We start from the raw sequence: 72,089 nt of genomic DNA on the forward strand, positions 1-72,089 counted from the left end.
ACAAGTCAAGGACACTGGCCTGTAGTTCAGTGCCTCTTGCTTATCGCCCTTTTTGTATATTCGCCGTCTTCCATATTTCTGGTAGGTCTCCCGTCTCCAGTGACTTGCTATACACTATGGAGAGTGGCAAGCAAAGTGCCTCTGCACACTCTTTCAGTACCCATGGTGAGATCCCGTCTGGACCAACAGCCTTTCTAACATCCAGATCCAGCAGGTGTCTCTTGACTTCCTCTCTCGTAATTTCGAACTCTTCCAAGGCCGCCTGGTTTACCTCCCTTTCTCCTAGCACAGTGACCTCACCTTGTTCTATTGTGAAGACCTCCTGGAACGCACCAACGCACGCACGTGCGTGCGTGCGTGTGTGTGTACTCACCTAGTTGTTCTCACCTAGTTGTGTTTGCGGGGGTTGAGCTCTGGCTCTTTGGTCCCGCCTCTCAACCGTCAATCAACAGGTGTACAGATTCCTGAGCCTATTGGGCTCTATCATATCTACATTTGAAACTGTGTATAGAGTCAGCCTCCACCACATCACCCCCTAATGCATTCCATTTGTCAACCACTCTGACACTAAAAACGTTCTTTCTAATATCTCTGTGGCTCATTTGGGCACTTAGTTTCCACCTGTGTCCCCTTGTACGTGTTCCCCTTGCGTTAAATAGACTGTCTTTATCTACCCTATCAATTCCCTTCAGAATCTTGAATGTGGTGATCATGTCCCCCCTAACTCTTCTGTCTTCCAGCGAAGTGAGGTTTAATTCCCGTAGTCTCTCCTCGTAGCTCATTCCTCTCAGCTCGGGTGTGGCAAACCTTTGAACCTTTTCCAGTTTAGTCTTATCCTTGACTAGATATGGACTCCATGCTGGGGCTGCATACTCCAGGATTGGCCTGACATATGTGGTATACAAAGTTCTGAATGATTCTTTACACAAGTTTCTGAATGCCGTTCGTATGTTGACCAGCCTGGCATATGCCGCTGATGTTATCCGCTTGATATGTGCTGCAGGAGACAGGTCTGGCGTGATATCAACCCCCAAGTCTTTTTCCTTCTCTGACTCCTGAAGAATTTCCTCTCCCAGATGATACCTTGTATCTGGCCTCCTGCTCCCTACACCTATCTTCATTACAATTACATTTGGTTGGGTTAAACTCTAACAATCATTTCTTCGACCATTGCTTCAGCTTTTCTAGGTCTTCTTGAAGCCTCAAACAGTCCTCTTCTGTTTTAATCCTACTCATAATTTTAGCATCGTCCGCAAACATTGAGAGAAATGAATCGATACCCTCCGGGAGATCATTTACATATATCAGAAACAAGATAGGACCGAGTACAGAGCCCTATGGGACTCCACTGGTGACTTCACGCTAATCGGAGGTCTCACCCCTCACCGTAACTCTCTGCTTCCTTTTGCTTAGATACTCCCTTATCCACTGGAGCACCTTACCAGCTACACCTGCCTGTCTCTCCAGCTTATGTACCAGCCTCTTATGCGGTACTGTGTCAAAGGCTTTCCGACAATCCAAGAAAATACAGTCCGCCCAGCCCTCTCTTTCTTGCTTAATCTTTGTCACCTGATCATAGAATTCTATCAAGCCTGTAAGGCAAGATTAACCCTCCCTGAACCCATGTTGGCGATTTGTCATGAAGTCCCTTCTCTCTAGATGTGTTACCAGGTTTTTTCTCACGATCTTCTCCATCACCTTGCATGGTATACAAGTCAAGGACACTGGCCTGTAGTTCAGTGCCTCTTGCCTGTCGCCCTTTTTGTATATTGGGACCACATTCGCCGTCTTCTATATTTCTGGTAGGTCTCCCGTCACCAGTGACTTACTATACACTATGGAGAGTGGCAAGCAAAGTGCCTCTGCACACTCTTTCAGTACCCATGGTGAGATCCCATCTGGACCAACAGCCTTTCTAACATCCAGATCCAGCAGGTGTCTCTTGACCTCCTCTCTCGTAATTTCGAACTCTTCCAAGGCCGCCTGGTTTACCTCCCTTTCTCCTAGCACAGTGACCTCACCTTGTTCTATTGTGAAGACTTCCTGGAACCTCTTGTTGAGTTCTTCACACACTTCTCTGTCATTCTCTGTATACCTGTCCTCGCCTGTTCGAAGTTTCAATACCTGTTCTTTCACTGTTGTTTTCCTTCTGATGTGACTGTGGAGTAGCTTTGGTTCGGTCTTGGCTTTGTTTGCTATATCATTTTCAAAACTTTTCTCTGCTTCTCTTCTCACCCTGACGTACTCATTCCTGATTCTCTGGTATCTCTCTCTGCTTTCTGGTGTTCTGTTATTCCGGAAGTTCCTCCACGCCCTTTTGTTCAGTTTCTTCACTTCCATACATGCCCTATTATACCATTGATTCTTCTGCTGCTTCTCTGATTTTTCCCTTTGGGCCGGAATGAACCTGTTTACTGCCTCCTGACACTTTTGGGTAACATAGTCCATCATACCCTGTACAGACTTATCTCTGAGGTCTGTGTCCCAAGGTATTTCACTTAGGAAACTTCTCATTTGTTATAATTCCCCTTTCGGTATGCCAGCCTTTTGATTCCTAGTTCTTTTTTGGGAGAGATAAGTCCTAGCTTTACCAGGTACTCAAAATTCAATACACTGTGGTCACTCATTCCCAAGGGCGCTTCCATCTTAACTTCCCTTATATCCCACTCATTTAGGGTAAATATCAAATCAAACATTGCTAGTTCATCTTCTTCTCTCATTCTTGTTGGTTCTTTGATGTGCTGGCTTAGAAAGTTTCTTGTTGCCACGTCAAGCAGCTTAGCTCTCCATGTTTCTGGTCCTCCATGCGGGTCTCTGTTCTTCCAATCTATCTTCCCATGGTTGAAGTCTCCCATAATTAGTAGTCCAGATCCATTCCTGCTAGCAACAGAAACTGCTCTTTCTATTATATTAATGGTGGCCATGTTGTTTCTATCATATTCCTGTCTAGGTCTTCTGTCATTTGTGTGTGTGTGTACTCACCTAGTTGTACTCACCTAGTTATGCTTGCGGGGGTTGAGCTCTGGCTCTTTGGTCCCGCCTCTCAACTGTCAATCAACAGGTGTACAGGTTCCTGAGCCTATTGGGCTCTATCATATCTACACTTGAAACTGTGTATGGAGTCAGCCTCCACCACATCACTTCCTAATGCATTCCATTTGTCAACCACTCTGACACTAAAAAAGTTCTTTCTAATATCTCTGTGGCTCATTTGGGCACTCAGTTTCCACCTGTGTCCCCTAGTGCGTGTGCCCCTTGTGTTAAACAGCCTGTCTTTATCAACCCTGTCAATTCCCTTGAGGATCTTGAATGTGGTGATCATGTCCCCCCTAACTCTTCTGTCTTCCAACGAAGTGAGGTTTAATTCCCGTAGTCTCTCCTCGTAGCTCATACCTCTCAGCTCGGGTACTAGTCTGGTGGCAAACCTTTGAACCTTTTCCATTTTAGTCTTATGCTTGACTAGATATGGACTCCATGCTGGTGCCGCATACTCCAGGATTGGTCTGACATATGTGGTATATAATGTTCTGAAAGATTCCTTACACAAGTTTCTAAAGGCCGTTCTTATGTTAGCCAACGTGGCATATGCTGATGCTGTTATCCTCTTGATATGAGCATCAGGGGACAGGTCTGGCATGATATCAACCCCCAGGTCTTTCTCTCTCTCGGACTCTTGAAGTATTTCATCTCCCAAGTGATACCTTGTATCTGGTCTCCTGCTTCCTACCCCTATCTTCATTACATTACATTTGCTTGGATTAAACTCTAACAGCCATTTGTTCGACCATTCCTGCAGCTTGTCCAGGTCTTCTTGAAGCCTCAAGCTGTCCTCCTTTGTCTTAATCCTTCTCTTAATTTTGGCGTCGTCAGCAAACATTGAGAGGAATGAGTCTATACCCTCTGGGAGATCATTTACGTATATCAGAAACAGGATAGGTCCAAGTACAGAGCCCTGTGGGACTCCACTGGTGACTTCACGCCAGTCTGAGGTCTCACCCCTCACTGTAACTCTCTGCTTCCTATTGTTTAGGTACTCCCTTATCCACTGGAGCGCCCTACTAGTTACTCCTGCCTGTTTCTCTAGCTTATGCATCAACCTTTTATGGGGTACTGTGTCAAAGGCTTTCCGACAGTCCAAAAAAATGCAGTCCGCCCACCCTTCTCTTTCTTGTTTAATCTTTGTCACCTGATCGTAGAATTCTATCAATCCTGTAAGGCAAGATTTACCCTCCCTGAACCCATGTTGATGGGTTGTCACGAAGTCTCTTCTCTCCAGATGTGTTAATAGGTTTTTTCTCACAATCTTCTGTGTGTGTGTGTGTGTGTGTGTGTGTAGCCAGTAATCAAACAGAGACACGTCACATCTCATAGTGTGTTTCTGCAATAAACACCACGTGGCTGGCCTTGGAGTCTCCAGTCCTAAGCAGCTCCAAGTCATCCCAACAAGCGAAGACATAAGTGACAAGAGTGTCAATACTGGCGGACAAAACTACAGCTAAGACGAGGATCAAAGTGTGATACTGTTACCCAAGGAGACTTCTAGCATTAATAAACTTTTATGTGCAGCTCTGGTAGGCTGCAGGCGTCACGTGACCATCTCGTACGCTGCAGGCGTCACGTGCAGCTGTGGTAGCCAACAGGCGTTACGTGCAGCTGTGGTAGGCTGCAGGCGTCACGTGCAGCTGTGGTAGGCTGCAGGCGTCATGTGCACTTCTGGTAAGCTGCAGGTGTCACGTGCAGCTCTGGTAAGCTGCAGGTGTCACGTTCAGCTCTGGTAGGCTGCAGGCGTCACGTGCAACTCTATTAGGCTGCAGGCGTCACGTGCAACTCTATTAGGCTGCAGGCGTCACGTGCAGCTCTGGTAAGCTGCAGGCGTCACGTGCAGCTGTGGTAGGCTGCAGGCGTCACGTGCAGCTGTGGTAGGCTGCAGGCGTCACGTGCAGCTCTGGTAAGCTGCAGGTGTCACGTGCAGCTCTGGTAAGCTGCAGGCGTCACGTGCAACTCTATTAGGCTGCAGGCGTCACGTGCAACTCTATTAGGCTGCAGGCGTCACGTGCAGCTCTGGTAAGCTGCAGGCGTCACGTGCAGCTGTGGTAGGCTGCAGGCGTCATGTGCAACTCTGGTAGGCTGCAGGCGTCACGTGCAACTGTGGTTGGCTGGGGGCGTCACGTGCAGCTCTGGTAGGCTGCAGGCGTCACGTGCAGCTGGGGTAGGCTGCAGGCGTCACGTGCAGCTGGGGTAGGCTGCAGGCGTCACGTGCAGCTGGGGTAGGCTGCAGGCGTCACGTGCAGCTCTGGTTACCTAATATATAAGCCAAGCATATGTCCCTTGCGGTCCGAAACCTGATTCGCGTGTTGGCGCCATATTACTTGACGAATGTAACAATTGGTACTAGGACAACAAACCCTCAACTTATAACTTCAACGTTTACGCATGTAACTTCCTCAATTGCATATTTTTATCCAAAACATGAGAGCGCGTGACAAATATTCTCCTAACCCTTCATTTGTAACAGTTGATTCTGTCGGAAAAAACTGACACCATTTACTAATATTCAATACAATATGCATATAATGTTGCTGCTGTTTTGTAATTACAAATAAACCCTAAAAATAGTGCTTTAATCACTCATAGAAGGCGTGGCACAATGGAATTTTTCTCATTAGAAAACGGGGGAATATCGTTGCCACATGTCGTCATTAAATTCACCACCTAATAATGGGAAACATCCTTAATACCGCAGTCTCTGGACTATAAGCATCATAAAAACATTTCCCTTGAACCAATTTAATTATCAGCACTAAAAATAGAGTAAATGTAGGCCCTCTTTTCACTTCTTGACATTTGGATAAGACGCTGGATGAGTCAAGTGGGAGGGAGGCCACAGTCAATTGCCATTTTAATTTAATAACAGTCGCTTGGGCAAATCTTGCTCCTCTAATTTTCCATTAGACAATAGTGTTCCCGTTATCAACACCAACTACATATACTATAAGGGAAGTGTTCTAGCCAATACCCATTATAATTCCTCCACATTCCTGGCCAGTTGGGTAGGTAGATTAGGGTGACCTGGTAAGAATGTAAGACAGCGATCAAAACAGAGTAAATATTAGGTAAATCCTATCTTATATATTACTCAATGAACAGCCAATATTTCTCCTACTTTAACTGTCATATTGGTTATTACTATTATTGTCTGCCCTTTGACAGGTGTAATTGAAGGGGAAGAAGAAGAAGAAACAGAATTAACACTAGTTACCTAGTATACCAGTACATGACTCGTGTAGTGGGCAGTACCATGAGCAAGGTGTGAGTTGCTCCTGAGCTACCGTGCAGTGAGGACGTGTCGCCTGCTCGCTCCGGTAGTTTGAGGTGGTTGCCGTTTTCGCCGGCAGGGGGTGTGGGTGTCTCTACCCTCCCTGCTGTTCCTGGTGGTGTGGACGTGGCGCTTCTACGATGGGCGGCCATCTTCCCCCTGTCGTGAGGGTAAACTCCATCGGTTTGGAAATTTACTGGCCGTGCTGGATACCCGCTGGTGGACGTGGTATTGAGTGCCATGCTTCGTGTCCCGGTTGGGGACGTATATGGCATTGAGCTGGTAACTGCTCACCGTGTTGTTGTCAAGTTTGTGGGTGAGGCGGTGTACCGTGCTTTCTTACGGAGGTACGAGGGACGTACTTTGCAGCTACAGGACGGCACCGGGTCTGTGACCATTTCAGACCGTAGTGGTGCTGTGATGTATGTCAGTGTTCATGGCGCCCCCATGGAGTTTCCTGAGACTCTCCTCCGGCGATTCTTCCAGAGGTACGGCTCCGTCGTCAGTGTGCGGATGAACTCAGTCGTCTGGCACGTATTCGGGTGTGAAGACCAACATTCGGACCCTCGGGATGCGACTGAGGTCGGACATACCGTGCTCTGTCCGGCTGTTGGGGTACTACGTGCGTGTGTTTTATGCCCGGCAACCCCGTACTTGCTTCCGGTGTGGCTTGTTGGGGCATCAGGCTGCCGGGTGTACTGCTGATCCCGTCGCTCCTGTGAACTTGTTCCGTGAGGAGGATTTCCCGCCGTTCCCTCTGGAGGAGGACTCCGGGGGTGAGGAGGTGAGCGTCCCGTTCGCTGCTGCGGCTCCCCCAGTGTCACCCGACGTTCCCCCGGTTGTTGCAGACCCTCCTCCGGGTGTTGCGGTGCCGTCGGATGTTCCTCCTGACCATGTCTCTGGCCCTACCGTTCCCATGGCCCTTCCTGGTGATCCCTGTGGAGCGTCGCCGTCGGCTTCCTCGTCTTCGACTGTGGACCCTGGCCCTGCGTTTTCCCCTCGGGTTCCTCCTGTGCTGGGTGCTGGGGTGGCTGCGGTGCCTCCTGCTGTGTGTGGTCCGGTTCCCCCTGTGGTAGAGGCTGCTGCCGTTCTGTGACGGGCGTCGGTTCGCCCGGTTCGTGAGGCCCGTGGTTCTGGGTACCGCCTCTGGCTGTGAGGATGTGCGGCCAGTGCCCAAGCGGTCCAGGCGTTCTTCTACTGCTTAGGCTGATGCGAAAGACTACGACGCAGGTGGAGCTTCGGGAGATGATGTGGCGCCTCCGGGTGCTTCGCGCTCTACGACGCTGGTGGTGGCTGACGTCCATGTGTCTGCTGTTGACGATGGTTGTACCTATGATTTACCTCCTGTTCTTTCTCCTGCAGAAGGTTCTCCGCAGTGGGGGGTGGTCGCTCCTACTGACGTGGATGATGAGAGTTCTGGTGCGTGCCGCGGCATCAAGCTGGTACTGAAGGATGCCAAGCGTGGGGGGTCCCGGCAGGAACAACGTCCGGTGGTTGACGCGGAGCGCTGTGAGGCGGCCGAGGAGGCTCCCAGTGCGCTGCCCATTGCCCGGCCTCGTGGGAAGGAGCCCCTCCCTCTCATCTTGGCCTCCGGAGTGGCGCATGATGCGCAGCATCCTCTGCAGTTTGACATTATTGACCGCGTGCATCCTGTTCCGTGGTGCCCTTCTTCCATCTGGGTACAGCGGGCTCGGTGTTTTGTTGTGGGTGTGCCCGAGTTGATGCCTGATCCTCGTACTGTTAATACTGTGCCTGTTCCGAATGACGTAATGTTACTGTGGGAGGCATATTGTGTTCGGTTCCCGGCGGCGGAATGGCCGGATAAGTATGAGCAATTTGAGTAGTCTGTGTGCTTGCTGTGACCTGTGGTTTGTTTGCAATGTATTGTACCTATTGTGCGCCCTTCAGGCTGGTGTTGTGTTTTTCATGACTGTTGTTTTGTTGTATTTATTGTATTTCCGTTACCCTTCTGTCCAGTATTGTTGTTTCCTTTTCCTGTGTTTCATTGTGTTTATGTTCATTGTTGTGATTTTGTTGTTGGTCCTTCAGGCCGGTATTTAGTGTATTTGTGTTACTTTGTGTTTATTTGCTTTGTGCTTTTGTATTTTTGTTGTTGTCTGATTGTTTGTTATTGGTTTCTTATTTTATTATATTGTATTGTATTTATTCGCATGTTCGCATGTAAAAAAAAAAAAAAAAAAAAAAAAAAAAAAAAAAAAAAAAAGTACATGGGTTGATGCCAGCCTACTCCACGAGGAGTGTTCATACTGGTTGTCTAGGCCAAAATCAGCCATACAAGATAAAGCCTCTCCATTTAATTACTAATTTATACAGTCTAAAACTGTAGTTAATGTCTACTAATCAATTACTATATATATAAACAATAAACTCCTCAGAATGTGTAAGGAAGCGATTTGTGGGAATTTTTAAATCATACTGTCCACTTTAAACATTATAACCCCCTCCCGCTCAGCTCGTTGTCGCCGTGTGGGGGCTTAGTGGGCGGCTGCCAGAGTGTGATGCTCCTTGGGACAGTCCTCTGTCCTTTTCTAGCCTTGTGCTCCTGCTGCCGTCCTCTCCAATTCTGCTGGGCATCTTTTCCTTTTCCATCTGTTTCGTTTTTCTCCCCCCTCTTCTCCTATCTGCTTGCCGTTTCCTGCTGACCTTTTGCTCGTTCTGGTTCTTCCCTTGGACTTCTTCTATTTTGATGCCCGGGTGCTTGAGGAGGCATACTCTTGCACCCGTAGAACTGCAGTACCCGACGTCGAGAGCGAGGGGACCCTTTTATTGTCAATCCCCACTTCGTCACTGAACCCGATCTCGACGGACTGTCGGTTTTTTAAGGTGGCGTTTGTGGGGCGTATACTCACGACGCACCCCTAGGAGGCCCCGACAAGATCGGCGATAGCTTCTTGTTGGGTGTCCTGCCTCTAATTGTGGCTCCATGGTGGGTGTGGGGGCACATTCGTGAATGAATTCTTCTTTTCAGTCAAGATGATAACCCCTGTTTCGGCTTCTTCTGGTTTACCTTCTCAGGCTCGTGGGGTGGGCGACCAAGCCCCCGAGTCGGTCCGTATTGGAAGACCGGGCTCTGTAGCCTCCGCTGTATTGGGCCCCGACCTTGCTCCTCCTTTGGCCTCTCTGACTCCTTCCCCTGGCTCCCCTCCCTTCTCTGTGGTTGGGTCGAGCCCCAAGCCCCCAGTGGTGACTACCTCGTCCCCTGGCGCGGCTCCTTCTCTAGTTGTAACTACTGCGCCTTTTAACCCCTCTCTCTCTGGGGGTTCTCACCGCCGTCCTCGTCACGGCCGCCCTCGCTCGATTCCTTCCAGTTCTGCTACCTATCAAGCCTTGTTTGGTCCCGCTTCGTGGGCCAAATATTTTGATCTCCTCCCTCTTGATTCTGCGCCTCCTGACGATTTCTCCCTCCATCGACATCTCATTGATTCCGTGGATTCCTCCATTACTTTCAACCCCACTCGTCTCGGTACACGTGTCCTTGCTGCTCCTTCTCAGGATGCTGCTTCCCGCCTGGCGGCCTTATCCTGCCTTGGCGAGACCCCCGTTCGGGTCTCGAAGAATGCTCAGTTGAATGCCAGTGTTGGCACTATTTTGCTCCCGCCTCATGTTGCGACCGGTGTTCGGGACCTGCGCGACTGCCACGACGATATTCGAAATATCCTCGCTGCCCAGGGCCATTCTATTCTCTAGGTGGACACGTTTACTCGTCCCCCTCGTGGTAGTCGCCGTCAGCCCCTCCGGGTTGTGAAGATTACCTTTGATGGTAGGACCCTTCCACCCTCTGTCATTCTTGCTGGTGCCAGGTGCTCTGTCCAGGAGTACATTCCTTCTCCTCGGCTTTGCAACAAGTGCTGGAGGTTTGGGCATGGTGCCCTCCGCTGCTCCGGGACTGTCTCTCTCTGTCCTTTGTGTGGTGGCGAAGGTCACTCTAAGTCGGAGTGCGCTTCTCCCCAGGCTCGTTGCCTCAACTGCGGTGAGGCCCATCCTACCTTCTCCCGTGCGTGTGTCCAATACAATCTTGAGGCAGCCGTCCTCAACTTGAAGCACCGGGAGCGTTTATCTTTTCCTGAGGCGAGGCGCCAGGTTCGCCGGCTCCCGCCTTATGCTAATATCTCTTATGCTCGCGTGTTGCGCTCTTCCTCTCCTCGTCCTTCCCGCCTTCCTCAGACTCACAACCGTTTCCGGGCCTTGGACCCTGATGCGCCCACTGCCCCCTCCTCTGTCCCTTTGGGTTCTCTCCCGAAGGATCCTCCTCCTGGTCCTCTGTCTGGGGTTCCCCTTCCTTCTACCCGGTCTGTCGTGTCTTCTTCCTCGTCCCCCTCCGATCCTCCTTCCCATCCTCTTCCTCCATCTATCGGCTCTCCCCACCGCCTGTCGGTGCGGGCGGATGTCCATCGCTCTCCTAACGGCCGTCGTGTATGCTCTCGTTCGGCTTCTCCTGTTGAGACACTGGAATCCATTGCCCGGTACGTAGTTGCTGGGACACCGGTCTCTTTAAGTCAGAAGCGTACGCCTGGCTCCTCTCCTTCCTCTTCCCCAGCGGGTAAGAAGGCTTCGCTTTCTTCCTCAGCTCCTCCTTCTGGCTCTGTTGCTCCTTCCCCTCCCGTTTCAGTGCTTGCGCCCCCTGTTCCTGCTATGGAGGTTTCTTTGGCCCCTGCTTCCCTTTCGGTTGCTGCTCTTGCTGGGGTGCGCTCCCCTCTTTCTACTCCCCCTCTTCCTGCTGCTGTCCTTGACTGCTCCTCTCCGTTGTCTCCTCCTCTTCCTCCTCCTCCTCCTCCTCCTCCTCCTCCTCCTCCGGACCCTGCCCGCCCACCTCTGATCTGTTCTCCCGTTTCCTTCCCTCCGTCTTTGCTCAGTTTACCCATGCCCCCTAACCCTGACTTTGCTGACCCTGATCCCGACCCTGATATTCTTTAACGTGCTCTGTTGCTCTTTCGCCTTTGTTTCTTTCTTGTTCTCTGTTTTTGTCCTTTCTCTTCTCGTCGTTGTCCATTCTTCAATGGAACGTTCGAGGTTATTACGCCAATTTCCTCGAACTCCAACTTCTGATTTCGCGGTTTTCACCCCTTTGTGTCTGTCTCCAGGAGCCAATGCTTGGTGCTCGTCCTGGTCGTTTTCGTGGCTATTCCTTTCTCTCCCCCCCCCCCAGCCATTGCTGGGGCTTCTAATTCTTCTGCTCTCTTGATTCGGGCTGATGTTCCCTTTGTTCCTTTACTTTTTCCTTCGCCTCTCCATTGTTCTGCTGCTCGTATCTTTGTGGGGAAATGGTACACAGTTTGTTCCATTTATCTCCCCCCGAGTGTCCCGCTCTCTCTTCCTGATTTGAAACACCTCCTAGACTCCTTGCCGGAGCCTGTGCTCCTGCTGGGTGACTTCAATTGTCGTCATTCTCTTTGGGGTGACGTTCTGACGAATACCCGGGGTCGCCTCCTTGAGCCGTTTCTCCTCTCTTCTTCCCTGTCTCTTCTGAATTCTGGTGAGCCCACTCATTTGGACTCTCGGACTCGCACCCTTTCTTGTCTTGATCTTTCTCTCTATCTTCTTCTCTTTACTTAGATTTCACGTGGCAGGTTCTTGATGACCTCCATGGAAGTGATCATTTCCCCATCCTTGTTTCCTTTTTCTCTTTTCGCCCTTCCCTCTCTTTCCCTAGGTGGCAGTTTGCTAAGGCAGACTGGACCCTATTTACCCTCAGTGCTGCTCTCTCTGACCTCTCCCTTCTGCCTCTCTCTCGCGCTCTCCTCCTTTTTCATGACACTGTCTTCAACGCTGCCCTCCTGCTCTATTCCTCGCTCTTACTCTCAGGGGTCCACGGAAGTGCGTTCCCTGGTGGAATGCGGACTGTGCTCGGGCTGTCCGCTGTAAGCGTGCAGCCTGGAAGAGGCACCGCCGTAGGCAGACGACCGATTCTTTTCTTTTCTTTCGGAAAGCGAGTGCGGTGGCCCGTAGGGCCATCCGTACGGCTAAACGTGAATGTTGGGTATCTTATGTCTCAACAATTACGTCCGAAACCCCTCTGGCCCAGATCTGGAAGCGTATCCGCAAGATAGCGGGTAAGTTCGTTCCCGATGTTTCACCGGTCCTTCACCTCCATGATACTCTTGTGGCGGACCCGTTGCAGGTCGCTTCCGAACTGGGTTCCCACTTTTCTTCTGTTAGCTCTGGTCTTCATCTTCCCCAATCTTTCCTTCTTCGTAAACCTGTCCTTGAGTCTCGTCCTTTAGATTTCTGCACTCATCTTCAGCTTCCCTATAATGATCCCTTCACTCTCTCTGAACTTCGTTCTGCCCTGGCCCTCTGCACTTCTACGGCGGCGGGCTCAAATGGTATTCATTATGAGATGCTTCGCCATCTCCCTCCGAGCACGTCTCAGTATTTACTGAGTCTGTATAATCGGATCTGGGTATAGTCGTCGTCAGTCCCTGAGGACTGGCTCGATGCCGTTGTTCGCAAACCGGGGTCTCTGGGTACTTCCCCTAAGGACTTTCGCCCTATTGCTCTCACATGTTGTGTCTGCAAACTCTTTGAACGTATGGTTAACGTTCGTCTGATGTGGTTCTTGGAACACCATCACCTCCTCTCCCCTTCTCAATTTGGTTTCCGCAAGTGCCGCAGCACGACAGATGTCCTGGTGAACTTGGAGGTCTATATTCGTACTGCTTTTGCTGCGAAGACCTCCGTTGTTGCCGTCCTTTTTGACCTAGAAAAGGCTTACGACACCACTTGGCGTTATCATATCCTATCTCAACTTCATTCTTTTGGCCTTCGTGGTCATTTCCCTCTTTTTCTCCGCAGCTTCCTCTCTCGTCGTTCCTTTCGGGTGCGCCTTGGTACCGCTCTCTCTCCGTCTTTTCAGCAATACGAAGGTGTGCCCCAGGGTAGTGTTCTGAGCACTACTCTTTTTCTGGTTGCCCTCAATGGTCTTCTTTCCTCTCTTCCTTCTGGTGTCTTCTCCGCTCTCTATGTCGATGATCTTACCCTTTGTTGTCAGGGTGATGATTCGCCTCTCCTTCAACGCCGGCTTCAACTTGCAATTGATGCCGTGTCGTCTTGGGCCACAGGTCATGGCTTCAAGTTCTCTACTTCTAAGACTTGTGCCATGACTTTTACGCGGAAATGGGTTGTTCTTCGTCCCTCTTTGTCACTTTATGGTCATCCCCTTGAATACAAAGATTCCGCGAAGCTTTTGGGGTTATTCCTTGACACTCGTTTGTCTTGGTCTCCCCATATCTCTTATCTCCGTGTTGAGTGCTCTAAGGCCCTTACCCTCCTTCGGGTCTTATCCCATACTTCTTGGGGGGCAGATAGGCGCACTCTCCTTGCTTTACATTCCTCTCTCGTCCTGTCTAAGCTCGATTATGGTTGCCCTGCTTACTCGTCTGCTTATCCTTCTACTCTTCGCTGTCTTGATGCTTTGGACCATACTGGGTTGCGCCTCAGTTCTGGTGCCTTTCGTTCGACTCCCATCCTTAGCTTGTATGTTGACACTGGCTTCCTGTCTCTCCAGGACCGCCGTGATCGCTACTGTCTTCGCTATCTTGCGCGGTCCTTGCAACATCCTTCCTCTCGCCTCTGTCGTGCTTTAACTTTTACCCCTCCTGCGGTTCCTGTTCCTCTTCACCACCTCCCTCTTTCTGTCCGGTTATCTCGCCTACAGGATTCTCTTTCCGGTCGTATTTCTGATGTTTCTCCTCGTGTTGTTCCTTCTTTGCCCCGTGGAGGGTCCCTCTTCCGCGGTTTTGTACCTCCTTGACCCGTATCACTAAAGCTTTTACCCCTCCTACGGTTCTAAAACGCCTTTTCCTCGAGCACTTTTCTTCTCACTCCCGCTCCGTTTCTGTCTTCACCGATGGGTCTAAGTCAGCGGACGGTGTTGGCTACTCTGTTGTTTTTCCTGATCGCACTTATATGTGTCGCTTGCCTCCGGAGACTAGCATCTTTACAGCGGAACTTTATGCTATTCTCTATGCTCTTCGTCTCCTGCTTTCTCGTTGTCAGTCTTCCTTTGTGGTTGTTGTTGACTCTCGTAGTGCCCTCATGGCTCTCGGGTCCTTTAATCCGGTTCATCCAGTAGTTGTCGAGATCCAGCATTGGCTGTTTCTCGTTTACAGTAAATTTAAGTCAGTTGAGTTTTGTTGGGTTCCCAGCCATATTGGTGTGTCTTTAAATGAGCGTGCGGATGCTGCCGCCAAGGAAGCTGTCCACTCTTGTCCCATCTCTCGTAAAGGCATTCCGTATTCCGACTTTTACCCGGTTATCCATTCCTCAGTCCTTACCCGTTGGCAGGCTTCTTGGTTGTCTGTTACTGGTAACAAGCTACGTACTCTTAAATGTTGTGTTTCCTCGTGGCCGTCCTCCTTCCACCGTAACCGGCGGTGGGAAACAGCTCTGTCGAGGTTGCGTATTGGCCATACTCGCTTAACCCATGGTCACTTGATGGAGCGCCGCCCTGGTCCTTATTGTCCTAGTTGCATTGTCCCTCTTACGGTCGTGCATGTCCTTCTTGAATGTCCTGACTTCCAGGACGAGCGTGTGTCTTGCTTTCCGCCCGCCCCTCGCGGTCACCTGTCCCTCGATAGAATTCTTGGTGACTCGGATACTTTTGATATCGTTCGCCTTATGCGTTTTTGTTCTCGTATTGGCATCCTTGGTGATATTTAGCGCCCTCTGATTATTTTGCGTCTTTGATGGTGCTACATAGCCTTCCCGGTTTGGTGCCTTCTTTTGATAATTACTTACTTACTTAAACATTATAATTTGCTATTGAAAAATATAAATTAATGTAAAATATAAATTACTTTTTAAATTTATATAAACTAAATGAATATAAATCCCACGAGTCATTTTCCCCACAGATACTTTTGAATTAAAACAAGATGGAGAACCCGGTGGTTCTCCGGCCGCCAGGGTTATCGGGCCAACCCCATAACCAACCCTTACACGGTTTTGCCATATATGTATTGGGTTGATCACAGCACCAGAAGGTTGCACCACAGAGGCTGATCCTGACCTGGTATTGATAATGCAACTTTAGGCAATTGGCTAGCCACCTATAATCTCCACTGATTTTATGGAGACTGTTAGCAGAGCCCTCTTTTAATGAGAACAATGGGACCGACCCTAATCCTTTTATGTTCATCAACCACCACCCTTCTAACCAGTCACCCTGAAACGTCGGGTAAGGCTAGCCCAATCATCTGCCTTCCGGTCTTGGACAAACAGTTGAACAGATTTGCAGCAATCTCTCTTAAAGACATAGATATATTTGTTTTACTGTAGATTTTATTAATACAAGTAATTTAGTAATTAGTTAAGACTAATTGAACTTTAACTTCACCAGGAAGAAACTTTGTTTTTTTTATATCTTCATATATAGTTAACACTAAGTCTAGTGTATTTACCTCCCAAATTTATCCCTCATACAGTAGAGAAAATGAACTCTAGTCACTTAAAAATAATTGAACATTTCTATTAGGTGATAATATAATGTGTCTAAAAATCAAGTGATTATCCAGGCTTGTAAACAGTGTGTATAATTGCTTCCATAAGAACATTTTTACAATTATTAAAAGTAAGATTAAGCTCAGTTAAAAAGCAAGGAACAGTAGCTCATCAAAATGCATTAATGCTGATAATTTATACACAAACGTCGTATCATTTATCATAGCAACATGATAAAAAAAAATTATATCAACAAGTTCTGTGTAAATCATCACATGCATCATATTAAAAAAAGCCTTGTGAGACAATTGATCTGCTATGTCAGGGCAATTAGAAAAGAATATGTACTAACTTCCTCCAGGGTACCAGTGATCAGCCAGATTGTTCGGTCATGAACCATGTCTGGGCATTGTCCCCTGCTGACTCCATCATGACGTGGGTGATGTTAAGAGGGAACGGGTCGTTCCAGCCCAGCAGCGTCTCCTGCCCCTGGGGTCCAGCGCTACGCCCGCACCATCACAGCAAACACATGCAATAGTTCATTGTACAACAGTTAACCAGCATACCAACTTCGTTTTGGGTGCCATAATGTGAGATCAGTGAGAAACGTCATTTAAAGAAATTATCAAATAAATTAAAAACGTGTTGACGTTAATGTGGAGCAGTGATGTAGGAAATTTCCACATCAAATATAAGTAAGTAATTATCAAAAGAAAGCACCAAACCAGGAAGGCTACGTAACACAATCAAATGTGCAAAATAATCACAGGCTGCTAAATATCACCAAAGATGCCAATAAAAGAACAGAAACGCATAAGGCGAACAATATCAAAACATCCGATTCATCAAGAATTCTATCGAGGGACAAGTGACCGCGAGGGACGGTCGGAAAGCAAGACACACTTGGGTGTGACTTGCTTTCCTTGTTGAATGTCCTGACTTCCGTCAGGACATTCAACAAGGATATGCATGACTTTAAGAGGGACAATGCGTTAAGTGACCGTGAGTTAAGCGTGTATGGCCAATACGCAACCTTGCCAGAGCTGTTTCCCATCACCAGTTACAGTGGTAGGGGGGAGGCCACAGGGACACGCTATGCTTAAGAGTTTGTTAGTTAACTATGCTTAACAGTTTGTTACCTATGTATGTTAACTATGCTTAACAGTTATGCTTAACAGTTTGTTACCATCAACAGAAGATCAACAACCCTGCCAACGGGCAAGGATGGAGGAATGAATAACCGGGTAAAAGTCGGAATAAGGAATACTTTTACGGGAGATGGGACAAGAGTTTACAACTTCCCTAGTGGCAGCGTCCGCACGCTCATTTAAAGAAACACCAATATGGCTGGGAACCCAGCAAAACTCTACTGACTTAAATTTACTGGAATTAAGAAACATCCAATGTTGAATCTCGACGACCACTGGATGGACCGGGTTGAAGGACCTGAGAGCCATGAGGGTACTATGAGAGTCAACGACAGCCACAAAGGAAGATTGACAACGAGAAAGCAGGGGCCGAAGAGCCTAGAGAATAGCATAAGGTTTTGCTGTGAAGATGCTAGTCTCCGAAAGTAGACGACACATATAAGTGCAGTCAGGAAAAACAACAGAATAGCCTTACCGTCCACAGACTTAGACTCACCGGTGAAGATAGAAACTGAGCGGGAGTGTGAAGAAAAGTGCTCAAGGAAAAGGCATTTCAGAACTGCAGGAGGGGTAAAAGCTTTAGTGATGCGGCTCAAGGAAGAACAAAATTTTGGAAGGGGGACTCACCACAGCGGCAAGGAAGGAACAATATGAGGAGAAATATTAGAAATACGAACCGAAAGAGAATCCTGTAGGCGAGATAACCGGATAGAAAGAGGGAGGCGGTGAAGAGGACCAGGAACTTCAGGAGGGGTAAAAATCAAAGCACGACAGGCCCGAGAGGAAAGATGTTGCAAGGACCACCCAAGATAGTATAGACAGTAGCGATCACGGCAGTCCAGGATAGGAAGCCAGTGTCAACATACAAACTGAGGGCAGGAGTCGAACGAAAGGCAACAGAGCTGAGGTGCAACGCAGTATGGTACAAAGCATTAAGACGGCGAAGAGTAGAAGGAGAAGCAGACGAGTAAGCAGGGCAACCATAATCGAGTTTAGACAGGATGTGAGAGAGGAATGTAATGAGAAGAACGTGCGCCTATCCGCCCCCAAGAAGTATGAGACAATACCTTAAGGAGGGTAAGGGCCTTAGAGCATTTATCTCGGAGGTAAGAAATATGGGGCGACCAAGACAAACGAGTGCCGAAGATTAACCCCAAAAAGCTTAGCAGAATCCCTGTACACAAGGGGGATGACCATAAAGCGACAGAGAGGGACGAAGAACGACATGCTACCGAGTAAAAGTCATAGCACAAGTCTTAGACGAAGAGAACTTGAAGCCATGATCGGTCCCCCTAGATGACTCGGCATCAATCACAAGTTGAAGCCGCCGTTGAAGGAGATGCGAATCATCACCCTGGCAACAGAGCGTAAGATCATCAACATAGAGAGCAGAGAAGATGCCAGAAGGAAGGGAGGAAAGAAGACCATTGAGGGCAACTAGAAAAAGAGTAGTGCTTAGAACACTACCCTGGGGTACACCCTCATATTGCCTAAAAAGGGTAGAGAGAGTGTTACCAAGCCTCACTCGAAAGGAACGACGAGAGATGAGGCTTTCGAGGAAGAGAGGGAGATTATCACGAAGGCCAAAAGAATGAGGTTGGGACAGAATATGATACCGCCAGGTGGTGGCATAAGCCTTTTCCAGGTCAAAAAGGACGGCAAAAAACAGGAGGCTCTTCGCAGCAAAAGTAGAACGAATATAAACCTCCAAGTTTACCAGGACATCTGTTGTGCTGCGGCACTTGCGAAAACCAACTTGAGAAGGGGAGAGGTGGTGATAGTGTTCTAAGAACCACATCAGACGAACGTTAACCATACGTTCAAAGAGTTTGCAGACACAACTCGTGAGGGCAATAGGACGGAAGTCCTTAAGGGATGTCCCGAGAGATGCTGGTTTCCGAACAGGGAGGACAACGGCATTAAGCCAGTTCTCAGGGACTGATGACAACTCCCAGACCCGATTATACAGACTCAGTAAATACTGAGATGTGCACGGAGGGAGATGGCAAAGTATCTCATAATGAATGCCAGCAGAGCCCGCATCCATAGAACCGCAGAGGGCCAGGACAGACTGAAGTTCAGAGAGAGAGAAGTTGATCGTTATAGGGAAATCTGAGATGGGTGCAGAAAACTAAGGGACGAGATTCAAGAACAGGCTTACGAAGAAGGAAAGATTGAGAAAGACGAGAAAAGTAGCTAACAGATGAAAAGTGGGAACCCAGTTCGGGTGCGACCTGCAACGGGTCCACCACAAGAGTACCACGAAGGTGAAGGTCCGGTGAGACATCTGAAACAAACTTACCCGCTATCTTGCGGATACGCTTCTAGATTTGCGGCAGAGGAGTTTCGGACGTAATGGTGGAAACATAAGACTAACAACACTCACTTTTAGCTGTACAGATGGTCCTACGGGCCACCACACTCGCCTTCCGAAACAAAAGAAAAGAATTAGCCGTCTGCTGGCCGTGGTGTCTCTTCCAGGCTGCACGCTTTCAGTGGACAGCCCGAGCATGGTCCACATTCCACCAGGGAAAGCACATCCACGTTCCCCGAGAGGTAGAGCGAAGAATAGAGCGGAGGGCAGCGTCGAAGATGGTGTCATGAAAAAGGAGAAGGGCGTGAGGGAGAGGAAGAATGGAGAGGTCGGAAAGAGTAGCATGACGGATAAATAGGCGCCAGTCAGCCTCAGCAAACCGCCACCTAGGGAAGGAGAGGGGAGGGTGAAAAGAGAAAAAGGTAACAAGGACAGGGAAATGGTCACTGCCATGGAGGTCATCAAGGACCCGCCACGTGAAATCCAAGTAAACTGACGATGAACATAGAGAAAGATCAAGACAGGAAAGGGTTGCGAGTCCGAGAGTCCAAATGAGTGGGCTCACCAGAATTTAGAAGAGACAGGGAAGAAGAGAGGACGAATGGTTCGAAAAGGCGACCCCGAGTGTTTGTCAGAACATCACCCCAAAGTGTATGTCGACAATTGAAATCACCCAGCAGGAGCACTGGCTCTGGCATGGAGTCCAGTAGATATTTTAAGATCGAGAGGAGAAAGCGGGACATTTGGGGGAAGATAAATGGAACAAACCGTGTACCATTTTCACATGTACCATTAAAATGGTACCATGTACCATTTTACAAAGACAGGGGCAGCAGAACATCAGAGAGGCGATGGAAAAAGTAGGGGGACGAAGGAAACATCAGAACGAATCAAGAGAGCAGAAGAGTTAAGGGCCCCAGCAAGTTTTGCTTGGAGGGGAAGGGGAGAGAAAGGAATAACCACGGAAGCAACCAGGATGAGCACCAAGCGTCAGCTCCTGGAGACAGACACAAAGGGGCAAAAACTGTGAAATCAGAAGTTAGAGTTCATGGAAATTGGCGTAATAGCTACGAATATTCCATTGGAGAATAAACATCGACAAAAAGAGAAAGGACAGCAACAGAGAACAATGAAAAAATAAAGGTTAAAAGGAACACAGCACATTAGATAATCACAGGATCAGGATCAGGGGTCAGCGAAGTCAGGGGTTAGGGGCATGAGTTAACTGAGTAAGGATAGAGGGAAGGGAGTGGGAGGATAGTCGTGAGGCAGACGAGCAGAGTCCGGAGGTGGAGGCGGAGACAATCGAGAGGGGCGGTCAAGGACAGCAGCAGAAGGAGGGGCAGAAACCGGGGAGCGCACCTCAGCAAGGGCAGCAACCGAGAGGGAAGCAGGGGCAAAAGAAATCTCCACAACAGGAATGGGGGGCTCGATCACCGAAACGGGAGGCGATAGAGTCAGAGGCGGGTGGCGAGGAAGAAAGCGAAGCCTTCTTACCTGCTGGAGAGGAGGAAGGAGATGAGCCAGGCTTTCGATTCTGACTCAAACAGATAGGTGTCCCAGCAGCAACGTACCTGGCAACAGACTCGAGCGTCTCAACTGTAGAAGAAGAACGAGAGCGAACAACATGATGATCGCCGAGAGAGTGATGGACATCAACCCGCACAGGCAGGTGGTGTGGAGAGCTAAGAGACGGAGGAGAAGGATGGGAAGGAGGATCAGAGGGAGATGAGAAAGATGACACATGAGACATGACAGACTGGGTAGAAAGAAGGGGAACCCCAGACACAGAACCAGGAGGGGGACCCATTAGGACAAAACGTAAAGGAACAGGGGAGGAGGCAGTGGGCGTGTCCGGGTCTAAGGCCTGGAAACGGTTGTGAGACTGAGGAAGGCAGGAAGGACGAGGAGAGGAAAAGTGCAACACGCGATCATAAGAGACGCCAGCGAAAGGGGGAAGACAGCAAATTTGACGCCTCCTCACCTCGAGTTTGTAATGTATACAGGCACAGGAGAAGGTAGGGTGGGCCTCACTGCAATTGAGGCAGCGAGCCTGGGGAGAAGTACACTCCGACTTAGAGTGACCTTCGTCCCCCACACATGGGACAGAGAGAGGTAGGACTGGAGCATTTGAGGGCACCATGCCCAAATTTCTACCACTTATTACAGAGTCGAGGAGATGGAATATTCTCCTAAATGGAACATCTGGCACCAGCAAGAATGACAGAGGGCGGTAGGGTCCTACCATCAAAGGTAATTTTCACAACCCGAAGGGGCTGACGGAAACGACCACGAGGGGGACGAATAAACATGTCCTCCTGCACCATGTTGCAGGAGGAAAACATTGCCAACACTGGAATTTAACCAAGTGTTCTTGGAGACCCGAACAGTGGCCTCGCCAATGCAGGATAAGACGGCCAAGCGAATAGCTGCATCCTGACAAGGAGCAGCAATGACACGTGCACCACGTAGCTGGACCAAACAAAGCGTGGTACGAATTAGTATGGGAAGGGAGCGTGCGAGAGCGGCCGTGGCGAAGACAGCGGTTAGAACCTCTAGAGAGTGAGGGGTCATAAGGTGCAGTAGTCACAATGAGAGATGAAGCCATGCAAGGGGACGAGGCAGTCACCACAGAGGGCTTGGGATTCGACCCTACCACAAAGAAGAGAGGGGAGTGGGGAGGAGTAGTCTGGTCTGGGCCCAACGTAGCGGGGGCTATAGAGCCCGGTCTTCCAGCACAGTCCGACCCAGGGGCCTGGTCGCCCACCAGGGTAAGAGAAGATGTGTCGTCAATCATGCATCAATCGTTCGAAAAGTTTGAGGCCTGGAACCAAGGGATACCACCTACCAGGGCAGCCAGGGAGGCCAAGCACAGGCCAGTGCAGGAAGGGTGCGTCGTCCCCAGGGGTGCTCCCCCTTTTCACAATCCAAAGTGAACCCCCCTTTCAGGCCCCCCAAGTGGTGCTCTTCTGCATGAACACCACCCAAAGAGGAACAGGAGAGGGGTCAAAGGCAACCCTCACTGGACCCAGGGAGGTGCACGTGAGCCCCTCACCACATCAAGGCGATACCTTTGAGGGGTTAACAAATCATATCAAACACCTATAGATTTACCAAGTGGAGGTCACTCTATTGGTCTGGGAGTGTACTGGAGGCCACTTTAGTGCTCCTGGGTGTGCACTGGAGGCTACGTTAGTGGCCTGGGTGTGCACTGGAGGCTACGTTAGTGGCCTGGGTGTGCACTGGGGCCACTGTTAGTAATCTGGGTATGCACTGAAGGCCACGTTAGTGGTCTGGGTGTGCACTGGAGGACACGTTAGTGATCTGGGTGTGCACTGGAGGCCACGTTAGTAGTCTGGGTGTGCACTGGAGGCCACGTTAGTGGTCTGGGTGTACACTGGAGGACACGTTATTGGTCTGGGTGTGCATTGGAAGGACACGTTAGTGATCTGGGTGTGCATTGGAGGACACATTAGTGGTCTGGGTGTGCACTGGAAGCCACGTTAGTGGTCTGGGTGTGCACTGGAAGCCACGTTAGTGGTCTGGGTGTGCACTGGAAGCCACGTTAGTGGTCTGGGTGTGCACTGGAAGCCACGTTAGTGGTCTGGGTGTGCACTGGAAGCCATGTTAGTGGCCTGGGTGTGCACTGGAGGACACGTTAGTTAACTGGGTGTGCACTGGAAGCTACGTTAGTGGTCTGGGTGTGCACTGGAAGCCATGTTAGTGGCCTGGGTGTGCACTGGAGGACACGTTAGTTAACTGGGTGTGCACTGGAAGCTACGTTAGTGGTCTGGGTGTGCACTGGAAGCCATGTTAGTGGCCTGGGTGTGCACTGGAGGACACGTTAGTTAACTGGGTGTGCACTGGAAGCTACGTTAGTGGTCTGGGTGTGCACTGGAAGCCATGTTAGTGGCCTGGGTGTGCACTGGAAGTCACGTTAGTGATCTGGGTGTGCACTGGAAGCTACGTTAGTGGTCTGGGTGTGCACTGGAAGCCACGTTAGTGATCTGGGTGTGCACTGGAGGATACGTTAGTGGTCTGGGTGTGCACTGGAAGCCATGTTAGTGGTCTGGGTGTGCACTGGGGGCCATGTTATTGGTCTGGAGGAGCACTGCAGGGCCACGATAGTGCTCCTGGGTGTGCACTGGAGGCTACGTTAGTGGCCTGGGTGTGCACTGGAGGCTACGTTAGTGGCCTGGGTGTGCACTGGGGCCACGTTAGTAATCTGGGTATGCACTGAAGGCCACGTTAGTGGTCTGGGTGTGCACTGGAGGACACGTTAGTGATCTGGGTGTGCACTGGAGGCCACGTTAGTAGTCTGGGTGTGCACTGGAGGCCACGTTAGTGGTCTGGGTGTACACTGGAGGACACGTTATTGGTCTGGGTGTGCACTGGAGAACACGTTAGTGATCTGGGTGTGCATTGGAGGACACGGTAGTGATCTGGGTATGCACTGGAGGACACGTTAGTGGTCTGGGTGTGCACTGGAGGACACGTTAGTGATCTGGGTGTGCATTGGAGGACACATTAGTGGTCTGGGTGTGCACTGGAAGCCACGTTAGTAGTCTCGGGTGTGCACTGGAGGCCACGTTAGTGGTCTGGGTGTGCACTGGAAGCCACGTTAGTGGTCTGGGTGTGCACTGGAAGCCACGTTAGTGGTCTGGGTGTGCACTGGAAGCCACGTTAGTGGTCTGGGTGTGCACTGGAAGCCATGTTAGTGGCCTGGGTGTGCACTGGAGGACACGTTAGTTAACTGGGTGTGCACTGGAAGCTACGTTAGTGGTCTGGGTGTGCACTGGAAGCCATGTTAGTGGCCTGGGTGTGCACTGGAGGACACGTTAGTTAACTGGGTGTGCACTGGAAGCTACGTTAGTGGTCTGGGTGTGCACTGGAAGCCATGTTAGTGGCCTGGGTGTGCACTGGAGGACACGTTAGTTAACTGGGTGTGCACTGGAAGCTACGTTAGTGGTCTGGGTGTGCACTGGAAGCCATGTTAGTGGCCTGGGTGTGCACTGGAAGCCACGTTAGTGATCTGGGTGTGCACTGGAAGCTACGTTAGTGGTCTGGGTGTGCACTGGAAGCCACGTTAGTGATCTGGGTGTGCACTGGAGGATACGTTAGTGGTCTGGGTGTGCACTGGAAGCCATGTTAGTGGTCTGGGTGTGCACTGGGGGCCATGTTATTGGTCTGGAGGAGCACTGCAGGGCCACGATAGTGGTCTGGGTGTGCACTGGGGGCCACGTTAATGGTCTCATTCACATATTTTTGAATGAGTTCTGTGATTACCTTGCGGAAGTTTTGCCTTGAAGCTTCCATGCCATTGCATGGAGAAGACACTCGTCTGGATGTGCACTGGCGAAGAAGGTAGTTGTCTAGGTATGTACTGAAGGAGAAGATAGTCGTCTGGGTGTGCACTGGAGAAAAAGATAGTCATCTGGGTGTGCACTGGCAAAGAAGATAGTTGTCTGGGTGTGCACTGAGGCCAAGATAGTGGTCTGGGTTTGTATTGAAATACAAAGGCGTTGGGGGGGGTGTACTGGAGGAGAAGATAGTCATCTGAGTGTGATTTACAGGACAAGATAGTCAGCTGGGTGTGCACTGGAGACCGAGTTAGTGATCTGAGACTTTACTATACAAGATCGACACCTGGAAGTGCACTGGAGTAGTGTTAAAGGAGACTACGACCGACCCTTTCAGTTTTTTCAGTGATCTGTTATAATCTCCCCAAAATATCCAATGAATGACTTCAAGGGGAGGTCGTAGTCTCCCCAAAATATCCCGTGAATGACGCCAAAGGTCGATCAGAGTCTCCACAAATATCCTGTGCATAAATTGCATGGGATATGAGGAGGAAGGTGTCTGGTGGAGGAAGTCATAGTGTGAGGGTGTGTCTAGCTGGAGCTCCAATTGTCCTGATACTAAAAATGGAAGCTGTAGTAAGTGAACTAGTGCTAGTGAGGGAGATCTGTGGAGCTCGGAGGGCAGAAGTGGATTCCCTGCAGGAGGAGCTACGGCAGACAAAGGAGCTAAGATAGATGAAACACCGTCAAGAAGATGCGAATGAGGAATGCAGCAGTAGAAAGTCGTCAACCTGGAATGTCGTAAAGGACAGGGGTCTTTAGAAGACTTTGACAAGGCCACCTGCAGATATCATAAGGATTTCTAACCCATTTGCTGAGCTGGAGGATGAATGCTGTGTGGAGATGGTAGTTCCCTCGAAAGTCAACACAACTAAAGGAGGACAGATCCCTCAAGGTGCTCACGAAGTAAAGGAAGTACCTAAGCAACTTTTGATTGTTGGAGATTCACAGGTGAGGTATCTTGATAGAACTTTTTGTGATAGAGATGGGGGGAACAGGTTAAGGGTTTGCTATCCGGGAGGAGGAATTGGTGGTATTGTTAACAATATGGATGATATTATTGCTGGAAATGGGAACAACCCATTATTTGTATCAGTACTGGTGGAAATGATGTTGGACGGGTTAGGGGGTGAGGAACTGATACAGAGGTTTAAGGCAACCATAAAATTAGTTAGGAGCAAGGGAGTAATCCCGATCATATGTGGTATTCTTCAAAGACAGGGAGTTGGAAATGAATAGTTGTCTAGGGCACTTGGTGTCAATTGCCGACTGGACAAATATTGCAAATATTGCAATATCATTTATAGATAACTGTGAACACTTCTATGGAAGAAATGACATGTATGCTTGGATTAGGGAGCATCTATCCAGGGCTGGGGTTGTTGCTGTTGCCAACTCATTGGAAACTGTGGTGGGAGGGGTTTGTTTTGGTTTAAACTGTTAGTAGATAGTAGTAGGTAATACAAGTGCGTGTTTGCGAGAGAAACAACGTGGCAAAATGATCAGGGAAGGAGTGGAGCCTCATAATTACAATACACTTAGGGTATAATACACAAACAGTAGGCGTCTAAGAAACAAAATAAACGATTTAAATGCTCTTGTATGCACGGAAAAAATAGATATTATTACACTTAACGAAACGTGGATGAATGCAGAAAACAGAGAACTATTAGCTGAATATCAAATAAATGGATTTAAACTATTTTACGCAGATAGATAAATTAAACGAGGAGGGGGAGTAGTCATATATGTTAGGGAAAATTTGAAATGTAGTCTCAAAGAGGGAATCAAAACTAAGCCACACGCAGAAACTATTTGGCTAGAATTAAAGGAAAAGGCACATAATCTTTTAATAGGATTTATATACAGGCCACCATATTTGGACAGAATGGAAGCAAAGCATCTATGGGATGAAATATCTAGAGCATCTAGGTCTAACAGTATTTGTGTCATGGGTAACTTTAATTTTAGTGGAATAAACTGGATTAACAGTACAGGGAATAACAAAGCAGAAGATTTTCTAGAATTAATTGACGATTGCTTTCTTATGCAACACGTTAAGGAACCAACACGGGAAAATAATATTTTATATTTAGTGTTAACTTACTGGGGAAAGACTAATTAATGACATCAAAATAGGGAGTGAACTAGGGAACAGTGGTCACAAAGAAATCAGATTTAACATGGAATGGATTTGATCTGTAGGAGAAAATTTTGTTAAAGTGCCAGATCTCCAAAAAGCTGATTTTAATAGCCTAAGAACTCTTTTGGGTCAAATAGACTGGAAAGTCTTTGGCCTAGGGGTGGGCCAGTCTTGGAGCGAGACGTAAACCCAGCGATTGGTGATGTTAAAAGAGATTTCGATGTGGATTCAAAATATAACTTATTTAAAAATATTCTAAGCAAAGCACAGGAATGTAGTATACTATTCAAATTGAATGGATCAAATACTATTGACCCGAAATGGATAAAAGTATCTGAAGAACCTTATAGATCGAAAGACAGCTTGATACAAAAGGATAAAGAATGGGGAAGTCAGTTTAGAACAAGAATTCATACAACTGGTTAGAAATGTTAAAAAAAAAGAGATAAGGAGGGCAAAAGGAAACTATGAAGTTCGTATACCAGGGCAAGCAAAGGCGGCCAATCCTAAAGGTTTTTTCATCTATTTCGAACAAAGATTAGGGAAAGGATAGGTCCAAGAAATACTGAGACAGGTCAAATAACGGATAATGCTGAAGAAATGAGCAGTATTTTTAATAAATATTTTATTTCGGTATTTACTAAAGAAGAACTTAACTCTATGCCTTCAGCCGAATAAGTCTATGTGAGTGGGGTCGAGAACCGGATGACTATTTTAACAGTTACCAGGGATAATGTTATTAAACAAATAGTGAAACCTGGTAGTATAGTATGGATATAAATTTACTTGAACGTGTCCAGCATAGGATGACAAAGTAAATTCCCCAAATTAGAAACCTGTCATATGAAGACAGATTAACAAAGCTAAAATTGCATTCACTGGAAAGGCATAGAGTTAGGGGTGACATGATAGAGGTTTACAAGTGGATGAATGGACATAACAAATGGGATATTAATAGGGGTATTAAAAGTATCAACACAAGATGGAACACAAAACAATGGGTATAAATTCGAATAAGTTTAGATATAGGAAAGACTTGCGTAACTACTGGTTCGACAACAGGATTGTTGATTTGTCGAACTAATTACCGCGTAACGTGGTGGAGGTGGGGTCCCTCGATTGTTTCAAACGTGGGTTGCACATGTATATGAGTGGGATTGGGTGGTTATAAATAGGAGCTGCCTCGTATGGGCCAATAGGCTTCCTGCAGTTACCTTTGTTCTTATGTTCTTAATCCAGGGTGCTTAAAGATCGCAAACTTTGCGATCCATTGCCTACCATATTTAATAAATCATTAGCAAGTGAAAGGACGACGACGTTTCGGTCCGTCCTGGTCCATTCTCAAGTTGATTGTGATGAGAGAAGTTGTTGTTGTTGTTTTAGATTCAGCTACTCAGACATAAAGTTCCAAGTAGCACGGGCTATGGTGAGCCCGTAAGTGGAGGCTCTTTGGAGCCATTATCTGTATCAATGACTGATACTAGAGATCAGGGGATGGATGTGAGTCTTCAGTCCTGGAGGGTTGGCTGTACCAGTTATAGAACTGGTAGGGTTAGTGTAGGCCTCTAGGTCTTCCATTTTTTCTTTGCCCGAGACTTTGGCCGAGTCGTGCTGTCGTTGGAGTTTGGTGAGGTGGGTCTTGTACCGAGTAGGTGTCGTATTTGTGGTGCAGCGGTGGAGCTCCTATTATTATTTCCTTGTTTGAGGAGTCCGTAACATCTGTATGTGGTGTTTTCGTCTTTCTCCTTGCAGTTTGTGGTAGACTCATGTGTCGTGGATTGGTTGTAGACGGTATTTCAGAAGAGTTGGTGATGATGTTAGTAGCATTTGTAGACAGCACGTCTGCTAGGGCGGCTTCTGAGATGGTGATGGTAGGAGCGTTGGGAGCTGAAGAGGGAAATATCTCTGTTTGTGCCGCCCAGGTCATGGGTGGTTCTAGAGTCTGTGTTGAAATCGACCTCGTGGTCGTCCTGGTGTTAGTCGGAGTCGTAGTAGAGGCAGTGACACTTGCACCAGGGGCTATGATGGGGGCCAGGCTATTGGCTATTTATAATGCGTTCAGTTCACTGACAAAATGGTGGTTGTCTGGTCTGGCAAGCCTCTAATAAGACCAGGAATAATGCCTGCACGTGATGCAGGGGGCTGTGAAGTAGTTTGTGGGGCCTTGGGTCCCCATTGTGAAGGTTGGGTCGCCTGGTGAGAGGAGGCACTTTTTGATAAGACCGTAAAGTCTTCTGGTCGGTTGGTGGGAGTTGAGGTGGTGGGTTGAACGCCTGGAGCTCTGGTTGCAGAGGTAGATGGGTTGTTTCTCTTGGATTCAACCTCGGTTTTGATGCTTTCCTGTCTGCGGGGGCAGCGGTAGGAAGTTGCGGTGTGATTGCCATCACAGAGCAAACAACGATGGGTTGTTGCCTTACATATGGAGTATTGATGGTCCAGTGCGCACAGGCTGCACTTCTGGACAGGGTGCTGACACTTGTTGGTGGGGTGGGTGAATTCGTAGCATTTGAAGCACAGCTGGATCTCAAAGTATCGTTCCTTTTGTACTTGATGGGGTTGTATTTGTAAGTCGAGGCAGTAGAAACCTTGTGTGGCAGCCTGGGTGGCTGCAGCTATGGTGGTGAAAGTACTCTTCATTGATGATTTGTCGGTGCTGCAGAACTCTAGGGTTAATACACCCAGGTTCGGATTTTCGTCCTCGATATTGTCCATAATATTATGTTGCGGTCGGTCATCGATCCATTGGCTGGTCCTGCTGGTTAAAACAGTTCTTCCGACCAGGAACTGACGTGGGAAGTGAGGATGTAGGTGGTGCTCCGTGCGAAATATGGCATCGTTGGTCAAGAGTTTTTCTAGCTCTTCCTCACATGAAAAGAAGAGCACGAAATCATCACTATCCTGACTAATGTCAGTGGGTGTGATGCCGGTAACGTCCTTCAGGACCTTAAGAATATAGCTTCTCCCGAAAGCATGACCGTCAAGGGGTGTAGCTCTAACCTTTAGACGTTTGTGTCGCATTGTGTCCACACCCTCAACGGGTAGCAGTGTTTCGATGAGGGAAGGAGGCGAAGACAATAAATAGGCAAGAGAGAGGTGAGGAAAAGGAAATCTTAGAGGAAACAATGCAAGGCAAAAGGTACGAAACGTAAGGTGTAATATGTAAGGGGAACGTAAGGGGATAGTAATATGAATAAGAAAGGGATTGTAAGAGAAAACAAGGGAAATAAAAAGAAAAAAGAAAGAAAGATAAATGGAAGGGTAAGCTTATGTTAGGTCACGTTTGTAAGAAAGTTTAGAACATTTGAGTATATACTGTGAAAGGGAAGAGTCAACAGCAACAAAGCCTGGACTCAAGTTCATGTTGGGCATGTTGTGTATCAGAGCCAATTCAATACGACGGCGTCTGTGTAGAGTAGAGGCAGGAAAGATTATTTTGAAAAAAGACCAATCAATAGGATGATTAGAATCCCTAACATGATAGAAAAGAGCAGTGTTTGTGTCTGCAGACTTAACACTTCTTTTGTGTTCTTCAAGTCTGTCATTAAGTGTAATGGTAGTATTAAAAGTATTGGAGAGGACAAGACGAACAGGAAGTAGAGTAGACACCTGCAACATTAGAGACAGGAGGAGAACTAGATCTAGTGTGAACTAGATTATTATGAAGTGTTTTAGTTTGTTAAAAGGCGAGCTTTATGTCAAGAGGACGAAGGTATTAGTATAAGTTTTGAGTTCAGATATGAAGGGAAAGCAGAGAACACAGTGCTACTAGTGTCGGAAGCAGGTTTAGGATGAAAGAAATTTCATCCAAAATTTCTGAGATTAAATTTCTGAGATTTTTAAAATTTCATGACACGTCCTTGGAAGTTGACGATGTTTTTCTAACAGTACGTCAACATAAACGCTTTCTGTCTTCTTCTCTTCCAGTGATCTATGCAATATCCTATTTCCCATTGCATTTGACACTGCTCACCTCTCCTCTTCCCACCACTCCTCCCCACGACACAACAAGCTTCAACGAATTATTTCCAACAGTCCTTGGGCTAAATACTCTCTCTGACTGTGTTTCCAACCTTTCATCTTCCCCTCTTTCTAAGCACCAGCAAGAACTGCTCGGACTTGGTCTTTCTTTTGCTACTTCCCCTGGACCAGGATGTGGCATTGACCTCATTAGTTCCTTTGACAAGTTTGTCAATTCTAACTCCAGTACTCTTTCGGACCTGTCTGCCTTTAGAGGGGCCCTTATCCCCGTTCTTGACAGCTTGTTTTCTAAAAATCACCACTTTTCTCGTCGCTTCCAGCTTGCCCTTGCCTCCCTGAAATCTAACAACTCTATTCTTATCCTTCCTTCCGACAAAGGCAATTCGGTGGTTATCCTTGACCGTGTGCACTACCTCCAGAAAGCAGATGTTTTGCTTTCTGACTCTCGCACATATGCCCCTCTGACTTTTAACCCTTTGGATCGCCTTACAACTTCCTTTAACCGCAAATTAAGACAGCTCTCTAGTCTCTGTCTTCCTGACTTCAATCTCATTAAACGTTTCCATGGCATCTGCCCTTCTCTTCCGTATTTCTATGGTCTACCTAAGACTCATAAACCTGGTGTTCCTCTTCGTCCTGTCATTTCTTCGCGGGGCTCTGTCGGCTATTCTCTTGCCTCCTGGCTCGCTAAAACTCTGATGCCTTACCTTGGCACTTTTCCCCTGCCCACCTTCGTCTCCCTCAGGACTTCATAGAAAGACTGCGCCTGCAGCCCTCCTTCAAGATGCTTAGTCTTGATGTTGACTCTCTGTTCATTAATGTTCCCCTCGATGACGTTCTCGCTTTCCTTAGACAGAAGGCGAATAAGGGCCTTCTTCCTCTCCCGCTTCCCACTGACGTTTACCTCGAACTCATTAGACTCTGTATTGACTAACTCTCTCTCTTTCAACGATAAATATTACTCTCAAACTTTCGGTGTCCCTTTGGGTTCCCCTCTCTCCCCAGTTCTTGCCAATTTCTACACAGAATACTTTGAAACTATTCTTCTTCCTTCTATTGATACTCGTTCCTCTCTCTGGCATCGCTTTGTTAAAGACATTTTTGCTTTATGGCCTCTTGACCTTAGTCTTTTCCAGCCTCTCCACTCCTCTCATAACAATCTGGCTCCTTCCATCCGTTTCAAAGTTGAATGGGAATCTAATTCCCTCCTTCCTTTTCTTGACGTTCACGATCACAGCTCTGCGTCTGAGTTCTCTTTCTCTGTCTACCGCAAACCCATGCATAGTGGCATGTACATTCACTTTTTTTCCTATCATCCTCCTTCTATTAAAAAAAGTGTCCTTGTCTCTCTCTTCCCCCACCCTCTACTCATCAGCTACCCCTCAGTTTCTTGATTCTGAAATTGCCTTTATCTACAAATCATTCTCTCGCCTTGGTTACCTTTTGCATTTAATCAACTGCCTATTCTCAAGCTAAACAAAATTTCTTTGGAAGCTTTGGAGAATTTCTTTGGAGAACACTGGAGGCGTTCCAGTGACTTTATATCCATTCTCTAGTACGGCGACCAAAACTGAACTGCATAATCTAAATGGGGCCTAACAAGAGCATGATATAACTGATGAACAACACCAGGTGTCATGTTACTAATGCTTCCATAAATAAATCCCAGTGTCCTATATACCTTATTACTAACATTTATGCATTAATTTTTTAGTTTAAAATTCTTACTAATTATAACTCCCAGATCCCTTCTGCAATCAAACTTCGTAATCTCAACACCATCTAGCTCGTATCTTCTACCTCTATCATCATTACCTAGCCTCAAAACCATACATTTGTCAACATTAAACTGCATCTGCCAATGTTTTGACCATTTCAAAAACCAATTTAGATCGCCTTGAAATTTTTTCCGTGAGTCTTTTTCCCGTGTTTATTTTTCACCCGATTTTTGTATCATCGGCAAATTTGCAAATATTGCTGCTCAAACCTGAATATAAAGCATTTATATTATGAATAATATGCCTCAAGGCTCTGTCCCAGGACAGAGCCTTGAGGCACTATACTTAAAACATTTTGCCACTCTGACTTATCCACATTTATACTAACACTTTGTTTCCTTTGGTATAGCCATGCCCTAATCCAACTTAATATAGAACCCCCCCATACCATATCTTTTTAATCAATCATTCATGTGGTACAGAATCAAAAGCTGCTTTGCTAAAGTCAAGGTACACAACATTACAAACCCTGCCATTATCAACTGCCTAACTATGCTGGTATACACACAGAAATCACAATTGCATGATAAATCAAATGAACAAATTCACAAGGGCATTGATGAGGGTTCGAACTTACGCCCGGGAGGTTCACAGACGTGACATAGTCAACTGTACCACCACATGTTAAAATAATTGCAACCTGATCTGCATGTCAGTCACTGATCCTCACTTCGATCCCGAATCTTCGCGATCCTATACAGTTAATCCTCTCCTTTGGGATCGTGGTACAATTGACTACGGCGCATCTGGGAACATCCCGTGCGTAAGTTCGAACTCTCATCAAGGCCCTTTTGTATTTGTTCTAAGGATGTAATAATCACAAGGCAAATTTGTTAAACATGAATGGCCAATAGTAAAACAATGTTGAAAATCATTTATGAATGAAAATCTATGCTGTTCGAGATAAAGACGAATGGTATTTGCAATTATCAATTCAAGCAACTCTGCCTCAATAGCCATGTAGCTAATTGACCGAAAGTTTGACGCAAGTGATCTATCACCTTCCTTGATAATTAGTTCATACATGAGCAATCTTTCACAACTCTGGCATTCTGACAGGCAGCATGCAGGTATGAGGGATGATGGTGAGAGGCATGCAGGTCTGAGGGTGAGGGATGGTGGTGGGAGACATGCAGGTCTGAGGAAAGACGGATGGCAGTGAGAGGCATGCAGGTCTGAGGGGTTAGGGATTAAGTGAGAGGCATGCCGGTCTGAGGGGTGAGGGATGGCAGTGAGAGGCATGCAGGTCTGAGGGGTGAGGGATGGCAGTGAGAGGCATGCCGGTCTGAGGGGTGAGGGATGGCAGTGAGAGGCATGCCGGTCTGAGGGGTGAGGGATGGCAGTGAGAGGCATGCAGGTCTGAGGGGTGAGGGATGACAGTGAGAGGCATGCAGGTCTGAGAGGTGAGGGATGGTAGTGAGAGGCATGCAGGTCTGAGGGGTGAGGGATGGCAGTGAGAGGCATGCAGGTCTGAGGGGTGAGGGATGGTAGTGAGAGGCATGCAGGTCTGAGGGGTGAGGGATGGTGGTGAGAGGCATGCAGGTCTGAGGGGTGAGGGATGGCAGTGAGAGGCATGCAGGTCTGAGGGGTGAGGGATGGTAGTGAGAGGCATGCAGGTCTGAGGGGTGAGGGATGGTGGTGAGAGGCATGCAGGTCTGAGGGGTGAGGGATGGCAGTGAGAGGCATGCAGGTCTGAGGGGTGAGGGATGGTAGTGAGAGGCATGCAGGTCTGAGGGGTGAGGGATGGCAGTGAGAGGCATGCAGGTCTGAGGGGTGAGGGATGGCAGTGAGAGGCATGCAGGTCTGAGGGGTGAGGGATGGTAGTGAGAGGCATGCAGGTCTGAGGGGTGAGGGATGGCAGTGAGAGGCATGCAGGTCTGAGGGGTGAGGGATGGTAGTGAGAGGCATGCAGGTCTGAGGGGTGAGGGATGGTGGTGAGAGGCATGCAGGTCTGAGTGGTGAGGGATGGTGGTAAGAGGCATGCAGGTCTGAGGGGTTAGGGATTAAGTGAGAGGCATGCAGGTCTGAGGGGTGAGGGATGGCAGTCAGAGGCATGCAGGTCTGAGGGGTGAGGGATGGCAGTCAGAGGCATGCAGGTCTGAGGGGTGAGGGATGGTGGTGAGAGGCATGCAGGTCTGAGGGGTGAGGGATGGTGGTGAGAGGCATGCAGGTCTGAGGGGTGAGGGATGGCAGTGAGAAACATGAAGGTCTAAGAGGCATGCAGGTCTGAGGGATGACAGTGAGAGGCATGAAGGTCTGAAGAGTGAGGGATGGTGGTGGGAGGCATGCAGGTCAGAGGAGTGAGGGATGGGGGTGAGAGGCATGCAGGTCTGTGGGGTGAGGGATTAGGGTGAGAGGCATGCAGGACTGATGGGTAATTGACGGCGATGAGAGGCATGCAGGACTGAGGGGTGAGGAATGGTGGTGAGACGCATGGAGGTCTGAGTGGTGAGGGATGGTGGTGAGAGGCATGCAGGTCTGAGTGGTGAGGGATGGGGGTGAGAGGCATGCAGGTCTGAGTGGTGAGGGATGGGGGTGAGAGGCATGCAGGTCTGAGTGGTGAGGGATGGTGGTGAGAGGCATGCAGGTCTGAGGGGTGAGGGATAGTGGTGAGAGGCATGCAGGTCTGAGGGGTGAGGGATGGTGGTGAGAGGCATGCAGGTCTGAGGGCTGAGGGATTAAGTGAGAGGCATGCAGGTCTGAGAGGTGAGGGATATTTGTGGGATGCATGCAGGTCTGAGGGCTGAGGGATTAAGTGAGAGGCATGCAGGTCTGAGAGGTGAGGGATAGTTGTGGGATGCATGCAGGTCTGAGGGCTGAGGGATTAAGTGAGAGGCATGCAGGTCTGAGGGGTGAGGGATGGCAGTGCGAGGCATGCAGGTCTGACAGGTGAGGGATGGCCGTCTGAAGCATGAAGGATTCGAGGGAGAGGGATGGCAGTGAGAGGCATGCAGGTCTGAGGGGTGAGGGATTAAGTGAGAGGCATGCAGGTCTGAGGGGTGAGGGATTAAGTGAGAGGCATACAGGTCTTAGGGGTGAGCGATGGCAGTGCGAGGCATGCAGGTCTGAGGGGGGGAGTGATTGTTGGAAATTTCCAACACTAATACAATACTGTTGTATTATTATTAATTATTACTAAAATCTACTAATTAGTGTAGTAACTAAAATTAACTAACAGTAGTGTTCACATGAACTAATAATTGTATCTGTACAATAATGTTGGAATTCTCACGTAACCAAACACCAGTATTGTGTCAGATTCTGCCAAGCTAAACACATTTATATCCAGTGTGTTAGAGAATTGAGTGTGATTCTGTAAAAAGAGCAGTATTCCGTATGATAATTATTTACCGATAACATAACTCCCCAACGATTGTCAAATCGAGAGTTTTAGTTATAATTGTTATCAAGTAATAAAATTTACCGTCACGCGTGAATGTCATGGAGAGAACTAAAATCATCTCCATTTCTCGTTTACCATCGTAAGATGAGAAAGTAATAATATTTAGCTCCCTAGAATTACAACCCAGTCTTTATCAAAGCATTTTAGCCACAACTGCACGAAATAATATTATTCGTGATAAATAATTTGTGTGGCGAATGCGGGACGCGGGGTGGAGAGGGAGAAGCCATTGTTGTGGTAGTAGACGCCAGCTCGAGGAGAAGGCGCCTGTGTGCGGCGTGAAGACTTGTTGCGGAATTGAGCAACTCGTTTGGAGTCAGAGTCTAGGATACGTTGTGGTGAATTGTCAACAAGATTTAACCTGACATTCAGCCCGGAACTAGTTAATTTGTTCTACGTGATCCATCGTGACCGGCCAAATAAGCGCGTCGACATCCAAGCCAAGCTAGTAACCACGTGTTCGCCATTGTGACGCTAGAGCCTGGGACGCGAGTTTCGGCAAGCTTCAACTTATACAGTGCCCTATTAGCTTAGTACTTATATAACTCCCTTTTGATGCATCATTAGAGATTGTATATAGCGGGGCAGCTTGTCGTCACATCGAGCAATATAAATAAACCACATGTTAGTATTCTAAATTAACTTTATTCCCAATTTCTTGAATATAGATATTTAGTAGCCTAGTATATTGCTACGTAATATCCCTTAATTTACAGCTCGCGTGTGAGGAATTCCACGAGCTGTTACTTTACCCGTGTTATTCATCTCCCAGTGTTCTATGAGGAATTCCGGAGATCCCGAGGATGATTCGTAACTGATGTCTTTGAAAAGTCTTCAAGCTAAGACTTTTCGCATTTCTTTGATTATTCAAATTATCAGTATTTTGATTGTCATTTATGAAATGCTGTGCACTGGAGATAATACGTGTTTATTATAATTATTAATTTCTGATATTTATGATCTATATTCTTATTGGCGACAAATTTTCTATTGATTTTCTAATTGGTCATAAGATTAGGTTATTACACAATGAACTGGTGTACGAACCACACTAGTTCCTAGACATATATGAAGTTCTAGCAGTAACCCCCCAATATAGGTATTTGAGGCTTTGATTCAAGTAAATTATTTATACAGCCCATTAATTACTCAAGTGATTATATTTCCTAGTATTTATCCATAGTCACTGGTTCTTACAGGAATTTCTAATGATCACATTTTATTAGTTTCCCTCTTTACTATAAAAGCGGGTGGCCCTTCGTAATTGATTTCATTACTTTAATAATTATATAAATAGAGTCAAGCCCCAAATGTCCCACAGTGATGGCAGTGCGAGGCATGCAGGTCTGAGGGGAGAGGGATGGTTGTGGCAGGCATGCAGGTCTGAGGGGTGAGGGATTAAGTGAGTGGCATGCAGGTCTGAGCGGTGAGGGATTAAGTGAGAGGACATGCAGGTCTTAGGGATGAGCGATGACAGTGCGAGGCATGCAGGTCTGACGGGTGAGGGAGGGCGGTCTGAGGCATGAAGGATTCGAGGGAGAGGGATGGCAGTGAGAGGCATGCAGGTCTGAGGGGTGAGGGATTGTGGTGAGAGGCATGCAGGTCTAAAGGATGAGGGATGGTGGTGAGAGGCATGCAAGTCTGAGGGATGGTAGTGAGAGGCATGTAAGTCTGAGGGGTGAGGGATGGCAGTGGGAGGCATGAAGGTTTCAAGGGTGAGGGATGGCAGTGAGAGGCATGCAGGTGAAGGATCAACCCCTTCTCACACAAGACAGCACATATATGACTTAATGTTTAAAGTCAATATGTTGAATATGAATTAGTATATATGTGATATATTCCCAGTTTTTCTTTTCTAAGGCCCAAACTCTTCCTCACGTACCAATTTACGTCTCACAGTACCCATCCGTCAACCTAGATAGCAGAATAGTCGTGATTGGTTCAATTATAAGGAAAATTGTAGTTTTCAGGTCCCACATGGGTTGTGAAATTTACCTACCATTGTCCATGCTCTTAGAATGTTACAGATCAGCTACTTCCTATTGAAGGCTCGTAGTTTTGTTTTGAGAAATATTAGTTGTTCTTAGTAAATTATAATAAGCACTAAAAATTATTACATAGAATAACAGTCCTTCACCAATCAATATTATATACCATAGTTTGTGCTATACAAATCTTTAAAGGATGTTTTGTAGGAACGCTAACAGAAAACGATGTTACGTTGGAATGTCTATGGGGTAAACTACTGCAAACAGGATGGTATTGTGTCTAATATACCAACTATAGCTAGGATGGGTATATTGTCCACTACCACCTGTTAGGTGGGTAAGGGGTCCAATACCACCCACAGGATGGGTATGAGGGTCACATCCACCCACAGGATGAGTATGGGGATCACATCCACCCACAGGAAGGGTATGGGGTCCAATACCACCCACATGATGAGTATGGCGCCACTACAACCCACAGGATGGGTATGGCGCTTCAACCACCCATAGAATGGGTATGAGGTCCAATAACACCCACTGGATGTGTATGGCGTCCATTGCCGCGCGTCTAGCTCGAAAACCTCAGCATTCATCTCAGAACCATGCCTATTTCACGCAGATTCCTTAATAAACGTAAGAGTTTTATATGTCACAAGAAAGATAGAAATATAAGCTTCATTCTAAATACCTTACCATGGGCATATTTAAATTTAAAGCGAAGATACGTGTACTTTTATAATAGCCGAGCTCCGACCCCGGACAAATCGATCGACCGAGCCACTCTCTCGCAGAACAATGTTTATTTTACGTGAATTCGTTAATAAACATATATGTTTTTTTATGTCTCAAGAAAGGCAGACATATAAGCTTCACTTTAAACACTTTACCATAGACATATTTAAAGTTCTAATGAAGATACATGTATTTTAAAAATTACGGAGCTCCCACCCCGTACAGACTGAACGACAGAGCAACTCTCTCTCAGATCAATGTTTATTTCACGTAAATTCGTTAATAAACACAAATGTTTTATATGTCTTAAGCAAGATAGAAATAAGAGCTTCATTTTAAATACATTACAATAGACATATTTATAGCTCAAGTGAATATACATATCTTTTTATAGTAGCGCTCAGTAGCTTGTCGGGCATGGAGTGCAGACGCCTACGCACTTGCTGATATATTGTATAATTAACAAAGATACGCTAATAAAGCCTAAAATCTTATATGCCTCCAGAAAGACCGAGATATGAACATTATTGTAGAGGTGACCCACGTGTTACAACAATAGTACAGTAATATTTCACCTGGAACTGTCGTCGTAGGGAGAGGTAGGGCTGGTAGGGCAGGTGGAGCAAGTCTAGGCTCCTCAGGAAGGGTAGGACAGAGGGAGTCAATGCCTCTTTAGGGGTCCTATGGGCACATATCCTAAGTGCCAGTGGTGCCGGGCAGGCGTCGTCCGCGCTGGGTCACATGCAGTTCAAATCTGGCCCACTCGGCCTGCGCGGGTAGGCTGTGCGCCGTCGCCATCCACCAATCAGGGCACAGCCCTGCCTATACTGTAAAATGTCTCCTTTGGCGGGCACTTTGAATGTGGTTCCCTCTATACTCCTCCCGTCCCTATAGAACAATGGGTATATTGGAGGGAAAATGTTTCACTATATATAACGTGTCTTTTTGTAAAAAGTCTGGTTTCATGAATGGGTCCTATTACAATTATTACCCGTATTATCTTTGCACTGTACACGAACATTACAATTATTACCCGTATTATCTTTGCACTATACACGAACATTACAATTATTACCCGTAATATCTTTGCACTATACACGAACCGTTTCAACATTGCATACACTACACTATTCTCTTTCCTTTTTTTTTTTTTTTTTTTTTTCTTTTCAGCTTCACTCTTAGGAATTTACTCTGTCCTAACAATATTCCTCGCACCGAAGCGCTGCTCCTTGAATGTGAGTCCTTTGACAGAGCAACCCTCTTCCCACCCCCAGGATCCCAAGGGAAAGCAATTGGATCTATGCCTTCCAAGAACTGACCAAATGCTAGTTCATTCTTTATTTTCTTCTGAGCCCTCCTTTCCACATTGTGTCTTAACGGGCCCCACTTCCTGTGAGAATTTTGCTTCGCTTCCTGATCCAGACCTGTCTGTTCAGTAGTGGCATGGTCCCGAATTGCCACTTTTGTCCTGCATTGGATTCCTGAAGGAGCCTCACTTGACGAGTTCTCACTTAGCATAACCAAACTCTGCTGGTTGTACGTGTCTGATGTGCTAGTGTCCATGTCCCCCCTGTCTGTGTGAGCCGAGATGTCTTCCACACCTCTAGACAATATCTGGTCAGCATCTTGCTCCGATGCCCCTCCTTGGCCTGTTATGCACTGGGTCGGATTTAGGCCGAATGAGCCGACCCGGCAGCGTTTAAAGACGAATTCTGGTCCTTAAATGAAACACGTGGCCTGTTGCCCGAGGTGTCCCCGTGCTGGCGGACTGCTTCCTCGTCTCTTTCGGATTCCTCACAGTCCCGAGCAAAATGACCCTCTTTCCCACACCTGTAGCACTGAACAGGTCGCCTAGGGGATGGGCTACGGCGATGCTGTGGTAACATAAGAGCAACTGTAAGGTGCCTCAAACTCTCACACACCTGGTCCAATCTCCCGTTGGTCTCTGAGATACCTGCTACCAAGGTGTCCAACTTCGCCTCCACGCCCATGGAAGATAAAGGATGCGAGCCCGCACTCGATGGTCGGCAAGTGTTGATTCCAAAACCTGAAGAGCTGGTAGCCGGTGACGTGCCTGGGGAGCTGGGAAGAGCGAGTGTCGAGCGCCGAGAAGCGTCATTACTCCTGGGTGGCCGCTCATACTGGGAGTACCTTCCCACTGCATTCACTCGCACTGCTGGACCTTGGGGCACTCGGTGATGGGAGTCGTATCCTTTGGAACCTGAGGAACCGTGGATCGCTATGGCATTGTGCTGGAAGGTTTGGGCCCGATCAATAGCCTCCTCCATGGAGGAGTTCCTCACATTGGAAATGTATCCTGCCAGACTCTTATCCTGTAATCCCTGGCCAAATCTCATTACTGCGATTTGTTCCACTTCCCATCGTGGCACATGTTTGTAGGCCCGATGAGCCAAGTGATGGGCCCTATCTGCCCAATCAGCGATATCCTCTTCTGGTTCCTGCTGAGCCTGGTTAAACTTCATCATGGCTACATCCAGAACTTCCCTATCGCCAAATCGCTTGATCATCTTATGCATCATGCGATTATAATCGATCGACGGTTCTCTGTCCAGTAAGTGATTGTAAAAATCACTCGCCTTACCCTTGAGGCACCACCCTAACTGTGTCAATAACCTAGGTCCGCTCCAGTCCTTTTCCGAGGCATAAGACGTGAAACGGCGGTAGAAGGTGGCCCAATCTGACTTCCCGTCATAGTCCAACGCCCGAGGTGGTGTGCGGAAGGTCTCTTTCTGTTGGCGATAACCTGTTCGCCAGCTACGGGATAGAGAGGCATCTGAATCGGAAGTCCGAGAGCTGTGTGACGAGTGTCGAGCTGGCCGTCTCCTTGATCGAGCCGATCGATGGTGGGAGGGGCTCCCCTGCCGAGTACCTTGCAGGCCACTAGCCCTGGAGTAAGCTGGTGACTGAGGTCGGCGTCCACGTTGTCTGCCGCTGGCGGCACCCCTAGAGGAACGGCGGGTACCCGTTTCGCTGGACGAGGACGATGAACGACTTCCTGCCTCCTGACCTGAGGGCCCGGGGCCCTGTTGGGACGGGTCCACCTCAAACGATATAGCAGCCATCAACTCGGGTTTGGCCCGAAGGCGGTTGATATCATAAATGTTGTCTTCCGTGATCACGTGGCGACGCCGAAACTTGATAATGCAAGCGGCCAATGTATCTCCTACACCCGGTAGCAGCTGCAGCTCAGCAGCCGAAGCAGAGTTTATCTTGATTAGGGCCATTGTGCTGGTGTCGAAAGTTAAAGCTCCAATATATCGTGCCACACCTGGTAATAAGCCTTAGATCTGGGGCCAGGCACCTCACATGTATATCATCCCCCCCCCCCCCAAAAAAAAAAAAAAAAAAAAACACAGACACCAATGGCCACACTTAAGGTTCCAATGTTCAGAGATAGAGATAAATGTTCCACCAGGAAAAATAAGCACTGCACAGTCAATAATGCAAATGATGGGGCCAGGTGGGTTTCAAGCAACATAAAACACTGCACACTTAATTGGTACCTAAATCACTTGAGGCTTAGACAAAAACTGGGCACTTACTGTACTTGCAAAACTGGAAAATCTGATATGGCAGGCACTTTGAGGAACTTTAACAAGCAACGTGCCTGATTTTCATAAGCACTGGGCTAAGGGTTCTCAAAAACACATTTTTCAGGTGAACGTGTGGAACTGTGTGCAGGGCGGATCACCATCCACCTTAAATCTGGTATGAACACAAACTCACTGGCTCACTTAATGTATCTGTTCCCCTTGAGCCGTTACTTCTGTAGAAAGCCTAGAACAGGTTACGTCTAGCTAACAGTAGAAATGAGAAAGTAACAGACCTGTAGCAAGCACCCTGCAGAGCTGGGACCGGCGTCGCTGTTGTAAACACACTGGAGACGGATGCGCTCGGGAACGACAACCTGAAATCCTCCACGAGCGGATTCGTAAACAATACAGGTCGGGTATGCTCATGAACGGTGGCCCGTATTCCGTGTGAATGGTGGTACTCGTCTCCCCTTCTTCAAAGAACTTGGGGACCGCGGGAATCGGTGCTTGGGGGACAAGACAATAAAATGCAACAAATCCGGGGAAATAATCCGTATAAAACACTGATAACTGGAACTTATGGAGAATCTTGGGGGATTGCACGAGATGTGGAATAAAACATATGCACAAAAAACCAGGGGTTGAAATATCTTGGGCACCGCTATTGAACAGCAAACCGAAGAACATCTATGGTGCAACCAAAGCCAGTAATTCGAGACTGGAAACGTTGAACACTATCTAAGACGTCTTGACTGAAGTCGGCAGAACGATGATGCAGATATCTTGGCGAGGTCCTCTTGATCACCGCGTGGGAACGTTTACTCACTGCGCCAATGTAGAGGTGACCCACGTGTTACAACAATAGTACAGTAATATTTCACCTGGAACTGTCGTCGTAGGGAGAGGTAGGGCAGGTGGAGCAAGTCTAGGCTCCTCAGGAAGGGTAGGACAGAGGGAGTCAATGCCTCTTTAGGGGTCCTATGGGCACATATCCTAAGTGCCAGTGGTGCCGGGCAGGACGTCGTCCGCGCTGGGTCACATGCAGTTCAAATCTGGCCCACTCGGCCTGCGCGGGGCTGCTGCGCGGGTAGGCTGTGCGCCGTCGCCGTCCACCAATCAGGGCACAGCCCTGCCTATACTGTAAAATGTCTCCTTTGGCGGGCACTTTGAATGTGGTTCCCTCTACATTATTATGATTACACCAAATGAAATATATCATGTTCGAGAACAAAGATATATCAATTTTAAATTAAGTTTCGACTCCTGCTCGGGCGAGAGAGAGATGGGGCGACTCTCGCCCCATCTATTGGAGATTCTGTCCACTAAAGGCCCAAAGCTACTCAAACCCTCCTAGCATTATTTAAGTAATGAAGTAATATGGTATATTTACTCACTATAATGTGGGTGTTGAATGCAGAACATGAGAAAACATATATGTACTCCAAACTAATGTAATTTCATTATGAAATAAGTAAATAAGTAGCATCAAAGGAAGTCGACGGTCCAAGCGTCAATGTTGTGGAGCGACTTATCCAAGATATATCGTTGTTTGGAAAGTGTTTGTTGGCATATCCAGTTGTCGCACTTCTCTGTACAAATTATCACAAATTTAAATTAAAATGTTAATAAGTAGAATACATATTTTTAATAAAATCTAACATAACTAGTCAGAAAACATTTAACATTTATTAAAAAATATATGTTTGGAAGTTAAATCGACTTCATAGGACAATAGTTTTGTTATATATGAAACATCGAACATCGAAAAGACTTACTACATCTTATTTGGAAGCAAATCATCAAATGCAATTCAGCTACAGATAGCACTTTTTTATCAGTAATAAAAATGATGGCAAGTTTCTTGGCCTATTCCTAGACAAGAGACTCAACTTCAGCACCCACATTCAACACATAACTAAGAAAGTCTCTAAGACAGTTGGTATACTCTCCAAAATCAGATATTATGTTCCTAACTCTGCTCTCCTCTCACTATATTATGCACTAATCTACCCCTATCTTAATTATGGTATCTGTGCATGGGGGTCTACCATTGCAAACCACCTTAAGCCCATCATCACACAGCAAAAATCTGCTATCAGAATAATAACTAACTCTGCTTTCAGACAACACTCAGCTCCCTTGTTTAAATCCCTAAATTTGCTAAATATTAACTCCCTCCACACATTCTCTTGTGTCAACTACATTTACAAAACCCTGTTCTTAAATGCAAACAATGCTCTGAAACTCTCCCTGGACAGATGTAATAGGACCCATTATCACCACACCAGAAATAAATATCTCTTTGATATCCCCTGGGTCAAACTTAATCTGTGTAAACACTCTATGCAAATTAAGGGACCTAGTCTATGGAACTCACTCCCTAGTGAATTGAAAAACTGTAAAACTTTTGCCTTATTTAAGGGGCGAACAGTTTGGTTTCATAAAAGTTGTTCTAGTGCAATGAAAATTTATTGACGTGCTACATTTAAAGAGGGCTGCAAGTGGTCCAAGTTTCAGCATCGCAGCCTAAATAGAGACGGAGAAAAAAAAAACATTTTTTTAACCATTTTTTAACATGTTTTTAAAAGCAAAACCAAAAAGAACCTAATTTCATCTTCTTAGTTTCCTATACTGAGCTTTAAATTTGCTCTGTACCTAGTGTTACCCAATCTCCTAATTTTTATGTAATATCAAACAACCTTATCATTGTGTTCATTGCTGTCTTCTTTTATGTGCTAGCCATATGCTGTATTGTGACTGCCAATTTTTGTCAACTACCATTCAAGCTGTCATTGCAATCAATCTTATATTGTTTCTGCTGTATTGTGCCTACCAATTTTGTCAACTACCATTCAAGCTGTCATTGCAATCAATCTTAGCTACCTATGTGCTTTAATATACTGTACCTACAATTTTCTCTCATCTTCTTTTTTTCATTCCATGTAACTGTTATCAATTTTTTGTCTATAAATTTTGCAAGTATTTACCTCCTTAAAATTTTCTTAGGTTAAGGACCTGCCCAAAACGCTGCGCGTACTAGTGGCTTTACAAGACTGTAATTGCCATATTATGTATCCTCACATTCCCAATGTACATTCTTTTATATGCATAAATAAATAAATAAATATACTCGTTATTCGTTGACATGCGTCCGCTACTTAAACTACCATGTACTGTACTTATGTAAAATCTCCCATGTCTCTTCGCTCATCTCACCGAACCCTACAGGCTCTGTGATATATTGTTTAATTAATTGAGATTCACAAATAAAGCTTATAATTGTATATGTTATCAAAAAGGCAGAGCTTAGTTTAGTTCATTTATTATGCACCCCATACCCATCCTATGGGCGATAGTGGAGTGTTACAGAGGCACATAATGGGCTCAGGGACTAAGCCCCACGATTCATATAGCCAAGCAAGTTATAATCTTGATAAGCTAGTTACAAAAGTCAATGCACATTGTCACATCAACAATGGGCTTGAGACCGACCACAAGTACAGTTTATAATTTAAGCAACTGACATATATGGAGGGCTAGTGTCACAATTGATATGTTTGTCCTACACATAACCCCCTCTCCCCCATCCAATTGGCAGCGGTGGATAGGTTACAATCAAGTCGTTTTTTGCATTTTATTCAGAGATTAGATCTTATTGGGTGAGGAAAGATATTCATATTTTAAAGAAGGCTTCTTGGCTGATGCTCTCCATTGGTTTAAAATATACAACCTTTTGAAAATCAATGTTAGTTTGATCTAGATATTGTAATTAACGAAAGTATTTATGTCATCAGAAAGGTAGAAATATAGGCTACATTTAAAATCCTTTGTCATAAATATAACTGAAGTGAAAACGAAGATATATGCGTTTTGATAGTTACTTGATGGCTAGCTCTGAGAGTGTGAAGCCCTGCACACCAGCCAATAAATTGTATAATTAGTTTCCATATATTTTAATTAATCTTAATCTCTTAAGTTAAATAAATAATACCACCTTATCGCCGGTGTCCGGACACGTGAAAACTACCTAGGTATCAGTATCCAGCCAGGCGGGGATCACAGGCTGCACAATACTGATAAATTATGTAATGCACTACTTGTGGTCCATCTCGAACCCATTTATGATGTGACGACTTATAGTGAATTTTGTAACTAGCTCATCAAGATTGTATATTGCTTAGTTAAATGAATTTTGGGGTTCGGTCCATTCATTTTCTTTCTTTATTATGCACCCCATAATACCCATCCCGTGGGCGGTGGTGTAAAGGATTACAGAGGCACATAATCGGTTCAGGAAATGAACCCTCTAGTTCGTTTAGCGAAGCAAATAACAATCTTTTGACGCTAGTTACAAAATTATTAATGTACACATACTTATGCATACATGTACATATACATACGTATACATATATACAGACACATACATATTTAATCACCAACACATATACACACATCAGTAATCTTTTGTGTCACAAGTGATTCAACAAGAGGCTCACAACAGTCACTATACAAGGCACTTTACATCTATGAGGAGTCGCACAGTTACTAGTCTTGCTCCACACCCACCCAACTGGGCGGCAGCTTTACAGTCATGTGCTCCACACCCACCCAACTGGGCGGCAGCTTTACAGTTACCTGGTGTTATTCTTCACCTATATCTTTTTCTGGTTAATCCCTATTTACATTATGCAGTTCAGGTTTCGTCGCCATACTATAGTTTTTAGTTTAGTTAATTTATCACATAATGGGTTCAGGGACTGAACACACAATTTATTTATCTAAGCAAGTTACAATCTTGAGGAGCTAGCCATAAAATTCATAACACATCGTCACATCAACAACATGGGTTCGAGATCGACCACAAGCACAGTTTCTAAATTAAGAAAATGCCATATGTGGAGAGCTAGTGTCACAATTGATATGTTTGTCCTGCACATTTCCACAGTAGTTTGCTTGGGTTCTTTTAATTATCTTAGATATCATTGAAGAGAACCTCCTAGGTACTATACTGTATATATGCTGGTAAGAAGTATAATTATCCTGAGAAATCGTGTAAATTATGTTGTACGAGTGCTTCCAGTTAAGTAACATAGCTCATTTGTGTGTGCGTGCTTGAAGAGGAAATGTTACCCACCCCCCCTCCCCATTGTAAATATTTGTATGTTTCAGACCATACGACCGCGGCTTACCCTCGCCGCGGTCGAGGGGTAAGAACGCCGGATGTATACCCAGTATTACAAGTAAACATTAGCAATAACAATTATGGAAAGTTCCTTCACCTATACATAGAGAAGAGACTGAACTTCAGCACCCACATACAACACACAAGGGGATGCTCTGAGAGAGAGAGAGAGACAGAGAGAGAGTGAGAGTAAAAATGTCCACTGAGGTCTGATTAAGTCCTTTTGGGGACCTTAATCATTAGGACGTCCAATGATTAACGCAAAGTGAAGCGTATTCAGATGGTATATTGACAACATTCAGCATATCTCATAATGACCTAGTACTACTTGGTGCACAAATAACTTTTCCAAAGGAATCGCAAAATATAATTAAACACAACTGTACCGTACAGTGTTATATATTTATTTCAGTTTGAACAATTTTTAACATTAAAGGATAAATCCTTTAATTGGTTGAAATTGGTTTTAATATTCGAAATCTAATTTGTTGATGTTAAATAATATAAGGTTCAAATTTATTAAGATACATACTTTAAAAACTATTTCTATTTGAAATTTAAATAACATAAAAAGAGTACAGAATATAACAAATACCGACTATATAAAAGACCTGACTCTTGCAGCACATAATTATGCTATTGTAACACATTGAAAGTAATAACATTATTTGATTCAGCAAAGCATTTGGTAAGGTTATAATAATAATAATAATAATAATAATAATAATAATAATAATAATAATAATAATGTATTAATTATTTTAAATTATAATTCACAATTTGCTAGCGCACAAGAAACAAATCCACGAATCATCATTACATTCTATAACACCTACACATGATCCATGGTTCTAAATATTGCAACGGTCACAGCATACCATCAGCTTCAAATCATTTGGCTTTCTGCAAATGCAGTACACTTCCATCGAGCATGACCGGATGATTCGTTTTCTCCTCAGTGTCTGAGCTGCAGGGAATGAGACACTTTCCTTTAAAGTTCTCTTGAAGATGTTGTCTCATATTCTGCATATCGTACGAGGTTCACCGGATCTACACCACTTGCAAGTGATGCAGCAAACACCACAGCATATACCCCACTCATACTTGAGTCCCTGTGTCTGCTGACATTCATTATATTGCATATCAGCTTATCATCCTGGCAATTAGCAAGAGCATACAAGATAACTTCTGTAGATTTGGATGGTAATTTATGCCTGGTGTCGTATATGTTAATTTGTCCAGTTACTCCAATGTTGGAAACGGTGACCCAGTGACAACCATCAACTTGGATAATTTGAATAAATTCACCAATTGTAACTGGCCCGCTACAACGGTGGGTCATGAAGGCCTTCTACGCTTGGCACAGTTTGTTTGATGAGGTCACATGCAGATTTTATATGAAGGTCAGAGAGCTGTACATTTGTTCCAATGTTCATTATCTCGTCATCTGTTAAATAATTTAACATTGATAACAGTGCTTCACATTCGACACTCTCCTTATTGTTGCATTGGTGTGAGGAGTGGCAGTGATTGGTGCAGTTTATTTTTTCTTTAAATAGGGACATATATTTGTACTGCAGATACCAGTACAGTTGCACCGTTTCTTTATATATTTTATACTTGGGTTAGCAAGGCGAGACGCTTCTCTTAACGTGATACTGTTGGTATCAAATAGAAATAGTTTTTAAAGTATGTATCTTAATAAATTTGAACCTTATATTATTTAACATCAACAAATTAGATTTCGAATGTTAAAACCAATTTCAACCAATTAAAGGATTTATCCTTTAATGTTAAAAATTGTTCAAACTGAAATAAATATATAACACTGTACAGTACAGTTGTGTTTGCCTGCCACAGCCTGCCACAGCCTTGAGGGCACGGAGCCTCTCTCTCTACATTGGCGACCCAGTCTGGCTAAAACATTGCGGTACAGTAGAACCTCAAGACCAAGGTATTTATATCTGGTAACATAGTCGAGCAGAGAGCCATCATCCAACTGCATTTTGCGAACGGCCCCACCTCGCCTGGGTGGGTGTCGGTTCAGGATCTTTGTTTTCTCTACTGAGATGACTAAGCATAGTTCCTGACATGTGTACAATACAGAGTTCAGAACATTTTGGGTGTTGGTATACCCATTGGTGTGGATCAGTATATCATCCACATAGCTAATGATGTGTTCGCTGGACCTTCTAGTTACTAAGTTTAAAAGTGCATTGATTAACACATTGAACAGAGTACGACTGAGGACACCTCACTGTGGAGTGCCAAGTTCAAAATCTCTCGTTACACACCTATGCCCTTGCAACAGTACAGATGACTTGCTGTTGGATAGATAGCCTCTTATCCACCGTAGAAGCCATCCTCCAATATTCATTTTAGCAAGTTCTCTCAGAATGACGTGTGGGTTAGCAATGTCAAAGGCTGACTTAAGATCTAGGAAAGTGGTATATGACCTATCAGTATGCAGGGTGAGGAATGTGGTAATACAGTGATGTACACTCTTTCCATGCGTAAAGCCATATATCTGGGGAAACAACATATTATTAATTTTGTAAAGGAGACGGTTGAGAACATCCTCTCAAGACACTTATAGAGACAACTAGTGAGAGAGATTGGGCGAAAAGCACTCGGCTGGTGAGGTTTAGGAATGGGAATAATAACACTGTTGGTCCATGACTTAAGAAGCTCCCCAGTTACATAGCTCATATTATACAATTGAAGCAAGGGATTCCCTGGAACTAGCAGAAGCATATGCAGTATGCCGTAAGTAACTCCATCCTTCCCGGGTGATGTAGCTTTGCCTTTATGTAGAGCAGAATCTAGTTCGTATTCAGTAAAAAACATGTCACAGTCATCCTCTTGATGACGCATAAAGTCAAGGAGCCTTGCCCTATCAGTATATCTATTATTTAATTCATTCTGTAAGGGTAGAGGAAGACTGTCAAAGCTGGAAGTTGTGGCCCTAGCATCAACAAGCTCATTTGCTCTGTGCAGAGGATTAGGGTACGAGATCTCTGCAGCATTTTTCCCTTTGATCTTCTTGATATCCTTCCATGCCCGACTTAGTGGCGTGTGAGAATTGAGACCACGGACAAAAGTTTCCCCAGTCTGTCTGCCTCAGCTCTACCATACGTTCCCTGGCCTCAGCCAGAGCCGTTTGAAAGAGCTTAAGCATTTCAGCAGTGCGGGTCCTTCTATAAGCTAGTCCAATTATTCTGGCAGTGCGTTTTGTGCATGCAATTTAGAATCATTATAATAAGCATAAGTGCTATGACCACCAGTGTAATTTGGGTTACGTGGCCTGGACGATGGATCAAGTGTTTCTATAAACTGGTCGATAGTATCTGTGAGCTAATTGTTAAAATCTTCAACTGATGAAGGCTCAGATGAACTGTACCAATCTGACACATGAGCAACAAGATTGTGTCGTTGATCGATGGGCACAGCCAGCCTCTTCCGCTTGAACATTCCGCCAGGGAGGATAGAGCTTCCAATGTTTACAGTGGCTAATATGGCCAGATGATCAGACGCCATATCTGGCACTATTGCCGAGTCACACACGGTGTGGGAGACGTTGAAACCGAGACATAGATCAAGAATACCCCCGTAGATATTCGTCGGTTCAAGGTCACCCACAATCTGTGCATCATCGTGACAACAGTTGGTTGCCGTTACGATTATTGAACTGCGAATTACCAATATTCCTATGCCTATAGAGCGTTATAATCACCTATAATGATGGTAGGCTCAGTCTGAATACAGATAGGAAGGTCAGCATAATTAAAGTTACAAGGAGTTGATTATTTAGTACATAGTTGTTTTTCTCTTTAATTGGATGATAGAGGGGGAGTCTTTAACGTGATTGGGAATACATACATACATACATACATACATACATACATACATACATACATACATACATACATACATACATACATACATACATACACACATACATACATACATACATACATACATACATACATACATACATACATACATACATGCATACATACATACGTACATTCATACATACATACATACATACATACATACATACATACATACATACATACATACATACATACATACATACATACACGTCCAGTCAGCATATAGCTATTTCGGGACAAAATCCAATACAGTTTAAATTGGTGAGACGCCACTGTGATGAGTTTAAATATCACAGGAACTGTAGGTTAATGTGTGACATAGGTGAGGTTAGATGAGGCATCCACAAGCACCGCCTGGAGGTTGATGGAGTGTTGTGGAGGCTGCTGGTACTATGCCCAGATGTTGGTGGGTGGATTTGACTCTCCCACCCTCCCTCGCCCCCCCCCCCCCCCCACATTGACCGCAGAACGTGTAAGGTTACTTTTCACTCTCGCTTACCAAGGGTATAACCCCCCCCCCAAAAACACACACATGCATCAGATTCTTAACTTACAATATTTATGATTTACCAATTTATGTTACTACACTGACTCTCAATTTCACAATATTGTGTAAACTTTGATGAATCGCACGTCTATGGGTCATCCAATAATGTTAGCAGACTTCTAGATGTTACAACTGCTAGGTTTAGGCTCAGCTACAAGTACCTCTGGGAATTTGTAACATCTGATGATGTAGATTTGACCAAAATGTAAACTCTGTCAGCAGAACTATTCGCATACTTTGCGTCATTATATAATGGAATGTGAAAAAATCGCGGAATTTAAAGATAACAACATCAATAGTGTCCATGAAATGTGTATAAGTACTTCATTCATAATGATGCGCTGCCCGAAATCTTAGCGAAGTATCCAAAATTTGCTTACTGTAGGTAATGCATGCACATGACTGTAAAGCTGCCGCCCAGTTGGGTGGGTGTGGAGCACATGACTATAAAGCTGATGCCCAGTTGGGTAAGTATGCAGCAAATGACTGTAAAGCTGCCGCCCAGTTGGGTGGGTGTGGAGCACATGACTGTAAAGCTGCCACCCAGTTGGGTATGTGTGCAGCACATGACTGTAAAACTGCCGCCCAGTTGGGTAAGTATGCAGCAAATGACTGTAAAGCTGCCGCCCAGTTGGGTGGGTGTGGAGCACATGACTGTAAAGCTGCCACCCAGTTGGGTATGTTTGCAGCACATGACTGTAAAGCTGCCGCCCAGTTGGGTGGGTGTAGAGCACATGACTGTAAAGCTGCCGCCCAGTTGGGAGGGTGTGGAGCACATGACTGTAAAGCTGCCGCCCAGTTGGGTGGGTGTGGAGCACATGACTGTAAAGCTGCCGCCCAGTTGGGTGGGTGTGGAGCAAGACTAGTAACTGTGCGACTCCTCATAGATGTATATTTAGCTTTTTATAGTGACTGTTGTGAGCCTCTTGTTGAATTACTTGTGACAAAAGATTACTGATGTGTGTGAGAGTTTTGAGTTGAGAATTTGTGGAATAAATTGAAATTGGTATAAGGAATTTTAGCTCGGAAAATTTCTAAGAATTTTCTTTATTCTTTAACCTTTATTCCTGTCGTGATATTCAACTAGGTCGCCTGAGGAAGGACTTGCTTAGCTAACACACCAGTGTAGTAACCAGCTCATTCCTCACTTTGGGACCATGTATGAACAATTGACTAGGCGCGAGCAAACGCCGAGACCCCAATGAAAATTGAAATCCCCCCCACTTAGGCCGCCGACCTTCGCCAATCGCCGAAGCGAATCTAACGAGTAGGTCCTGGGCTCTCACAACAATAATTTATTGTTGTGTGGTGCCGTATATTTGGTCCAAAGCTCAGAATCAGTCTCAATTTTATTAGTCGAGTGTGAAGAACACTTGCATAACAATTATAATGTGTGGGGGTGTAACGAAAAGACAGTGTTAACCATAACAACTTAGTTTATTCAATAAAGTACTAACTACTACAACAAAACAAAAGAAATGTCAATGACGTTACTCGAAATCCTTCCTGTGACACTATCAATGACAGCTAGACACCAGCCCCTCGGACTGCATAATGAACTAACTCGAACATAAGTGTGACCACAGAGGAATCAACAAGCAAGCAAGAACTAACAGATCTATAATCACAATTACAACAAATGACACAGTAGGTTCTGAAACACGTCTCCAGTAACCTCCTAACTGTTCTACGCAGGATTCCGTCCTCTGCCTCTGGGGGGCGTGGACGTCGGGCTCTGGCTGCCAGTAGCTGTTTGTCGCTGACTGGTGGTGGTTGCTCGTTGCTGTGGGGCGCCAGCTGACTGAGGCGGAGGTCAGCAATATGGCGGCGGCTGGTGGTGGCCGCATCCGCCGTGTGAATACTGCTCGGCTGGAGTTCTCTGCACCGGTGGATTGGGAACTAGTGGCGGCTGCGCTTTTGGATGTCCTTCAGGTGGATATTAAAGATCTCCTCGGTCTCGAGAAATTTTCTCCCACTCGCGTGGCGGTGACGTTTGCCACGTCACCTGGATACGAGCGGTTTGTGGGGTGTTGGAACGAGCGGACGACTCCCCTTCCTCATTCGGCTGTGTCTGTGACTGTCTCTGATCCGTGGGGTCCACTGACCTTTGTGAGCGTGCACGGGGTACCTGTTACGTTTCCAGAGGTGGAGCTTTCTTCTGTGTTTACGAGGTATGGTATGGTGTTGCGTCATCGGTACAACTTGTTTAGTGCCGGGCGGCTGCGGGGCCTCCGGCTGGGTACTCGCACGCTGCATATGCGCCTCAAGGAGCCCATCCCCTCCAAGGTTATGTGCTGTGGTCTTCCGCTCCGGGTTTTCTATCCAGGGCAGGCCCGCACGTGCTTCCGCTGTGGGGAGGAGGGCCATGACGCTGCCCAGTGTGAGATTCATCGACTGGAGACTGCTTCTGTATTCAGTGTGGGGGATTTTCCCCCCCTCCGTGAGGATGGTGCATCCCTGGCTGGTCCTCGGCGTGGGGGTGTGAATGGTGGGGCACCTGTGACTGTTGTGCCTGGTGGTGCACCTGCGACTGTTGTGCCTGGTGGTGCACCTGCGACTGTTGTGCCTGGTGGTGCACCTGCGTCTGCTGTGCCTGGTGGTGCACTTGTGACTGCTGTGCCTGGTGGTGCACTTGTGACTGCTGTGCCTGGTGGTGCACTTGCGACTGCTGTGCCTGGTGGTGCACCTGCGACTGCTGTGCCTGGTGGTGCACCTGCGACTGCTGTGCCTGGTGGTGCACCTGCGACTGCTGTGCCTGGTGGTGCACCTGCGACTGCTGTGCCTGGTGGTGCACCTGCGACTGCTGTGCCTGGTGGTGCACCTGCGACTGCTGTGCCTGGTGGTGCACCTGCGACTGCTGTGCCTGGTGGTGCACCTGCGACTGCTGTGCCTGGTGGTGCACCTGCGACTGCTGTGCCTGGTGGTGCACCTGCGACTGCTGTGCCTGGTGGTGCACCTGCGACTGCTGTGCCTGGTGGTGCACCTGCGACTGCTGTGCCTGGTGGTGCACCTGCGACTGCTGTGCCTGGTGGTGCACCTGCGACTGCTGTGCCTGGTGGTGCACCTGCGACTGTTGTGCCTGGTGGTGCACCTGCGACTGCTGTGCCTGCTGGTTCGTCTGTGCCTATCGTGTCTTCTGTGCCAGCTGTGGTGGAGGACGTGGCTGCTTCTGATTCCCGTCTTCTACTTCCGGTGGATGTGGAGGTGCATCCTGTTCCTGGTGCTTCGTTGGTGAATGGGCATGGTGTTGGGAGTGTCGTCTCGGTGCCTCCCGTTGTAGGCGATGCTTTCACTGAGGGTGATGGAAGCGTCGTCGTTGGTGCCGGCGTTCCTGTTGCATGCATTGCGAGTCCGCCTTCTGCTCCCCCTGCGGGTGCGTGCCATGAGGGGGCGTTGACCTCCCATGCTCCTCGCCGGAAGCGCGTTGCGGGGGCGCGCTCACGCAGTCGAGAGCCCCCTGGCAAACGGATTGAGGCTTCGCGGAGTTGTGCCTTGGGTGGTGCCCCCCCTCCTCCTCCTAATTCTCCTGTGTCTGACATGGATTCCGGAAGTGATGCAGTGCCGGTTGGCAGCAAGAATTCCTCGTCGGTGGTGGACGTTGGTGATACCTGGTCAGTGGCAGCGGGGTCTCGGCGTGCTTTGCTGGGTGATGCCGGCACTGTCCGCCTCCTGCGGGATCAGAGGCCAGGCATTATGGTGGATTCCCCGACGGTGGAACGGCGGCAGTTTGAGCCTCAGGATGATGACGGCGCCTCTGCAGTGGGTGGCTCTGTGCCCTCTGGTGGTCCTGGAGGGGCTGGGGGTCATTAATGGGTTCGATGGCGCCTGCTATTGTTTGTGCGTCTTTGAATGTTCGTGGTCTGAATGCTTTGGCGGTCCAATTGGGCCTTGTGGATGTGCTTCGGGAGCAGCGGGTGGATGTGGCTCTGATCCACGAGCACAATGTTCGGGATGTGTCTGTGTTGCAGGGGTTGTGTGCTGAGTATCATGTTGTGCTGAACCCGCCGAGGACGTCCTTTGGGGGAACGCTGATGTTGTTTTCGCGGAGGGCATCCATTTCCGTGCTTCACACGGAAATGGATGAAGAAGGGCGGGTCTTGTTTGTTCGGGCTGAGTATTTGGGGGTTGTGATTCCGTTCTTGACAGTGTACGCCCCTTCTGGGGTGGCGCATCGTCAGGACCGGGAGCTGTTTTTTCGGGAGGGGCTTTTGCCATACCTGCGGCATGATACGCGGGATTTGATCTTTGGGGGGGATTTTCATTGTGTTACGTGTGTGAGGGATTGCTCTAGTGCTCACCCTCGGAATGTTTCGGCCGCTTTAATTGAGGTTTTGCGTGCGTGCGGGTTTCGCGATGCGGCTGTTTTGTGTGGCGGCTCGTTGGAGTATACCTTCGCTGCGCGTGGGGCGAGTTCTAGGTTGGATAGGTTCTATGTTTCTGGTGGGGAGTGTTCGGTTTTTGATTTTCGCACGGTCCCGGTGGCTTTCTCGGATCATTGTATGGTGGTTGTCCGGGTTGGTGTCCGGAGTCAGGTGCGGGTGGGGCCTGGGTGGTGGAAACTCAATTGTCGGTTATTGCGTTGTCCACGTATTTGTGCGCAGTTTCGGGCCTGGTGGGTTGGCATCGTTGCCCGGAAGGCTGATTTCTCCTCTTTGTTCGTTTGGTGGGAGTGGTGTAAGGTGGAGTGTCGGAGGTTTTTTGGGATTGTTGCTAAGCGGGAGGCTGCCGGGAGGTTTGGTCTGCTGCGGTTCCTTCGGGCGCGTTTGTCTTTTTTATATGTGCGGTTGAATGCTGGGGTTGACTGCTTTAGTGAGATTGCTGAGTGTAAGGAGCGTATTTGTGATTTGCGTGCGGTGTTGGCTGACGGTGTTCGCGTGCGTGCTCGTGTAGCTGAGCGGGTGGATGGGGAGAGGCTCTCTCCCTTTCTTTTAGGGAGGGAGAAGGCTGCTAGGGGTTCCGTTCTCCTCAAGGGCCTTCGGCGGCCTGATGGGTCTGTGCTTTCTAGCACAGAGGGTGTTCTGCTTACCGCGCGGCGGGAGTTGGAGGCACTCTATGGGGAGGTGCATGGTGATAGTGTGCTCGCGGGTTCCTTTTTGGACAGGTGCTTTCCCGGTTTGTCGCGCTCGGAGTGTGACCGGTTGGTGCAGGATGTTTCCACGGTGGAGCTCCTGGAGGTGGTTCGGTCGTTTCGTTCTGGGAGAGTGCCGGGTACGGATGGCCTGCCCATTGAGTTCTACCTTACCTTTTGGGATGTGTTGGGGGGGGTGCTTTTGGAAGTGGTGCAGGCGTGTTTGCGTTTGGGTGCTCTGCCTGATTCCTTTTGTGACGGGATCGTGCGGCTACTCCCGAAGCCGGGCGATTTGCAGTTGTTTTCCAATTGGAGGCCTATTACGCTCTTAAATGTTGATTATAAAATTCTTTCTAAGGTTTTAGCGCGTCGATGTCGGGGTGTCGTTGCGTCGGTGGTCTCTATGGAGCAATTTTGTGGTGTGCCTGGCCGTGCCCTGATGCATTGCAATGCCTTACTTCGTGACGTGCTTCTCTATGCGTCCGAGTATCGGCTTTCGGCGGCTATGATCAGCTTGGACTGGTCCAAGGCCTTTGATCGGGTGTCTTTAGAGTTTGTTTTTAGTGCTATGGAGAGGCTTGGTTTTCCGGTGGTGTTTGTGGGGTGGGTCCGTTTGTTGTATGTCCGGAGTCGCAGTCGCGTTTGTGTGAATGGGTTTTTTAGCTCATTTTTTCCTATTTGCCGTTCCGTTCGTCAGGGGTGTCCCATGTCCATGCTTTTATATGTGATTTTTCAGGAACCTCTTTTTCGGGCGGTGAAAGCGTGTTCCTTGATCGTGCCTCCTTGTCTGCCGTCCGGTCTCCGGCTACCCGTTTGCGGGTATGCTGACGACACCATTCTATTTGTAGCTTCGGAGGATTCTGTTGAAGCTGTCCAGGACGTTCTCCTGCGGTTTGAGTCCGCTACGGGGGCCGTTCTTAATCGGGCGAAGTCGGGGTTGATGGGGATCGGTGAGTGGGCCTCCCGCCTGGTGTGGGATAGGTCGTGGTTTCCGGTGGTCTCCTCGATTCGGGTTCTTGGGGTTACTTTTTTTGCCTCCTATGACCGCTCCTTGGAGTGGAATTGGGGTGCTGTCTCTCGGTCGGTTGGTGTTGCAGTTGGCCTTTTGTCGCGTCGTCCCTTGACGATTTATCAGAGGGGACTGCTTGTTGCGTGTAAGGTCTTGTCGCGTGTCTGGTTTGTGGCTCGATGTTTCCCGTTGGATCGTCGGAAGGCCTTGAGTTTGGAGAGTGTGGTGTATAGATATGTATGGTGTGGGCGTTATCAACCGGTGCGCCGTTCGACGTTGGTGTTAGGGGTGAGAGAGGGGGGGTGTTGGCATTCCTGACGTTTTCACGAAGGCCAAGGCCCTCTTCTGGGTCTCGTTGCGTCGGGGGCTGGCTCTCGGTGGGGGGTTGAATACGCTGGGTGTGTTTTTCTGCTCGCTTCGCTTCAGTTTTTTGGTTGATTTGGGGGTTTGTCAGGAGGTGGCCTTGGTTACCCCCCCTGTTTATTCTTGGGCCGTGGGGATTCTTCGGGAGCTCTGCCGCCATCCTGGGTTTCTGTCTTTCTCGTGCAAGGCTGTGTATGGGGTGTTGTTGCCCCGGGTGCGGCCTCGAGTGGAGGGCTTGTTCCCGTGTTGGGATTGGGGTGGTATCTGGTCGTGTTTGGGGGCACGGTTCTTGGCGCCTCAGCAGCGTGAATTGCTGTTTCGGGTTCTGCATTTGTCGCTGGCGACAAATGAGCGGTTGTGTATGCTTGGCTTGCGTGATTCTGGGGCGTGTGTTCATTGTGGTTTATGTGAATCGCAGGTGCATGTATTTTATTTTTGTGTCCGGTTACAGGGGTTGGTGGACTGGTTTCGGGATGTACTGGAGGTGTTTTGTGGTCCGGGTTGTCGAGGTGATGTTTTGCAGTTTTTGTTTTTGTATTTTCCGTCTTATCCGCTGCGGGTGCGTAATACATTATGTGTTTTGGTTGCTGATTATGTGTTTTGTGTGTGGGTTGGGAGGCGGGAGGGTTTTGGGATTGCCCGAATTTTAGGATTTTTACGGGGGCGCATGCGGTTTACCTGGTGGTGGTTGCAGCGCGCTTTTCCGGAGGAGTTTGGTCGGTGGTTCACAGATGCCTATGTTCGTGGGGTTGCCTTTGGGTCGGCGGGTGCCTTGGTGGCAAGGTGATGTTCTCGTCTTGGGTGGGGTTGGGGTGTTGATGGGGGGGGTTTAGAGGGGTTGGGGGGTTTCGGGGTTTGCTTTGCTATGCGCTCCCTTTCCGCTTCTTGGGATGTCCTTGGCGGGGGTTGCGTGTGTTTGTGTGTCTCCCCCCTTGAGATGCTGCTGCTCCTGTGTGTGTGTGGTGTGTTTTCCGTACCTCCGGGTGACGGTTATGTCCGTCTGCGTGTGGGTGTGTGGTTTTGAGGGGGGTTTTGGCTCCTGCGTGGGCCTGGGTTTTCTGCTGTACTGTTTTCTACTGTTCCTTTTGTGGCCGTGTTTCGCTTTGGCCTGTAACCCATTATTTTGCGTGCTTGGGTGCAGTGTGGTGTGCCGTGGTGGTGTGGGTGGTATGAGTGTGTTTGTCTTGTTGTTTAGGGTGTTTTTAGTGTGTGTGTACATAATTTCTTCTTATTTAGTGTATATCATTTTCCTGGGTAGCGCGTGTATGGTCCTATGCTTCTTTGTTCTTCTGGGTGTGTGGTAGGCGTGGTTTTGTGCACGTGATTCTATATCCACATCTGTGTATGTTTATGTTATTGGTTCCAGGTGTGTTTAAATGTTATTTATGTACTTTATTGTTAATTTATTTTTCATGTAATTTTCTTGGCCATGTTCTGTGTTGCTATGTAGATATGAACTGTTTAGCCTATTGTTGCCATGTACTGTTTTAACACTTATTCCCTGTACTGTTTAGCCCATTGCTTCAATGCGTTTATATTTTGTTCAGCGCTTGTGTTTGTTTTGCGGTTACTGTTTTTGTTTAGTGTACAGACTGTTTATTCCTGTGTACTGTTCCTGTGTACTGTTCCTTCATTGGTGTACTTGATGTGTACAGGTTTGCGTTGTTTTGTGTGTTCTTGTATTTGTGTAATTTATAAAAATAAAAAAAATAAAACTGTTCTACACCTCAGTGCAGTCTACTCCTGCAACAGCGGTTGCAATGCAATCAAATCAGTAGTCTTTCAATGACAACAATAACTAATGGGTTCACTGGCAACTCCAGCACCCTTCCTCAAATTAATCCTTACGTTAACACTACGTCCCACGGACGATCAACAATCAATAACAATTGATTTACGTTAATAACACAATAACATTTACGTTAATAACAAGGTAACATTTACGTTAAATTAACAACTCTTACAACTGTCACTAGTAACGCGAAAATCAAACAACACTCTACCCGTCGAGCATTCAGTGAGAAAATCCCATTAATCCCTGTACTTCCAGACAGCTGATTAATCTCTACTAGTTACGTTAATTTACGTTAATCGGTTACTAATCACTCAGCGATGGTAAACTCTGATTTACAATGTCCAAAGTGCTAAGAGAACGGTAATCACTCGTGATTACCTTTAGAGTAATTAATTACTATCCTCAAGATCAATAATTAAACAATTAAAATACGCAACCTTTCACACTGGCTCAGCAATTTACATTAAGGTATGAATTCCGTCTAAGCCTTCCATACTCAGACCAATTCAGGCGACTAATAACAGTAATTAGCCCTACGTTTACGTTATTCTAAATGACGTTACTCCTCCCACGAGTCAATCAAGTGCCGGTACTTCCGGGCAGATAACGACGTCACGTTAATGGAACAATGTAGCCTTCGTGTGAGTCGATCAAACAAGGATCGCGATTAATTACTTTGACTTCCTGAAACACGTCAATTACCCGGCCCACTGACCGTTAATTACGACAGACAATACTCTAATTCTTATCTGGCTGATGGCTAGGCTCCTCGAGACTACCGTAGCTGCTTACAGGAAAGTAAATTAACCCAAACGCATTCTACGTTACTCAAATTGTCAAAGAACAAATTCTCTTAAAGCAATGGGCGTTCCCTTGGTTACGTTATATTAATTGCCTCGCAATCACCTCACTGAATACTGGACTTCGATGTCCTACCAGATAACCAGGAGAATATATGTATATCCAAGTAATCGTCTACAGCCGAGTTCACCCACGACAATGACAAATCACACTAACAAATCACAGTGATTTACGTTACAATCCGGTTGCAATGACAATACTGCAGAACCTAGTAAAATAACCTACAGGACATGAACCCTCTAGAACACTGCCCCACAATGGTTTTACTGAACTGCAATCACATCCGGTGATTGCTCAACACTAGCAACAATCACCATCAAATAACAACCCCCTTTGCAATAACACACACGGCAAGTACTCCAATTTCCAAATATTAGGATACTGCACACACTTACTGCTGCAAATGACCCCTAGAACATAGGTCACTATATTGCAATCACCACACAGTAAATAACACATTAACACTGGGCACCGTGACACTACGATTATATATATATATATAATTACCGCTGACACATGTAGCCTACAGCTATCAAACGTTATTGGGAACACTAAGGAGAATCTCACACTCCATAAATCACATGGGTGAGTGATTTATCGGTCACGCATGCCGATAAACACTCTCCAGAGTTACGTTACTCGACAGAGCGGGGGCGGTCTCTCTAGACGGCCTCGTCACTCACCAAACCTCACCAAAATTACGTTAATTAATACTGCAACCACAATATATATATTTATATAAATCACACTTGTCACGGCCCTGGGAACACCACAAGAAATTTAAGCCACACTGTGGCACACTCCACAATAATCATTGCCAGGAATCACTGGCGTTACACATACCGGAGCGCTCAGTGTTGGAATTCCACACCTGCAAGACCACACATGGAAATTATATCACTCTGTCCCACGGACGATCAAAAATGATTACCACAATGAAATAAAAGAATTATTACATGGACACCTTCTCAGTCCTTGGCTAATCTATGTATATTCTGTTCCCGTGTGTACACACACACACACTGTACGTCTGTGTACGCCAGACTTAAGTCCCTCTGGACTGACAAGATGACAACACAGGTGATTAATCTTCTCGCCCACAATTCACTCTACCTGAACAGGTGCTGTGTGACAATGTGACGGAACACTTGACCTCGAATTCAAGCTTTAGAGACTACTAATCACCAGAAATACACACATAGGTACTTACTCATTCACACTGCCGGCTTTACACACCATTCCCATACATCAGGCACCCCGCTATAGGTGGCTGGCTCGCTCCGGGTGGCGTAGGCGGCGGTAGTTCCTGACCGTAGTACTTATACGGAAAATTGGCGCACACTCGAACCCCTCCCACTCAACACGGCTGAGTTCGCACCCTCGACTCCCCGGTGAAGTGAAGCGTTCATACCCAGGTGACACGCCCAACGATAGCGTCTCACACCAACATTGGGAAATTGCCTTAACACTGACACGAATTTTCCCGTTCCCATCGACTGCTACAGAGCACTAGCAAGTCTAATCATCACTGGTATGGGATCTACGAGTCTGTTGCTGCTCGTATGCACATTCCCCCACGATCCCAGATCACTGTACCTCTACCCCCTGCATACAATAATGTCTTAAACCCCTCCAAGCGACGACTTCGGCCGGATTCTGTGACAACCGATGTCGTAGGTGAAGCAGGAAGCATCAACAGTTGTAGTCCAGCCACCACGACGCCCTATACATCAATTTGGCCGAATTGAGTACAGGAACGTCTTGACAAGGTGGCGGCTGAGTTCAGAATGAGGCTCACAACGGCTATCCCCGCGTCCTTCTCGAAATAACCAATGAGAGGAAGGCATACAGCGGCCTACCCCTCTCATCCAATCAGCGACGGTGTAGCATAGCCCCTAGGGCAGCTCCAAGATGGCCGACCAACATGGCGGCTCAAGATGTTTCTAAGATGGCGGCTGGTTTCCATGACAACCACTCAAGTGGGCAGCCAGCGCGGGACCCCACACCCACGCCGGCGGCCTAGCTGTTTCCCGCGCAAAGCTGAGTCTAGCCTCATGCCATACAATGAGATGATGCTATCAGCTCTAGCACTGTCCACAGACATGCCACCCCGGCCAGGGTAACATTTATGGACTGCTGATGACTGGGGCTCTCACATGAGCCCAAACACTAGATGTTTCGGTTGCTGGTACAAAACTTAAGTCCGCCCACTTAACAAGTGCACTTAACAAGTGTACTGGCTCCCACAGGCATAAGAGCACTATTGTAAGTGAGCTGGTGAACCACCTCCTTACAATGTGTGTATTTGTTTAATTGATTAAATATGTATGTGTATGTATATATGTATACGTATGTATATGTACATGTATGCATAAGTATGTGTACATTAATAATTTTGTAACTAGCGTCAAAAGATTGTTATTTGCTTAGCTAAACGAACTAGAGGGTTCAGTTCCTGAACCGATTATGTGCCTCTGTAATCCTTTACACCACCACCCACAGGATGGGTATTATGGGGTGCATAATAAAGAAAGAAAATGAATGGACCGAACCCTACAATTCATTTAGCTAAGCAAGTTACAATCTTGATGAGCTAGTTACAAAATTCACTATAAGTCGTCACATCATAAATGGGTTCGAGATCGACCACAAGTAGTGCATTACATAATTTATCAGTATTGTGCAGCCTGTGATCCCCGCCTGGCTGGATACTGATACCTAGGTAGTTTTCACGTGTCCGGACACCGGCGATAAGGTGGTATTATTTATTTAACTTAAGAGATATATATTTTTAAATGTTGTCACATTAACGGCTACATCTTCCTTTCTTCTGACATATAGATTTTTAAGATTAATTAAAATATATGGAAACTAATTATAAAATTTATTGGCTGGTGTGCAGGGCTTCACACTCTCAGAGCTAGCCATCAAGTAACTATCAAAACGCATATAACTTCGTTTTCACTTCAGTTATATTTATGACAAAGGATTTTAAATGTAGCCTATATTTCTACCTTTCTGATGACATAAATACTTTCGTTAATTACAATATCTAGGTCAAATTAACATTGATTTTCAAAAGGTTGTATATTTTCCATCAATGGAGAGCATCAGCCAAGAAGCCTTTAAAATATGGATATCTTTCCTCACCCAATAAAATCTAATCTCTGAATAAAACGCAAAAAACGACTTGATTGTAACCTATCCACCGCTGCCCATTTGAAGGGGGAGAGGGGGTTATGTGTAGGATAAACATATCAATTGTGACACTAGCCCTACATATATGTCAGTTGCTTAAATTAAAAAACTGTATTTGTGGTCGGTCTCGAGAACATTCTTGATGTGACAATGTGCATTGACTTTTGTAACTAGCTTATCAAGATTATAACTTGCTTGACCCTGAGCCCATTATGTGCCTCTGTAACACTCCACTATCGCCCATAGGATGGGTATGGGGTGCATAATAAATGAACTAAACTAAGCTCTGCCTTTTTGATAACATATACAATTATAAGCTTTATTTGTGAATCTCAATTAATTAAACAATATATCACAGAGCCTGTAGGGTTCGGTGAGATGAGCGAAGAGACATGGGAGATTTTACATAAGTACAGTACATGGTAGTTTAAGTAGCGGACGCATGTCAACGAATAACGAGCATATATAACAAAACTATTGTCCTATGAAGTCGATTTAACTTCCAAACATATATTTTTAATAAATGGTAAATGTTTTCTGGCTAGTTATGTTAGATTTTATTAAAAATATGTATTCTACTTGTTAACATTATAATTTAAATTTGTGATAATTTGTGCAGAGAAGTGCGACAACTGGATATGCCAACAAACACTTTCCAAACAACGATATATCTTGGATAAGTCGCTCCACAACATTGACGCTTGGACCGTCGACTTCCTTTGATGCTACTTATTTACTTATTTCATAATGAAATTACATTAGTTTATAGTAAATATATGTTTTCTCATGTTCTGCATTCAACACCCACATTATAGTGAGTAAATATACCATATTACTTCATTACTTAAATAATGCTAGGAGGGTTTGAGTAGCTTTGGGCCTTTAGTGGACAGAATCTCCAATAGATGGGGCGAGAGTCGCCCCAGCTCTCTCGCCCGAGGAAGAGTCGAAACTTAATTTAAAATTGATATATCTTTGTTCTCGAACATGATATATTTCATTTGGTGTAATCATAATAATGTTCATATATCGGTCTTTCTGCAGGCATATAAGATTTTAGGCTTTATTAGCGTATCTTTGTTAATTATACAATATATCGGCAAGTGCGTAGGCGTCTGCACTCCATGACCGACAAGCTACTGAGCGTTACTATAAAAACATATGTATCTTCACTTGAGCTATAAATATGTCTATTGTGACGGAGTTCCCCCCCTTATAATTCTCCCACGCCTGCAGTAAGAGTCATGTCTACTTTTCCCAAGCGTTCTCTACGTAGCAGGCTTCAATTTGATATATGGGAGAGAGTGAAGTGTTCTCGGAGAGCCGAGAAATTTGTGAAATAGTAATATTTGGGCCTGTGGTATAGGCCCTTTAGGGAGCCAAGATGGCGCTTGCCTCCCTGATTTCCCGCCAAAACCATGTGACGTTAGTGGCACCGGATTGGTCACCGACAGCAATGTGGCACCGGGAGCCAATGAAAACCTCCCGTGGCGAAAGTGACGTCACGAAGGAAGGGGGTCCGGCCAGCGCGCCGAGCTGGCGCCAGCAGTCAGACACGACACGTCAAAGAGGTCGGACGTGCGACGATTGGTCCTGTCAGTTTGACAGTTGTTTCCCGCTCCCGTGGATTTACGCGTCACCTGAAGTCTGCCAGTACTCTGAGAGGTCTTCCCTAGTTCATGTGTTGAACCAGAGAGGGAATTGACGGTTATTTGAGCAACAAGTGCTCCAGTCAGGTACTGTGCAAGAAGCAGTGAAGCCGTGCAGTGATGTATGTGACGTCTGTGGCAGTTCACCAGTTCGTGACAGCGTAGTGGCTGACAGAGCCACTGGGTAGCTGAGGAAGGAGAGGACTATTTGGGGAATCTGGACGACTGTTGCTGAGACGTAGGCGGCAGCCGTTGTTGGGAGAAGACGACGGCCAGGAGACCGACTCCAACCCTTCAAGAAGTCAAGAAGGAGGACGGACCTGCAGTGAAGAGGGCACGGAGACGACGCGCTAAACGGTGGGACGACGAGAGGCTCTGGTAGGACACGACGACGTGTCGTGTGGGGGCGTTCCCGACACGAGGACCAGGAGCTACATCTCGACTCTCATCGGAGGATAGGTTGAAGTAGGTGTTTCTAGTTTCCCTCCCCATTTCCCTTTAGTTAGCTATGTTATTCGGCTACATTATCTAGCCTGAGGATTTTATATGTCGTGAGCAAGTCTCACCAGTGTCACAGTAAGGCACCAGTTTGCCGTATAGTACTATCAAGAGTACTTGTAATACTTATGTTTATTGTTGGTGTGTACAGGCACCAGGAACCAGTGATAATTTACTGTGTATTGTATATCTTTCTACAGACTTTGATGAGAACATATAGTGATGAATATATATGTAATATTATGCCAGTAGTTGGAAGTTAGGCTACGTGCCCAGAAACTATTTATTTTCCATGTATTGATATTTGATTTATATACAATATATATATGTCTATGTTCATTCAGTGATTAATCATTTGTGAGTACAGTGAATTATTGCGTTATCGCCCACGAGAGAAAGTACTGAAAACTCCAGTGTTAATGCTTTATAATATGTCATTGAATGAAGGGCAGTGAAAGCCATTATAGTGAGTCATTGTAGCATTGATTGTAGAAAAGACTGTTTGAGCCTGAGTACAGTGTAACTAAGAAATACGTGCTATTTGTGCCAATATCCAGAGTGCGAGTTTCTGGTAATATTGGAGAACTTAAAGAAACAGCGCGCGTGAATCTGAAAACAAGCAATAAGCTTTCGCGCGGGGGCCAGGCGATCAGCTGTTCTTGACACTTGATGAGGAGGGGAGGTGTTGCCACTTAGTGAGCGCATACTATTCGTGGGAACTACCGGCCGCTGCCAGGATCAGTTGATTTATTTATTTTGTTTGGCCTTGTGACATCTTTCATACATTTTAAGTAAAATACAAAATTACCATTGTGTTTATATCATTCCCTCCATTGATCTTGTGGCTATATTATACTGAAAGCATAGAGTGATAACAGTAAGTACCTGCCTGACTCCTGATCTTTTGAGTGTGACCTTGCCAAGGCTACCACTAATTCCACCAGTCCACTGAGGTGTTACTGGCCACCTAAAACACCAGTTGGCGACCTTGTGGTTAACCGTAGAGCCCGATTGTTGGGGAGGGCACATGACAGTCAAGTGAACGAGTCGTGTTCCCACTCCTTCTCAATCAGAGGCCGTTGAGATTGACTGGGAGACTCTCCTGGCGTGCAGTGGCGCCGTGAGGATCGAGTGAAGACCCGCAGGGCTACGGTGAGTGACCTTGAGCATAACTATTGCTCACCCCAGAGTAAGAACAGAGAAGTAGAAGCCCCAACATTGGCGACCTAGCCAGGATACGATCGAAATAAAGGTTGCAGTGGTGGTACTTGGCAGTGGTGTTAGAGATCAGGTGCAGGTTATCACTCATAGCACAAGATGGAGGATGATAAAGTAGCAAGGTTTATTGACTCTAGAGACGAACAGGTGCTGGAAGAGTGCACCAAGGCACAGTTACAGGCAATAGCGGATCATTTCGGAATAAAGCTGAAATCTGCCAGAGTGGCAGAAAGAAGACTAGAGATAATGGCTCAGCTCAGGGCTCGAGACGAAGCTTTGGGGGAGGAACGGCCCCAAACACCTGCCAGTGTGGGTGAACACCTGAGTATTGGTGGAAGCAGCAGGGGATCCAGTGGCAGCCGGCACAGCATTAAGCTGGAAATAATGAAGCTGCAGTTGGAAGCACAGCAGCGCAGAGAAGAGCGAGAAGCACAGCAGCGCAAAGAAGAGCGAGAAGCAGAAGCACAGATGAAGTGTGAGGAGCGAGAAGCACAGATGAAGCGTGATGAACGAGAAGCACAGCTACGCAGGGAAGAACAAGAGCGAGAAGCACAGATGAAGCATGAGGAGCGAGAATTTAGACTGAGACAATTGGAAATAGAAGCCAACAAGGAGGTAGAGCTGAAGCGAGCTGAATAAGGACTAGGTGTACCTGCTCTGCCGCCACAGGAAGACCGACGAGTGAGGGAACGAGACCTGCCGGTCTATGTGCCTAGTGAAGCCGAAAGTTTCTTCGATCACTTTGAGAGAGTTGCTGCTCTGAAGAGGTGGCCGAGGGCGGAGCTGGTCCAAGGGAGGCTCACAGGTGAAGCTCGTGAAGCCTTCACTATGCTCGACTTCCAAGAATGCACCAACTACGATGTGGTAAAGCGAGCTGTGCTCCGTTCCTTTAAGCTCACGCCGGAGTGTTACCGGAAGAGGTTTAGAGAATGTACCCGGTCGCCGGGAAAATCGTATGCGGAGACGGCGAGGGACATAGAAAGAAAGCTCCTTAAGTGGCTGAGCTCTGAAGAAGCGAGGTCGGGCGAAGAGGTCAAGGAACTAATGGCCATGGAAAAGTTTATGTCCGTGCTCTCTCCTGAGATCAGGATGAGGATAAAGGAGGCGGACATAAAGAACCTGAGGGCCGCAGCCGACCGAGCCGACATGTTAGAGGAAGCACTACGCCCAAGCCGAGAGGGACAGTACCGATCACCCGTGTACTCCGGAAGCAGTAGGAATTATAGGAGGACGGATGGATGGAGGACAGAAGCGAGTTCTCCCAAGTCCCACCGCTCGAGATGGGACGACAGAGGAACAAAAGGTGCTGTAGAGCCGATAGAGGAGAACCAAGCTGAGAGTTCGGGAGTTGTTACTGCAACGAAGGAAACGACAAGTGAGGCCAGAAGGACACAGGGAGCGACGGCCTCTGAAGGCAGTGCTAAGGCGAGCGGTGGCGGATGGTCTCCGCCAAGGGTCCGCTGCTACAACTGCGGGAAAATCGGACACGTCGCGCGGGAATGCAGACGCTTTAAGCAGCGGGGACACGTTGCTTTAGTGATGTTCGAGGACCAGAGGGCCGAGGGAGTGTGGGATGAACCCGTGCTGAATGGGGAAAAGAAAGTTCACCCATTCATGTGTCAAGGAACCGTAAGGATGGGGGTCGCAGACCCAATCCCCGTGAAGATGCTAAGAGACACCGGGGCTGATTTCACCCTGGTGAGTGAAACCCTGTTCCCCGAGGGTTACAAGAGTACCAGTGTGGGGGTGGCAAGTGTGACCACTGTGGGAGGCCCAGTGAGGGTGCCCCTACACCAGGTAACTTTAAATTCCGACTATGGCTGCCAGACCCTTGTGGTGGGAGTCTGTACATCAATGCCCAAGATGGAGGCACAGGTCATCTTGGGGAATGACGCATGTGGAGGATATGTCCTTCCGCATCTCGTGAAGGGCGAAGAGTGCCTAGAACAATACAAGGAGACAGGCGAAGAGTTGAACGCCTATGGGGACGAGAAGGGAATCGCACCGGTGGCGATCCCAGTTTGTGCTGTAAGGCCGAGACAGCGTGAAGAACAAGGAGGTTGTGGATCTGATGGGGCTGAGGAGATGTCCGACAGCCTGGGAACAGATCACCTCTGCGTAGGACCCAGAGAACGAGTGGAGGGCGAAAGTAGCCCGAATGGTGAGTTGCAGGTGACCCTCACCAGTTCTCCAGGGGTAAACCGCACTCGTCTCGGAGAGTTACAACAGGAGGAGTTCCCCGAATTGGTTAGTGAGGCCGAAGGAGGACGTGTGGGTCCTGAGAAGGCTTACTTTCCATTTATCTATATTATATATGCCATGCTATCCATGATGAAGGAACGATGGACACCAGGAGCGACCGTGGGAACGGTGAATAAATATGTCCAGAAGTTCAAAGAACGTCTCACTCGAGCGAAGGAACTGGCTGGGAAACACCTGAAGGAGGCGCAGAGTAAGATGTCGGAGTGGTACGACAGGAGAGCTGCGCAGAGGGATTTTCAGGTCGAATCCCAAGTAATGGTTGTGCTGCCAGGTAAAGGTAGGGTGACCAAGACGCGGTTCGAGAGACCATACCGAGTGCTGCAACGGTTGGGTCCAGTGTCGTACGAGATTGGGAAGCCGGATGGACCCCGGAAGAAACAGGTGTGTCACGTAGACCGCCTGAGACCTTTCTTCAATGTGGAAGGAAGAGCCACCAGGCAGGACGGAACGAATACCCGAGAACCCCAGCGGAAGACGGTTCTGTGTGTACAGGGGGACCAAGAACTCCCGGAGGAGGAAAGGAAGTGGTCCAGGGCGGACGGCACCAGTCTCACCAGCACTGAGAGTCTGACAAGGATCAAGGTCAAGCACATCAAGGGGAAGGACGACGTAGTAGCGGACGCCCTATCCCGCATACACTAACCAGACATGACTCTTATTTTAAGGGGAGGGGTATGTGACGGAGTTCCCCCCCTTATAATTCTCCCACGCCTGCAGTAAGAGTCATGTCTACTTTTCCCAAGCGTTCTCTACGTTGCAGGCTTCAATTTGATATATGGGAGAGAGTGAAGTGTTCTCGGAGAGCCGAGAAATTTGTGAAATAGTAATATTTGGGCCTGTGATATAGGCCCTTTAGGGAGCCAAGATGGCGCTTGCCTCCCTGATTTCCCGCCAAAACCATGTGACGTCAGTGGCACCGGATTGGTCACCGACAGCAATGGGGCACCGGGAGCCAATGAAAACCTCCCGTGGCGAAAGTGACGTCACGAAGGAAGGGGGTCCGGCCAGCGCGCCGAGCTGGCGCCAGCAGTCAGACACGACACGTCAAAGAGGTCGGATGTGCGACGATTGGTCCTGTCAGTTTGACAGTTGTTTCCCGCTCCCGTGGATTTACGCGTCACCTGAAGTCTGCCAGTACTCTGAGAGGTCTTCCCTAGTTCATATGTTGAACCAGAGAGGGAATTGACGGTTATTTGAGCAACAAGTGCTCCAGTCAGGTACTGTGCAAGAAGCAGTGAAGCCGTGCAGTGACGTATGTGACGTCTGTGGCAGTTCACCAGTTCGTGACAGCGTAGTGGCTGACAGAGCCACTGGGTAGCTGAGGAAGGAGAGGACTATTTGGGGAATCCGGACGACTGTTGCTGAGACGTAGGCGGCAGCCGTTGTTGGGAGAAGACGACGGCCAGGAGACCGACTCCAACCCTTCAAGAAGTCAAGAAGGAGGACGGACCTGCAGTGAAGAGGGCACGGAGACGACGCGCTAAACGGTGGGACGACGAGAGGCTCTGGTAGGACACGACGACGTGTCGTGTGGGGGCGTTCCCGACACGAGGACCAGGAGCTACATCTCGACTCTCATCGGAGGATAGGTTGAAGTAGGTGTTTCTAGTTTCCCTCCCCATTTCCCTTTAGTTAGCTATGTTATTCGGCTACATTATCTAGCCTGAGGATTCTATATGTCGTGAGCAAGTCTCACCAGTGTCACAGTAAGGCACCAGTTTGTCGTGTAGTACTATCAAGAGTACTTGTAATACTTATGTTTATTGTTGGTGTGTACAGGCACCAGGAACCAGTGATAATTTACTGTGTATTGTATATCTTTCTACAGACTTTGATGAGAACATATAGTGATGAATATATATGTAATATTATGCCAGTAGTTGGAAGTTAGGCTATGTGCCCAGAAACTATTTATTTTCCATGTATTGATATTTGATTTATATACAATATATATATGTCTATGTTCATTCAGTGATTAATCATTTGTGAGTACAGTGAATTATTGCGTTATCGCCCACGAGAGAAAGTACTGAAAACTCCAGTGTTAATGCTTTATAATATGTCATTGAATGAAGGGCAGTGAAAGCCATTATAGTGAGTCATTGTAGCATTGATTGTAGAAAAGACTGTTTGAGCCTGAGTACAGTGTAACTAAGAAATACGTGCTATTTGCGCCAATATCGAGAGTGCGAGTTTCTGGTAATATTGGAGAACTTAAAGAAACAGCGCGCGTGAATCTGAAAACAAGCAATAAGCTTACGCGCGGGGGCCAGGCGATCAGCTGTTCTTGACACTTGATGAGGAGGGGAGGTGTTGCCACTTAGTGAGTGCATACTATTCGTGGGAACTACCGGCCGCTGCCAGGATCAG

Source organism: Procambarus clarkii, chromosome 19, assembly GCF_040958095.1.
Source record: "Procambarus clarkii isolate CNS0578487 chromosome 19, FALCON_Pclarkii_2.0, whole genome shotgun sequence".
NCBI lineage: Eukaryota > Metazoa > Arthropoda > Malacostraca > Decapoda > Cambaridae > Procambarus > Procambarus clarkii.